Here is a 70,811-nt window from a genome sequence, read left to right as displayed (position 1 = left end):
ATGCTTATCTCTCGAGCAGAAGGAAAGTCTGGGTAAAGAGGGTTTCGCTGTATGCGGGTTTTACACTCCAAACTGTGGAGACTATGCTGAGACAAGCCTGGCTTGGCCACAGCACTGACATTGATTTCCCAGTGAATGCTGAGCTTTTCCAGAGGTTTTCTGCTTGGGGCGAACAGCACTTTGCTGCTGCATCCACAGCATGCTTTAGAAGTTTGCTCTCCTGCATGAGGGAAGAAGACTTGCAAGAGAGTTGCTGCCTCTTGGGCCTTGCATTCCGGCGCACAAGACTCGCGTCCTGGGTTCACAGTGCCTTTCAAATGACAGCAGACACAGCCACGACCCTGTAGCAGCGTGCGTCGCACAAGAATGCTCTCTGTGTAGAATAACAACACCTGGCATAACCAGGGTCTGTCCTTTTGCTCTGGCGTTCAGGTGTACACAGAACACAAGAGCCTTGTGCCAAGACTCCTTTCTCAGAGTGGAGCAGCACCCTTGTCCAGTTGTCCCCTCCTGTACCCTTTAGAAGCCAGGGTTCTGTGTCACCTCAGAGGGAGTCGTTGACACTAGTCTTCCACAAGGGGTGTTCCACAGAGCGCATACTTTCCAGCATCACTTCTGTTTGCCAACACCAAAGCCACCGTCTCCTCTCTACTCCCGAAGCGGGTATTGCGCCTTCCCCATACCTTCTCCTTGGGAGCGTGTGAATGGGTGAGTCCCTCTCCTTATTCCTCTTTCCATAAGCACAACCATGCTTATCTCTCGAGCAGAAGGAAAGTCTGGGTAAAGAGGGTTTCGCTGTATGCGGGTTTCACCCTCCAGACTGTGGAGCCTATGCTGAGACAAGCCTGGCTTGGCCACAGAACTGACCTTGATTTCCCAGTGAATGCTGAGCTTTTCCAGAGGTTTTCTGCTTGGGGCGAACAGCCCTTTGCTGCTGCATCCACAGCAAAGCTTTAGAAGTTTGCTCTCCTGCATGAGGGAAGAAGACTTGCAAGAGAGTTGCTGCCTCTTGGGCCTTGCATTCCGGGGCACAAGACTCGCGCCCTGGGTTCACAGTGCCTTTCAAATGACAGCAGACACAGCCACGACCCTGTAGCAGCGTGCGTCGCACAGGAATGCACTCTGTGTAGACTACCAACACCTGGCATAACCAGGGTCTATCCTTTTGCTCTGGCGTTCAGGTGTACACAGAACACAAGAGCCTTCTGCCAAGACTCCTTTCTCAGAGTGGAGCAGCACCCTTGTCCTAGTTGTCCCCTCCTGTACCCTTTAGAAGCCAGGGTTCTGTGTCACCTCAGAGGGAGTCGTTGACACTAGTCTTCCACAAGGGGTGTTCCTCAGAGCGCATACTTTCCAGCATCACTTCTGTTTGCCAACACCAAAGCCAAAGTCTCCTCTATACTCCCGAAGCGGATATTGCGCCTTCCCCATACCTTCTCCTTGGGAGCGTGTGAACGGGTGAGTCCCTCACCTTATTGCTCTTTCCATAAACACAACCATGCTTATCTCTCGAGCAGAAGGAAAGTCTGGGTAAAGAGGGTTTCGCTGTATGCGGGTTTCACCCTCCAGACTGTGGAGACTATGCTGAGACAAGGCTGGCTTGGTCACAGAACTGACATTGATTTCCCTGTGAATGCTGAGCTTTTCCAGAGGTTTTCTGCTTGGGGCGAAGAGCACTTTGCTGCTGCATCCACAGCAAAGCTTTAGAAGTTTGCTCTCCTGCATGAGAGAAGAAGACTTGCAAGAGAGTTGCTGCCTCTTGGGCCTTGCATTCCGGGGCACAAGACTCGCGTCCTGGGTTCACAGTGCCTTTCAAATGACAGCAGACACAGCCACGACCCTGTAGCAGCGTGCGTCGCACAGGAATGCACTCTGTGTAGACTACCAACACCTGGCATAACCAGGGTCTGTCCTTTTGCTCTGGCGTTCAGGTGTACACAGAACACAAGAGCCTTGTGCCAAGTCTCCTTTCTCAGAGTGGAGCAGCACCCTTGTCCTAGTTGTCCCCTCCTGTACCCTTTAGAAGCCAGGGTTCTGTGTCACCTCAGAGGGAGTCGATGACACTAGTCTTCCACAAGGGATGTTCCTCAGAGCGCATACTTTCCAGCATTACTTCTGTTTGCCAACACCAAAGCCACCGTCGCCTCTCTACTCCCGAAGCGTGTATTGCGCCTTCCCGATACATTCTCCTTGGGAGCGTGTGTACGGGTGAGTCCCTCTCCTTATTGCTCTTTCAATAAGCACAACCATGCTTATCTCTGGAGCAGAAGGAAAGTCTGGGTAAAGAGGGTTTCGCTGTATGCGGGTTTCACCCTCCAGACTGTGGAGACTATGCTGAGACAAGCCTGGCTTGGTCACAGAACTGACATTGATTTCCCTGTGAATGCTGAGCTTTTCCAGAGGTTTTCTGCTTGGGGCGAAGAGCACTTTGCTGCTGCATCCACAGCAAAGCTTTAGAAGTTTGCTCTCCTGCATGAGGGAAGAAGACTTGCAAGAGAGTTGCTGCCTCTTGGGCCTTGCATTCCGGGGCACAAGACTCGCGTCCTGGGTTCACAGTGCCTTTCAAATGACAGCAGACACAGCCACGACCCTGTAGCAGCGTGCGTCGCACAGGAATGCACTCTGTGTAGACTACCAACACCTGGCATAACCAGGGTCTGTCCTTTTGCTCTGGCGTTCAGGTGTACACAGAACACAAGAGCCTTGTGCCAAGTCTCCTTTCTCAGAGTGGAGCAGCACCCTTGTCCTAGTTGTCCCCTCCTGTACCCTTTAGAAGCCAGGGTTCTGTGTCACCTCAGAGGGAGTCGATGACACTAGTCTTCCACAAGGGATGTTCCTCAGAGCGCATACTTTCCAGCATTACTTCTGTTTGCCAACACCAAAGCCACCGTCTCCTCTCTACTCCCGAAGCGGGTATTGCGCCTTCCTGATACCTTCATCTTGGGAGCGTGTGTACGGGTGAGTCCCTCTCCTTATTTCTCTTTCCATAAGCACAACCATGCTTATCTCTCGAGCAGAAGGAAAGTCTGGGTAAAGAGGGTTTCGCTGTATGCGGGTTTCACCCTCCAGACTGTGGAGACTATGCTGAGACAAGCCTGGCTTGGCCACAGAACTGACATTGATTTCCCAGTGAATGCTGAGCTTTTCCAGAGGTTTTCTGCTTGGGGCGAACAGCACTTTGCTGCTGCATCCACAGCAAAGCTTTAGAAGTTTGCTCTCCTGCATGAGGGAAGAAGACTTGCAAGAGAGTTGCTGCCTCTTGGGCCTTGAATTCCGGGGCAGAAGACTTGCGTCCTGGGTTCACAGTGCCTTTCAAATAACAGCAGACACAGCCACCACCTTGCAGCAGCGTGCGTCGCACAGGAATGCACTCTGTGTAGACTACCAACACCTGGCATAACCAGGGTCTGTCCTTTTGCTCTGGCGTTCAGGTGTACACAGAACACAAGAGCCTTGTGCCAAGACTCCTTTCTCAGAGTAGAGCAGCACCCTTGTCCAGTTGTCCCCTCCTGTACCCTTTAGAAGCCAGGGTTCTGTGTCACCTCAGAGGGAGTCGTTGACACTAGTCTTCCACAAGGGGTGTTCCACAGAGCGCATACTTTCCAGCATCAATTCTGTTTGCCAACACCAAAGCCACCGTCTCCTCTCTACTCCCGAAGCGGGTATTGCGCCTTCCCCATACCTTCTCCTTGGGAGCGTGTGAACGGGTGAGTCCCTCTCCTTATTGCTCTTTCCATAAGCACAACCATGCTTATCTCTCGAGCAGAAGGAAAGTCTGGGTAAAGAGGGTTTCGCTGTATGCGGGTTTCACCCTCCAGACTGTGGAGACTATGCTGAGACAAGCCTGGCTTGGCCACAGAACTGACCTTGATTTCCCAGTGAATGCTGAGCTTTTCCAGAGGTTTTCTGCTTGGGGCGAACAGCCCTTTGCTGCTGCATCCACAGCAAAGCTTTAGAAGTTTGCTCTCCTGCATGAGGGAAGAAGACTTGCAAGAGAGTTGCTGCCTCTTGGGCCTTGCATTCCGGGGCACAAGACTCGCGCCCTGGGTTCACAGTGCCTTTCAAATGACAGCAGACACAGCCACGACCCTGTAACAGCGTGCGTCGCACAGGAATGCACTCTGTGTAGACTACCAACACCTGGCATAACCAGGGTCTGTCCTTTTGCTCTGGCGTTCAGTTGTACACAGAACACAAGAGCCTTCTGCCAAGACTCCTTTCTCAGAGTGGAGCAGCACCCTTGTCCTAGTTGTCCCCTCCTGTACCCTTTAGAAGCCAGGGTTCTGTGTCACCTCAGAGGGAGTCGTTGACACTAGTCTTCCACAAGGGTTGTTCCTCAGAGCGCATACTTTCCAGCATCACTTCTGTTTGCCAACACCAAAGCCAAAGTCTCCTCTATACTCCCGAAGCGGATATTGCGCCTTCCCCATACCTTCTCCTTGGGAGCGTGTGAACGGGTGAGTCCCTCTCCTTATTGCTCTTTCCATAAACACAACCATGCTTATCTCTCGAGCAGAAGGAAAGTCTGGGTAAAGAGGGTTTCGCTGTATGCGGGTTTCACCCTCCAGACTGTGGAGACTATGCTGAGACAAGCCTGGCTTGGTCACAGAACTGACATTGATTTCCCTGTGAATGCTGAGCTTTTCCAGAGGTTTTCTGCTTGGGGCGAAGAGCACTTTGCTGCTGCATCCACAGCAAAGCTTTAGAAGTTTGCTCTCCTGCATGAGGGAAGAAGACTTGCAAGAGAGTTGCTGCCTCTTGGGCCTTGCATTCCGGGGCACAAGACTCGCGTCCTGGGTTCACAGTGCCTTTCAAATGACAGCAGACACAGCCACGACCCTGTAGCAGCGTGCGTCGCACAGGAATGCACTCTGTGTAGACTACCAACACCTGGCATAACCAGGGTCTGTCCTTTTGCTCTGGCGTTCAGGTGTACACAGAACACAAGAGCCTTGTGCCAAGTCTCCTTTCTCAGAGTGGAGCAGCACCCTTGTCCTAGTTGTCCCCTCCTGTACCCTTTAGAAGCCAGGGTTCTGTGTCACCTCAGAGGGAGTCGATGACACTAGTCTTCCACAAGGGATGTTCCTCAGAGCGCATACTTTCCAGCATTACTTCTGTTTGCCAACACCAAAGCCACCGTCGCCTCTCTACTCCCGAAGCGTGTATTGCGCCTTCCTGATACTTTCTCCTTGGGAGCGTGTGTACGGGTGAGTCCCTCTCCTTATTGCTCTTTCAATAAGCACAACCATGCTTATCTCTCGAGCAGAAGGAAAGTCTGGGTAAAGAGGGTTTCGCTGTATGCGGGTTTCACCCTCCAGACTGTGGAGACTATGCTGAGACAAGCCTGGCTTGGCCACAGAACTGACCTTGATTTCCCATTGAATGCTGAGCTTTTCCAGAGGTTTTCTGCTTGGGGCGAACAGCACATTGCTGCTGCATCCACAGCAAAGCTTTAGAAGTTTGCTCTCCTGCATGAGGGAAGAAGACTTGCAAGAGAGTTGCTGCCTCTTGGGCCTTGCATTCCGGGGCACAAGACTCGCGTCCTGGGTTCACAGTGCCTTTCAAATGACAGCAGACACAGCCAACACCCTGTAGCAGCATGCGTCGCACAGGAATGCATTCTGTGTAGACTACCAGCACCTGGCATAACCAGGGTCTGTCCTTTTGCTCTGGCGTTCAGGTGTACACAGAACACAAGAGCCTTCTGCCAAGACTCATTTCTCAGAGTGGAGCAGCACCCTTGTCCTAGTTGTCCCATCCTGTACCCTTTAGAAGCCAGGGTTCTGTGTCACCTCAGAGGGAGTCGTTGACACTAGTCTTCCACAAGGGGTGTTCCTCAGAGCGCATACTTTCCAGCATCACTTCTGTTTGCCAACACCAAAGCCAAAGTCTCCTCTCTACTCCCGAAGCGGGTATTGCGCCTTCCCCATACCTTCTCCTTGGGAGCGTGTGAACGGGTGAGTCCCTCTCCTTATTGCTCTTTCCATAAGCACAACCATGCTTATCTCTCGAGCAGAAGGAAAGTCTGGGTAAAGAGGGTTTCGCTGTATGCGGGTTTTACCCTCCAGACTGTGGAGACTATGCTGAGACAAGCCTGGCTTGGCCACAGAACAGACATTGATTTCCCAGTGAATGCTGAGCTTTTCCAGAGGTTTTCTGCTTGGGGCGAACAGCACTTTGCTGCTGCATCCACAGCAAAGCTTTAGAAGTTTGCTCTCCTGCATGAGGGAAGAAGACTTGCAAGAGAGTTGCTGCCTCTTGGGCCTTGCATTCCGGGCACAAGACTCGCGTCCTGGGTTCACAGTGCCTTTCAAATGACAGCAGACACAGCCACGACCCTGTAGCAGCGTGCGTCGCACAATGAATGCTCTCTGTGTAGACTACCAACACCTGGCATAACCAGGGTCTGTCCTTTTGCTCTGGCATTCAGGTGTACACAGAACACAAGAGCCTTGTGCCAAGTCTCCTTTCTCAGAGTGGAGCAGCACCCTTGTCCTAGTTGTCCCCTCCTGTACCCTTTAGAAGCCAGGGTTCTGTGTCACCTCAGAGGGAGTCGTTGACACTAGTCTTCCACAAGGGGTGTTCCTCAGAGCGCATACTTTCCAGCATTACTTCTGTTTGCCAACACCAAACTCACCGTCTCCTCTCTACTCCCGAAGCGTGTATTGCGCCTTCCTGATACCTTCTCCTTGGGAGCGTGTGTACGGGTGAGTCCCTCTCCTTATTGCTCTTTCAATAAGCACAACCATGCTTATCTCTCGAGCAGAAGGAAAGTCTGGGTAAAGAGGGTTTCGCTGTATGCGGGTTTCACCCTCCAGACTGTGGAGACTATGCTGAGACAAGCCTGGCTTGGCCACAGAACTGACCTTGATTTCCCAGTGAATGCTGAGCTTTTCCAGAGGTTTTCTGCTTGGGGCGAACAGCACTTTGCTGCTGCATCCACAGCAAAGCTTTAGAAGTTTGCTCTCCTGCATGAGGGAAGAAGACTTGCAAGAGAGTTGCTGCCTCTTGGGCCTTGCATTCCGGGGCACAAGACTCGCGTCCTGGGTTCACAGTGCATTTCAAATGACAGCAGACACAGCCACCACCCTGTAGCAGCATGCGTCGCACAGGAATGCATTCTGTGTAGACTACCAACACCTGGCATAACCAGGGTCTGTCCTTTTGCTCTGGCGTTCATGTGTACACAGAACACAAGAGCCTTCTGCCAAGACTCCTTTCTCAGAGTGGAGCAGCACCCTTGTCCTAGTTGTCCCTCCTGTACCCTTTAGAAGCCAGGGTTCTGTGTCACCTCAGAGGGAGTCGATGACACTAGTCTTCCACAAGGGGTGTTCCTCAGAGCGCATACTTTCCAGCATCACTTCTGTTTGCCAACACCAAAGCCAAAGTCTCCTCTCTACTCCCGAAGCGGGTATTGCGCCTTCCCCATACCTTCTCCTTGGGAGCGTGTGAACGGGTGAGTCCCTCTCCTTATTGCTCTTTCCATAAGCACAACCATGCTTATCTCTCGAGCAGAAGGAAAGTCTGGGTAAAGAGGGTTTCGCTGTATGCGGGTTTTACACTCCAGACTGTGGAGACTATGCTGAGACAAGCCTGGCTTGGCCACAGCACTGACATTGATTTCCCAGTGAATGCTGAGCTTTTCCAGAGGTTTTCTGCTTGGGGCGAACAGCACTTTGCTGCTGCATCCACAGCATGCTTTAGAAGTTTGCTCTCCTGCATGAGGGAAGAAGACTTGCAAGAGAGTTGCTGCCTCTTGGGCCTTGCATTCCGGCGCACAAGACTCGCGTCCTGGGTTCACAGTGCCTTTCAAATGACAGCAGACACAGCCACGACCCTGTAGCAGCGTGCGTCGCACAAGAATGCTCTCTGTGTAGAATAACAACACCTGGCATAACCAGGGTCTGTCCTTTTGCTCTGGCGTTCAGGTGTACACAGAACACAAGAGCCTTGTGCCAAGACTCCTTTCTCAGAGTGGAGCAGCACCCTTGTCCAGTTGTCCCCTCCTGTACCCTTTAGAAGCCAGGGTTCTGTGTCACCTCAGAGGGAGTCGTTGACACTAGTCTTCCACAAGGGGTGTTCCACAGAGCGCATACTTTCCAGCATCACTTCTGTTTGCCAACACCAAAGCCACCGTCTCCTCTCTACTCCCGAAGCGGGTATTGCGCCTTCCCCATACCTTCTCCTTGGGAGCGTGTGAATGGGTGAGTCCCTCTCCTTATTCCTCTTTCCATAAGCACAACCATGCTTATCTCTCGAGCAGAAGGAAAGTCTGGGTAAAGAGGGTTTCGCTGTATGCGGGTTTCACCCTCCAGACTGTGGAGCCTATGCTGAGACAAGCCTGGCTTGGCCACAGAACTGACCTTGATTTCCCAGTGAATGCTGAGCTTTTCCAGAGGTTTTCTGCTTGGGGCGAACAGCCCTTTGCTGCTGCATCCACAGCAAAGCTTTAGAAGTTTGCTCTCCTGCATGAGGGAAGAAGACTTGCAAGAGAGTTGCTGCCTCTTGGGCCTTGCATTCCGGGGCACAAGACTCGCGCCCTGGGTTCACAGTGCCTTTCAAATGACAGCAGACACAGCCACGACCCTGTAGCAGCGTGCGTCGCACAGGAATGCACTCTGTGTAGACTACCAACACCTGGCATAACCAGGGTCTATCCTTTTGCTCTGGCGTTCAGGTGTACACAGAACACAAGAGCCTTCTGCCAAGACTCCTTTCTCAGAGTGGAGCAGCACCCTTGTCCTAGTTGTCCCCTCCTGTACCCTTTAGAAGCCAGGGTTCTGTGTCACCTCAGAGGGAGTCGTTGACACTAGTCTTCCACAAGGGGTGTTCCTCAGAGCGCATACTTTCCAGCATCACTTCTGTTTGCCAACACCAAAGCCAAAGTCTCCTCTATACTCCCGAAGCGGATATTGCGCCTTCCCCATACCTTCTCCTTGGGAGCGTGTGAACGGGTGAGTCCCTCACCTTATTGCTCTTTCCATAAACACAACCATGCTTATCTCTCGAGCAGAAGGAAAGTCTGGGTAAAGAGGGTTTCGCTGTATGCGGGTTTCACCCTCCAGACTGTGGAGACTATGCTGAGACAAGGCTGGCTTGGTCACAGAACTGACATTGATTTCCCTGTGAATGCTGAGCTTTTCCAGAGGTTTTCTGCTTGGGGCGAAGAGCACTTTGCTGCTGCATCCACAGCAAAGCTTTAGAAGTTTGCTCTCCTGCATGAGAGAAGAAGACTTGCAAGAGAGTTGCTGCCTCTTGGGCCTTGCATTCCGGGGCACAAGACTCGCGTCCTGGGTTCACAGTGCCTTTCAAATGACAGCAGACACAGCCACGACCCTGTAGCAGCGTGCGTCGCACAGGAATGCACTCTGTGTAGACTACCAACACCTGGCATAACCAGGGTCTGTCCTTTTGCTCTGGCGTTCAGGTGTACACAGAACACAAGAGCCTTGTGCCAAGTCTCCTTTCTCAGAGTGGAGCAGCACCCTTGTCCTAGTTGTCCCCTCCTGTACCCTTTAGAAGCCAGGGTTCTGTGTCACCTCAGAGGGAGTCGATGACACTAGTCTTCCACAAGGGATGTTCCTCAGAGCGCATACTTTCCAGCATTACTTCTGTTTGCCAACACCAAAGCCACCGTCGCCTCTCTACTCCCGAAGCGTGTATTGCGCCTTCCCGATACATTCTCCTTGGGAGCGTGTGTACGGGTGAGTCCCTCTCCTTATTGCTCTTTCAATAAGCACAACCATGCTTATCTCTGGAGCAGAAGGAAAGTCTGGGTAAAGAGGGTTTCGCTGTATGCGGGTTTCACCCTCCAGACTGTGGAGACTATGCTGAGACAAGCCTGGCTTGGTCACAGAACTGACATTGATTTCCCTGTGAATGCTGAGCTTTTCCAGAGGTTTTCTGCTTGGGGCGAAGAGCACTTTGCTGCTGCATCCACAGCAAAGCTTTAGAAGTTTGCTCTCCTGCATGAGGGAAGAAGACTTGCAAGAGAGTTGCTGCCTCTTGGGCCTTGCATTCCGGGGCACAAGACTCGCGTCCTGGGTTCACAGTGCCTTTCAAATGACAGCAGACACAGCCACGACCCTGTAGCAGCGTGCGTCGCACAGGAATGCACTCTGTGTAGACTACCAACACCTGGCATAACCAGGGTCTGTCCTTTTGCTCTGGCGTTCAGGTGTACACAGAACACAAGAGCTTTGTGCCAAGTCTCCTTTCTCAGAGTGGAGCAGCACCCTTGTCCTAGTTGTCCCCTCCTGTACCCTTTAGAAGCCAGGGTTCTGTGTCACCTCAGAGGGAGTCGTTGACACTAGTCTTCCACAAGGGATGTTCCTCAGAGCGCATACTTTCAAGCATTACTTCTGTTTGCCAACACCAAAGCCACCGTCTCCTCTCTACTCCCGAAGCGTGTATTGCGCCTTCCTGATACCTTCTCCTTGGGAGCGTGTGTACGGGTGAGTCCCTCTCCTTATTGCTCTTTCAATAAGCACAACCATGCTTATCTCTCGAGCAGAAGGAAAGTCTGGGTAAAGAGTGTTTCGCTGTATGCGGCTTTCACCCTCCAGACTGTGGAGACTATGCTGAGACAAGCCTGGCTTGGCCACAGAACTGACCTTGATTTCCCAGTGAATGCTGAGCTTTTCCAGAGGTTTTCTGCTTGGGGCGAACAGCACTTTGCTGCTGCATCCACAGCAAAGCTTTAGAAGTTTGCTCTCCTGCATGAGGGAAGAAGACTTGCAAGAGAGTTGCTGCCTCTTGGGCCTTGCATTCCGGGGCACAAGACTCGCGTCCTGGGTTCACAGTGCCTTTCAAATGACAGCAGACACAGCCACCACCCTGTAGCAGCATGCGTCGCACAGGAATGCATTCTGTGTAGACTACCAACACCTGGCATAACCAGGGTCTGTCCTTTTGCTCTGGCGTTCATGTGTACACAAAACACAAGAGCCTTCTGCCAAGACTCTTTTCTCAGAGTGGAGCAGCACCCTTGTCCTAGTTGTCCCATCCTGTACCCTTTAGAAGCCAGGGTTCTGTGTCACCTCAGAGGGAGTCGTTGACATTAGTCTTCCACAAGGGGTGTTCCTCAGAGCGCATACTTTCCAGCATCACTTCTGTTTGCCAACACCAAAGCCAAAGTCTCCTCTCTACTCCCGAAGCGGGTATTGCGCCTTCCCCATACCTTCTCCTTGGGAGCGTGTGAACGGGTGAGTCCCTCTCCTTATTGCTCTTTCCATAAGCACAACCATGCTTATCTCTCGAGCAGAAGGAAAGTCTGGATAAAGAGGGTTTCGCTCTATGCGGGTTTCACCCTCCAGACTGTGGAGACTATGCTGAGACAAGCCTGGATTGGTCACAGAACTGACATTGATTTCCCTGTGAATGCTGAGCCTTCCAGAGGTTTTCTGCTTGGGGCGAACAGCACTTTGCTGCTGCATCCACAGCAAAGCTTTAGAAGTTTGCTCTCCTGCATGAGGGAAGAAGACTTGCAAGAGAGTTGCTGCCTCTTGGGCCTTGCATTCCGGGGCACAAGACTCGCGTCCTGGGTTCACAGTGCCTTTCAAATGACAGCAGACACAGCCACGACCCTGTAGCAGCGTGCGTCGCACAGGAATGCACTCTGTGTAGACTACCAACACCTGGCATAACCAGGGTCTGTCCTTTTGCTCTGGCGTTCAGGTGTACACAGAACACAAGAGCCTTGTGCCAAGTCTCCTTTCTCAGAGTGGAGCAGCACCCTTGTCCTAGTTGTCCCCTCTTGTACCCTTTAGAAGCCAGGGTTCTGTGTCACCTCAGAGGGAGTCGTTGACACTAGTCTTCCACAAGGGGTGTTCCTCAGAGCGCATACTTTCCAGCATCACTTCTGTTTGCCAACACCAAAGCCACCGTCTCTCTCTACTCCCGAAGCGGGTATTGCGCCTTCCCCATACCTTCTCCTTGGGAGCGTGTGAACGGGTGAGTCCCTCTCCTTATTGCTCTTTCCATAAGCACAACCATGCTTATCTCTCGAGCAGAAGGAAAGTCTGGGTAAAGAGGGTTTCGCTGTATGCGGGTTTCACCCTCCAGACTGTGGAGACTATGCTGAGACAAGCCTGGCTTGGCCACAGAACTGACATTGATTTCCCAGTGAATGCTGAGCTTTTCCAGGGGTTTTCTGCTTGGGGCGAACAGCACTTTGCTGCTGCATCCACAGCAAAGCTTTAGAAGTTTGCTCTCCTGCATGAGGGAAGAAGACTTGCAAGAGAGTTGCTGCCTCTTGGGCCTTGCATTCCGGGGCACAAGACTCGCGTCCTGGGTTCACAGTGCCTTTCAAATGACAGCAGACACAGCCACGACCCTGTAGCAGCGTTCGTCGAAAAAGAATGCTCTCTGTGTAGACTAACAACACCTGGCATAACCAGGGTCTGTCCTTTTGCTCTGGCGTTCAGGTGTACACAGAACACAAGAGCCTTGTGCCAAGACACCTTTCTCAGAGTGGAGCAGCTCCCTTGTCCTAGTTGTCCCCTCCTGTACCCTTTAGAAGCCAGGGTTCTGTGTCACCTCAGAGGGAGTCGTTGACACTAGTCTTCCACAAGGGGTGTTCCTCAGAGCGCATACTTTCCAGCATCACTTCTGTTTGCCAACACCAAAGCCACCGTCTCTCTCTACTCCCGAAGCGGGTATTGCGCCTTCCCCATACCTTCTCCTTGGGAGCGTGTGAACGGGTGAGTCCCTCTCCTTATTGCTCTTTCCATAAGCACAACCATGCTTATCTCTCGAGCAGAAGGAAAGTCTGGGTAAAGAGGGTTTCGCTGTATGCGGGTTTCACCCTCCAGACTGTGGAGACTATGCTGAGACAAGCCTGGCTTGGCCACAGAACTGACATTGATTTCCAAGTGAATGCTGAGCTTTTCCAGAGGTTTTCTGCTTGGGGCGAACAGCACTTTGCTGCTGCATCCACAGAAAAGCCCCTCTCCTTATTGCTCTTTCCATAAGCACAATCATGCTTACCTCAGGATTAGAAGGAAAGTCTGGGCAAAGAGGGTTTCGCTGTATGCGGGTTTCACCCTCCAGACTGTGGAGACTATGCTGAGACAAGCCTGGCTTGGCCACAGAACTGACATTGATTTCCCAGTGAATGCTGAGCTTTTCCAGAGGTTTTCTGCTTGGGGCGAACAGCACTTTGCTGCTGCATCCACAGCAAAGCTTTAGAAGTTTGCTCTCCTGCATGAGGGAAGAAGACTTGCAAGAGAGTTGTTGCCTCTTGGGCCTTGCATTCCGGGGCACAAGACTCGCGTCCTGGGTTCACAGTGCCTTTCAAATGACAGCAGACACAGCCACGACCCTGTAGCAGCGTGCGTCGCACAAGAATGCTCTCTGTGTAGACTACCAACACCTGGCATAACCAGGGTCTGTCCTTTTGCTCTGGCGTTCAGGTGTACACAGAACAAAAGAGCCTTGTGCCAAGACACCTTTCTCAGAGTGGAGCAGCTCCCTTGTCCTAGTTGTCCCCCATGTACCCTTTAGAAGCCAGGGTTCTGTGTCACCTCAGAGGGAGTCGTTGACACTAGTCTTCCACAAGGGGTGTTCCTCAGAGCGCATACTTTCCAGCATCACTTCTGTTTGCCAACACCAAAGCCACCGTCTCCTCTCTACTCCAGAAGCGGGTATTGCGCCTTCCCCGTACCTTCTCCTTGGGAGCGTGTGAACGGGTGAGTCCCTCTCTTTATTGCTCTTTCCATAAGCACAATCATGCTTATCTCAGGAGTAGAAGGAAAGTCAGGGCAAAGAGGGTTTCGCTGTATGCGGGTTTCACCGTCCAGACTGTGGAGACTATGCTGAGACAAGCCTGGCTTGGCCACAGAACTGACATTGATTTCCCTGTGAATGCTGAGCTTTTCCAGAGGTTTTCTGCTTGGGGCGAACAGCACTTTGCTGCTGCATCCACAGCAAAGCCCCTCTCCTTATTGCTCTTTCCATAAGCACAATCATGCTTATCTCAGGAGTAGAAGGAAAGTCTGGGCAAAGAGGGTTTCGCTGTATGCGGGTCTCACCCTCCAGACTGTGGAGACTATGCTGAGACAAGCCTGGCTTAGCCACCGAACTGACTTTGATTTCCCAGTGAATGCTGAGCTTTTCCAGAGGTTTTCTGCTTGGGGCGAACAGCACTTTGCTGCTGCATCCACAGCAAAGCTTTAGAAGTTTGCTCTCCTGCATGAGGGAAGAAGACTTTCAAGAGAGTTGTTGCCTCTTGGGCCTTGCATTCCGGGGCACAAGACTCGCGTCCTGGGTTCACAGTGCCTTTCAAATGACAGCAGACACAGCCACGACCCTGTAGCAGCGTGCGTCGCACAAGAATGCTCTCTGTGTAGACTAACAACACCTGGCATAACCAGGGTCTGTCCTTTTGCTCTGGCGTTCAGGTGTACACAGAATACAAGAGCCTTGTGCCAAGACACCTTTCTCAGAGTGGAGCAGCTCCCTTGTCCTAGTTGTCCCCCATGTACCCTTTAGAAGCCAGGGTTCTGTGTCACCTCAGAGGGAGTCGTTGACACTAGTCTTCCACAAAGGGTGTTCCTCAGAGCGCATACTTTCCAGCATCACTTCTGTTTGCCAACACCAAAGCCACCGTCTCTCTCTACTCCCGAAGCGGGTATTGCGCCTTCCCCATACCTTCTCCTTGGGAGCGTGTGAACTGGTGAGTCCCTCTCCTTATTGCTCTTTCCATAAGCACAACCATGCTTATCTCTCGAGCAGAAGGAAAGTCTGGGTAAAGAGGGTTTCGCTGTATGCGGGTTTCACCCTCCAGACTGTGGAGACTATGCTGAGACAAGCCTGGCTTGGCCACAGAACTGACATTGATTTCCCAGTGAATGCTGAGCTTTTCCAGAGGTTTTCTGCTTGGGGCGAACAGCACTTTGCTGCTGCATCCACAGCAAAGCTTTAGAAGTTTGCTCTCCTGCATGAGGGAAGAAGACTTGCAAGAGAGTTGCTGCCTCTTGGGCCTTGAATTCCGGGGCACAAGACTTGCGTCCTGGGTTCACAGTGCCTTTCAAATAACAGCAGACACAGCCACCACCTTGCAGCAGCGTGCGTCGCACAGGAATGCACTCTGTGTAGACTACCAACACCTGGCATAACCAGGGTCTGTCCTTTTGCTCTGGCGTTCAGGTGTACACAGAACACAAGAGCCTTGTGCCAAGACTCCTTTCTCAGAGTAGAGCAGCACCCTTGTCCAGTTGTCCCCTCCTGTACCCTTTAGAAGCCAGGGTTCTGTGTCACCTCAGAGGGAGTCGTTGACACTAGTCTTCCACAAGGGGTGTTCCACAGAGCGCATACTTTCCAGCATCAATTCTGTTTGCCAACACCAAAGCCACCGTCTCCTCTCTACTCCCGAAGCGGGTATTGCGCCTTCCCCATACCTTCTCCTTGGGAGCGTGTGAACGGGTGAGTCCCTCTCCTTATTGCTCTTTCCATAAGCACAACCATGCTTATCTCTCGAGCAGAAGGAAAGTCTGGGTAAAGAGGGTTTCGCTGTATGCGGGTTTCACCCTCCAGACTGTGGAGACTATGCTGAGACAAGCCTGGCTTGGCCACAGAACTGACCTTGATTTCCCAGTGAATGCTGAGCTTTTCCAGAGGTTTTCTGCTTGGGGCGAACAGCCCTTTGCTGCTGCATCCACAGCAAAGCTTTAGAAGTTTGCTCTCCTGCATGAGGGAAGAAGACTTGCAAGAGAGTTGCTGCTTCTTGGGCCTTGCATTCCGGGGCACAAGACTCGCGCCCTGGGTTCACAGTGCCTTTCAAATGACAGCAGACACAGCCACGACCCTGTAACAGCGTGCGTCGCACAGGAATGCACTCTGTGTAGACTACCAACACCTGGCATAACCAGGGTCTGTCCTTTTGCTCTGGCGTTCAGTTGTACACAGAACACAAGAGCCTTCTGCCAAGACTCCTTTCTCAGAGTGGAGCAGCACCCTTGTCCTAGTTGTCCCCTCCTGTACCCTTTAGAAGCCAGGGTTCTGTGTCACCTCAGAGGGAGTCGTTGACACTAGTCTTCCACAAGGGTTGTTCCTCAGAGCGCATACTTTCCAGCATCACTTCTGTTTGCCAACACCAAAGCCAAAGTCTCCTCTATACTCCCGAAGCGGATATTGCGCCTTCCCCATACCTTCTCCTTGGGAGCGTGTGAACGGGTGAGTCCCTCTCCTTATTGCTCTTTCCATAAACACAACCATGCTTATCTCTCGAGCAGAAGGAAAGTCTGGGTAAAGAGGGTTTCGCTGTATGCGGGTTTCACCCTCCAGACTGTGGAGACTATGCTGAGACAAGCCTGGCTTGGTCACAGAACTGACATTGATTTCCCTGTGAATGCTGAGCTTTTCCAGAGGTTTTCTGCTTGGGGCGAAGAGCACTTTGCTGCTGCATCCACAGCAAAGCTTTAGAAGTTTGCTCTCCTGCATGAGGGAAGAAGACTTGCAAGAGAGTTGCTGCCTCTTGGGCCTTGCATTCCGGGGCACAAGACTCGCGTCCTGGGTTCACAGTGCCTTTCAAATGACAGCAGACACAGCCACCACCCTGTAGCAGCATGCGTCGTACAGGAATGCATTCTGTGTAGACTCCCAACACCTGGCATAACCAGGGTCTGTCCTTTTGCTCTGGCGTTCATGTGTACACAGAACACAAGAGCCTTCTGCCAAGACTCCTTTCTCAGAGTGGAGCAGCACCCTTGTCCTAGTTGTCCCCTCCTGTACCCTTTAGAAGCCAGGTTTCTGTGTCACCTCAGAGGGAGTCGATGACACTAGTCTTCCACAAGGGGTGTTCCTCAGAGCGCATACTTTCCAGCATCACTTCTGTTTGCCAACACCAAAGCCACCGTCTCTCTCTACTCCCGAAGCGGGTATTGCGCCTTCCCCATACCTTCTCCTTGGGAGCGTGTGAACGGGTGAGTCCCTCTCCTTATTGCTCTTTCCATAAGCACAACCATGCTTATCTCTCGAGCAGAAGGAAAGTCTGGGTAAAGAGGGTTTCGCTGTATGCGGGTTTTACCCTCCAGACTGTGGAGACTATGCTGAGACAAGCCTGGCTTGGCCACAGAACTGACATTGATTTCCCAGGGAATGCTGAGCTTTTCCAGAGGTTTTCTGCTTGGGGCGAACAGCACTTTGCTGCTGCATCCACAGCAAAGCTTTAGAAGTTTGCTCTCCTGCATGAGGGAAGAAGACTTGCAAGAGAGTTGCTGCCTCTTGGGCCTTGCATTCCGGGCACAAGACTCGCGTCCTGGGTTCACAGTGCCTTTCAAATGACAGCAGACACAGCCACGACTCTGTAGCAGCGTGCGTCGCACAATGAATGCTCTCTGTGTAGACTACCAACACCTGGCATAACCAGGGTCTGTCCTTTTGCTCTGGCATTCAGGTGTACACAGAACACAAGAGCCTTGTGCCAAGTCTCCTTTCTCAGAGTGGAGCAGCACCCTTGTCCTAGTTGTCCCCTCCTGTACCCTTTAGAAGCCAGGGTTCTGTGTCACCTCAGAGGGAGTCGTTGACACTAGTCTTCCACAAGGGGTGTTCCTCAGAGCGCATACTTTCCAGCATTACTTCTGTTTGCCAACACCAAACTCACCGTCTCCTCTCTACTCCCGAAGCGGGTATTGCGCCTTCCTGATATGTTCTCCTTGGGAGCGTGTGTACGGGTGAGTCCCTCTCCTTATTGCTCTTTCCATAAGCACAACCATGCTTATCTCTCGAGCAGAAGGAAAGTCTGGGTAAAGAGGGTTTCGCTGTATGCGGGTTTCACCCTCCAGACTGTGGAGACTATGCTGAGACAAGCCTGGCTTGGCCACAGAACTGACATTGATTTCCCAGTGAATGCTGAGCTTTTCCAGACGTTTTCTGCTTGGGGCGAACAGCACTTTGCTGCTGCATCCACAGCAAAGCTTTAGAAGTTTGCTCTCCTGCATGAGGGAAGAAGACTTGCAAGAGAGTTGCTGCCTCTTGGGCCTTGCATTCCGGGGCACAAGACTCGCGTCCTGGGTTCACAGTGCCTTTCAAATGACAGCAGACACAGCCACGACCCTGTAGCAGCGTGCGTCGCACAGGAATGCACTCTGTGTAGACTACCAACACCTGGCATAACCAGGGTCTGTCCTTTTGCTCTGGCGTTCAGGTGTACACAGAACACAAGAGCCTTGTGCCAAGTCTCCTTTCTCAGAGTGGAGCAGCACCCTTGTCCTAGTTGTCCCCTCCTGTACCCTTTAGAAGCCAGGGTTCTGTGTCACCTCAGAGGGAGTCGATGACACTAGTCTTCCACAAGGGATGTTCCTCAGAGCGCATACTTTCCAGCATTACTTCTGTTTGCCAACACCAAAGCCACCGTCTCCTCTCTACTCCCGAAGCGTGTATTGCGCCTTCCTGATACCTTCTCCTTGGGAGCGTGTGTACGGGTGAGTCCCTCTCCTTATTGCTCTTTCAATAAGCACAACCATGCTTATCTCTCGAGCAGAAGGAAAGTCTGGGTAAAGAGGGTTTCGCTGTATGCGGGTTTCACCCTCCAGACTGTGGAGACTATGCTGAGACAAGCCTGGCTTGGCCACAGAACTGACCTTGTTTTCCCAGTGAATGCTGAGCTTTTCCAGAGGTTTTCTGCTTGGGGCGAACAGCACTTTGCTGCTGCATCCACAGCAAAGCCCCTCTCCTTATTGCTCTTTCCATAAGCACAATCATGCTTATCTCAGGAGTAGAAGGAAAGTCTGGGCAAAGAGGGTTTCGCTGTATGCGGGTCTCACCCTCCAGACTGTGGAGACTATGCTGAGACAAGCCTGGCTTAGCCACCGAACTGACTTTGATTTCCCAGTGAATGCTGAGCTTTTCCAGAGGTTTTCTGCTTGGGGCGAACAGCACTTTGCTGCTGCATCCACAGCAAAGCTTTAGAAGTTTGCTCTCCTGCATGAGGGAAGAAGACTTTCAAGAGAGTTGTTGCCTCTTGGGCCTTGCATTCCGGGGCACAAGACTCGCGTCCTGGGTTCACAGTGCCTTTCAAATGACAGCAGACACAGCCACGACCCTGTAGCAGCGTGCGTCGCACAAGAATGCTCTCTGTGTAGACTAACAACACCTGGCATAACCAGGGTCTGTCCTTTTGCTCTGGCGTTCAGGTGTACACAGAATACAAGAGCCTTGTGCCAAGACACCTTTCTCAGAGTGGAGCAGCTCCCTTGTCCTAGTTGTCCCCCATGTACCCTTTAGAAGCCAGGGTTCTGTGTCACCTCAGAGGGAGTCGTTGACACTAGTCTTCCACAAAGGGTGTTCCTCAGAGCGCATACTTTCCAGCATCACTTCTGTTTGCCAACACCAAAGCCACCGTCTCTCTCTACTCCCGAAGCGGGTATTGCGCCTTCCCCATACCTTCTCCTTGGGAGCGTGTGAACTGGTGAGTCCCTCTCCTTATTGCTCTTTCCATAAGCACAACCATGCTTATCTCTCGAGCAGAAGGAAAGTCTGGGTAAAGAGGGTTTCGCTGTATGCGGGTTTCACCCTCCAGACTGTGGAGACTATGCTGAGACAAGCCTGGCTTGGCCACAGAACTGACATTGATTTCCCAGTGAATGCTGAGCTTTTCCAGAGGTTTTCTGCTTGGGGCGAACAGCACTTTGCTGCTGCATCCACAGCAAAGCTTTAGAAGTTTGCTCTCCTGCATGAGGGAAGAAGACTTGCAAGAGAGTTGCTGCCTCTTGGGCCTTGAATTCCGGGGCACAAGACTTGCGTCCTGGGTTCACAGTGCCTTTCAAATAACAGCAGACACAGCCACCACCTTGCAGCAGCGTGCGTCGCACAGGAATGCACTCTGTGTAGACTACCAACACCTGGCATAACCAGGGTCTGTCCTTTTGCTCTGGCGTTCAGGTGTACACAGAACACAAGAGCCTTGTGCCAAGACTCCTTTCTCAGAGTAGAGCAGCACCCTTGTCCAGTTGTCCCCTCCTGTACCCTTTAGAAGCCAGGGTTCTGTGTCACCTCAGAGGGAGTCGTTGACACTAGTCTTCCACAAGGGGTGTTCCACAGAGCGCATACTTTCCAGCATCAATTCTGTTTGCCAACACCAAAGCCACCGTCTCCTCTCTACTCCCGAAGCGGGTATTGCGCCTTCCCCATACCTTCTCCTTGGGAGCGTGTGAACGGGTGAGTCCCTCTCCTTATTGCTCTTTCCATAAGCACAACCATGCTTATCTCTCGAGCAGAAGGAAAGTCTGGGTAAAGAGGGTTTCGCTGTATGCGGGTTTCACCCTCCAGACTGTGGAGACTATGCTGAGACAAGCCTGGCTTGGCCACAGAACTGACCTTGATTTCCCAGTGAATGCTGAGCTTTTCCAGAGGTTTTCTGCTTGGGGCGAACAGCCCTTTGCTGCTGCATCCACAGCAAAGCTTTAGAAGTTTGCTCTCCTGCATGAGGGAAGAAGACTTGCAAGAGAGTTGCTGCTTCTTGGGCCTTGCATTCCGGGGCACAAGACTCGCGCCCTGGGTTCACAGTGCCTTTCAAATGACAGCAGACACAGCCACGACCCTGTAACAGCGTGCGTCGCACAGGAATGCACTCTGTGTAGACTACCAACACCTGGCATAACCAGGGTCTGTCCTTTTGCTCTGGCGTTCAGTTGTACACAGAACACAAGAGCCTTCTGCCAAGACTCCTTTCTCAGAGTGGAGCAGCACCCTTGTCCTAGTTGTCCCCTCCTGTACCCTTTAGAAGCCAGGGTTCTGTGTCACCTCAGAGGGAGTCGTTGACACTAGTCTTCCACAAGGGTTGTTCCTCAGAGCGCATACTTTCCAGCATCACTTCTGTTTGCCAACACCAAAGCCAAAGTCTCCTCTATACTCCCGAAGCGGATATTGCGCCTTCCCCATACCTTCTCCTTGGGAGCGTGTGAACGGGTGAGTCCCTCTCCTTATTGCTCTTTCCATAAACACAACCATGCTTATCTCTCGAGCAGAAGGAAAGTCTGGGTAAAGAGGGTTTCGCTGTATGCGGGTTTCACCCTCCAGACTGTGGAGACTATGCTGAGACAAGCCTGGCTTGGTCACAGAACTGACATTGATTTCCCTGTGAATGCTGAGCTTTTCCAGAGGTTTTCTGCTTGGGGCGAAGAGCACTTTGCTGCTGCATCCACAGCAAAGCTTTAGAAGTTTGCTCTCCTGCATGAGGGAAGAAGACTTGCAAGAGAGTTGCTGCCTCTTGGGCCTTGCATTCCGGGGCACAAGACTCGCGTCCTGGGTTCACAGTGCCTTTCAAATGACAGCAGACACAGCCACCACCCTGTAGCAGCATGCGTCGTACAGGAATGCATTCTGTGTAGACTCCCAACACCTGGCATAACCAGGGTCTGTCCTTTTGCTCTGGCGTTCATGTGTACACAGAACACAAGAGCCTTCTGCCAAGACTCCTTTCTCAGAGTGGAGCAGCACCCTTGTCCTAGTTGTCCCCTCCTGTACCCTTTAGAAGCCAGGTTTCTGTGTCACCTCAGAGGGAGTCGATGACACTAGTCTTCCACAAGGGGTGTTCCTCAGAGCGCATACTTTCCAGCATCACTTCTGTTTGCCAACACCAAAGCCACCGTCTCTCTCTACTCCCGAAGCGGGTATTGCGCCTTCCCCATACCTTCTCCTTGGGAGCGTGTGAACGGGTGAGTCCCTCTCCTTATTGCTCTTTCCATAAGCACAACCATGCTTATCTCTCGAGCAGAAGGAAAGTCTGGGTAAAGAGGGTTTCGCTGTATGCGGGTTTTACCCTCCAGACTGTGGAGACTATGCTGAGACAAGCCTGGCTTGGCCACAGAACTGACATTGATTTCCCAGGGAATGCTGAGCTTTTCCAGAGGTTTTCTGCTTGGGGCGAACAGCACTTTGCTGCTGCATCCACAGCAAAGCTTTAGAAGTTTGCTCTCCTGCATGAGGGAAGAAGACTTGCAAGAGAGTTGCTGCCTCTTGGGCCTTGCATTCCGGGCACAAGACTCGCGTCCTGGGTTCACAGTGCCTTTCAAATGACAGCAGACACAGCCACGACTCTGTAGCAGCGTGCGTCGCACAATGAATGCTCTCTGTGTAGACTACCAACACCTGGCATAACCAGGGTCTGTCCTTTTGCTCTGGCATTCAGGTGTACACAGAACACAAGAGCCTTGTGCCAAGTCTCCTTTCTCAGAGTGGAGCAGCACCCTTGTCCTAGTTGTCCCCTCCTGTACCCTTTAGAAGCCAGGGTTCTGTGTCACCTCAGAGGGAGTCGTTGACACTAGTCTTCCACAAGGGGTGTTCCTCAGAGCGCATACTTTCCAGCATTACTTCTGTTTGCCAACACCAAACTCACCGTCTCCTCTCTACTCCCGAAGCGGGTATTGCGCCTTCCTGATATGTTCTCCTTGGGAGCGTGTGTACGGGTGAGTCCCTCTCCTTATTGCTCTTTCCATAAGCACAACCATGCTTATCTCTCGAGCAGAAGGAAAGTCTGGGTAAAGAGGGTTTCGCTGTATGCGGGTTTCACCCTCCAGACTGTGGAGACTATGCTGAGACAAGCCTGGCTTGGCCACAGAACTGACATTGATTTCCCAGTGAATGCTGAGCTTTTCCAGACGTTTTCTGCTTGGGGCGAACAGCACTTTGCTGCTGCATCCACAGCAAAGCTTTAGAAGTTTGCTCTCCTGCATGAGGGAAGAAGACTTGCAAGAGAGTTGCTGCCTCTTGGGCCTTGCATTCCGGGGCACAAGACTCGCGTCCTGGGTTCACAGTGCCTTTCAAATGACAGCAGACACAGCCACGACCCTGTAGCAGCGTGCGTCGCACAGGAATGCACTCTGTGTAGACTACCAACACCTGGCATAACCAGGGTCTGTCCTTTTGCTCTGGCGTTCAGGTGTACACAGAACACAAGAGCCTTGTGCCAAGTCTCCTTTCTCAGAGTGGAGCAGCACCCTTGTCCTAGTTGTCCCCTCCTGTACCCTTTAGAAGCCAGGGTTCTGTGTCACCTCAGAGGGAGTCGATGACACTAGTCTTCCACAAGGGATGTTCCTCAGAGCGCATACTTTCCAGCATTACTTCTGTTTGCCAACACCAAAGCCACCGTCTCCTCTCTACTCCCGAAGCGTGTATTGCGCCTTCCTGATACCTTCTCCTTGGGAGCGTGTGTACGGGTGAGTCCCTCTCCTTATTGCTCTTTCAATAAGCACAACCATGCTTATCTCTCGAGCAGAAGGAAAGTCTGGGTAAAGAGGGTTTCGCTGTATGCGGGTTTCACCCTCCAGACTGTGGAGACTATGCTGAGACAAGCCTGGCTTGGCCACAGAACTGACCTTGTTTTCCCAGTGAATGCTGAGCTTTTCCAGAGGTTTTCTGCTTGGGGCGAACAGCACTTTGCTGCTGCATCCACAGCAAAGCTTTAGAAGTTTGCTCTCCTGCATGAGGGAAGAAGACTTGCAAGAGAGTTGCTGCCTCTTGGGCCTTGCATTCCGGGGCACAAGACTCGCGTCCTGTGTTCACAGTGCATTTCAAATGACAGCAGACACAGCCACCACCCTGTAGCAGCATGCGTCGCACAGGAATGCATTCTGTGTAGACTACCAACACCTGGCATAACCAGGGTCTGTCCTTTTGCTCTGGCGTTCATGTGTACACAGAACACAAGAGCCTTCTGCCAAGACTCCTTTCTCAGAGTGGAGCAGCACCCTTGTCCTAGTTGTCCCTCCTGTACCCTTTAGAAGCCAGGGTTCTGTGTCACCTCAGAGGGAGTCGATGACACTAGTCTTCCACAAGGGGTGTTCCTCAGAGCGCATACTTTCCAGCATCACTTCTGTTTGCCAACACCAAAGCCAAAGTCTCCTCTCTACTCCCGAAGCGGGTATTGCGCCTTCCCCATACCTTCTCCTTGGGAGCGTGTGAACGGGTGAGTCCCTCTCCTTATTGCTCTTTCCATAAGCACAACCATGCTTATCTCTCGAGCAGAAGGAAAGTCTGGGTAAAGAGGGTTTCGCTGTATGCGGGTTTTACCCTCCAGACTGTGGAGACTATGCTGAGACAAGCCTGGCTTGGCCACAGAACTGACATTGATTTCCCAGTGAATGCTGAGCTTTTCCAGAGGTTTTCTGCTTGGGGCGAACAGCACTTTGCTGCTGCATCCACAGCATGCTTTAGAAGTTTGCTCTCCTGCATGAGAAGGAAGACTTGCAAGAGAGTTGCTGCCTCTTGGGCCTTGCATTCCGGGGCACAAGACTCGCGTCCTGGGTTCACAGTGCCTTTCAAATGACAGCAGACACAGCCACGACCCTGTAGCAGCGTGCGTCGCACAGGAATGCACTCTGTGTAGACTACCAACACCTGGCATAACCAGGGTCTGTCCTTTTGCTCTGGCGTTCAGGTGTACACAGAACACAAGAGCCTTGTGCCAAGTCTCCTTTCTCAGAGTGGAGCAGCACCCTTGTCCTAGTTGTCCCCTCCTGTACCCTTTAGAGGCCAGGGTTCTGTGTCACCTCAGAGGGAGTCGATGACACTAGTCTTCCACAAGGGATGTTCCTCAGAGCGCATACTTTCAAGCATTACTTCTGTTTGCCAACACCAAAGCCACCGTCGCCTCTCTACTCCCGAAGCGTGTATTGCGCCTTCCCGATACATTCTCCTTGGGAGCGTGTGTACGGGTGAGTCCCTCTCCTTATTGCTCTTTCAATAAGCACAACCATGCTTATCTCTGGAGCAGAAGGAAAGTCTGGGTAAAGAGGGTTTCGCTGTATGCGGGTTTCACCCTCCAGACTGTGGAGACTATGCTGAGACAAGCCTGGCTTGGTCACAGAACTGACATTGATTTCCCTGTGAATGCTGAGCTTTTCCAGAGGTTTTCTGCTTGGGGCGAACAGCACTTTGCTGCTGCATCCACAGCAAAGCTTTAGAAGTTTGCTCTCCTGCATGAGGGAAGAAGACTTGCAAGAGAGTTGCTGCCTCTTGGGCCTTGCATTCCGGGGCACAAGACTCGCGTCCTGGGTTCACAGTGCCTTTCAAATGACAGCAGACACAGCCACGACCCTGTAGCAGCGTGCGTCGCACAGGAATGCACTCTGTGTAGACTACCAACACCTGGCATAACCAGGGTCTGTCCTTTTGCTCTGGCGTTCAGGTGTACACAGAACACAAGAGCCTTGTGCCAAGTCTCCTTTCTCAGAGTGGAGCAGCACCCTTGTCCTAGTTGTCCCCTCCTGTACCCTTTAGAAGCCAGGGTTCTGTGTCACCTCAGAGGGAGTCGATGACACTAGTCTTCCACAAGGGATGTTCCTCAGAGCGCATACTTTCAAGCATTACTTCTGTTTGCCAACACCAAAGCCACCGTCTCCTCTCTACTCCCGAAGCGTGTATTGCGCCTTCCTGATACCTTCTCCTTGGGAGCGTGTGTACGGGTGAGTCCCTCTCCTTATTGCTCTTTCAATAAGCACAACCATGCTTATCTCTCGAGCAGAAGGAAAGTCTGGGTAAAGAGTGTTTCGCTGTATGCGGCTTTCACCCTCCAGACTGTGGAGACTATGCTGAGACAAGCCTGGCTTGGCCACAGAACTGACCTTGATTTCCCAGTGAATGCTGAGCTTTTCCAGAGGTTTTCTGCTTGGGGCGAACAGCACTTTGCTGCTGCATCCACAGCAAAGCTTTAGAAGTTTGCTCTCCTGCATGAGGGAAGAAGACTTGCAAGAGAGTTGCTGCCTCTTGGGCCTTGCATTCCGGGGCACAAGACTCGCGTCCTGGGTTCACAGTGCCTTTCAAATGACAGCAGACACAGCCACCACCCTGTAGCAGCATGCGTCGCACAGGAATGCATTCTGTGTAGACTACCAACACCTGGCATAACCAGGGTCTGTCCTTTTGCTCTGGCGTTCATGTGTACACAAAACACAAGAGCCTTCTGCCAAGACTCTTTTCTCAGAGTGGAGCAGCACCCTTGTCCTAGTTGTCCCATCCTGTACCCTTTAGAAGCCAGGGTTCTGTGTCACCTCAGAGGGAGTCGTTGACATTAGTCTTCCACAAGGGGTGTTCCTCAGAGCGCATACTTTCCAGCATCACTTCTGTTTGCCAACACCAAAGCCAAAGTCTCCTCTCTACTCCCGAAGCGGGTATTGCGCCTTCCCCATACCTTCTCCTTGGGAGCGTGTGAACGGGTGAGTCCCTCTCCTTATTGCTCTTTCCATAAGCACAACCATGCTTATCTCTCGAGCAGAAGGAAAGTCTGGATAAAGAGGGTTTCGCTCTATGTGGGTTTCACCCTCCAGACTGTGGAGACTATGCTGAGACAAGCCTGGATTGGTCACAGAACTGACATTGATTTCCCTGTGAATGCTGAGCCTTCCAGAGGTTTTCTGCTTGGGGCGAACAGCACTTTGCTGCTGCATCCACAGCAAAGCTTTAGAAGTTTGCTCTCCTGCATGAGGGAAGAAGACTTGCAAGAGAGTTGCTGCCTCTTGGGCCTTGCATTCCGGGGCACAAGACTCGCGTCCTGGGTTCACAGTGCCTTTCAAATGACAGCAGACACAGCCACGACCCTGTAGCAGCGTGCATCGCACAGGAATGCACTCTGTGTAGACTACCAACACCTGGCATAACCAGGGTCTGTCCTTTTGCTCTGGCGTTCAGGTGTACACAGAACACAAGAGCCTTGTGCCAAGTCTCCTTTCTCAGAGTGGAGCAGCACCCTTGTCCTAGTTGTCCCCTCTTGTACCCTTTAGAAGCCAGGGTTCTGTGTCACCTCAGAGGGAGTCGATGACACTAGTCTTCCACAAGGGATGTTCCTCAGAGCGCATACTTTCCAGCATTACTTCTGTTTGCCAACACCAAAGCCACCGTCTCCTCTCTACTCCCGAAGCGTGTATTGCGCCTTCCTGATACCTTCTCCTTGGGAGCGTGTGTACGGGTGAGTCCCTCTCCTTATTGCTCTTTCAATAAGCACAACCATGCTTTTCTCTCGAGCAGAAGGAAAGTCTGGGTAAAGAGGGTTTCGCTGTATGCGGGTGTCACCCTCCAGACTGTGGAGACTATGCTGAGACAAGCCTGGCTTGGCCACAGAACTGACCTTGATTTCCCAGTGAATGCTGAGCTTTTCCAGAGGTTTTCTGCTTGGGGCGAACAGCACTTTGCTGCTGCATCCACAGCAAAGCTTTAGAAGTTTGCTCTCCTGCATGAGGGAAGAAGACTTGCAAGAGAGTTGCTGCCTCTTGGGCCTTGCATTCCGGGGCACAAGACTCGCGTCCTGGGTTCACAGTGCCTTTCAAATGACAGCAGACACAGCCACCACCCTGTAGCAGCATGCGTCGCACAGGAATGCATTCTGTGTAGACTCCCACACCTGGCATAACCAGGGTCTGTCCTTTTGCTCTGGCGTTCATGTGTACACAGAACACAAGAGCCTTCTGCCAAGACTCCTTTCTCAGAGTGGAGCAGCACCCTTGTCCTAGTTGTCCCCTCCTGTACCCTTTAGAAGCCAGGGTTCTGTGTCACCTCAGAGGGAGTCGATGACACTAGTCTTCCACAAGGGGTGTTCCTCAGAGCGCATACTTTCCAGCATCACTTCTGTTTGCCAACACCAAAGCCAAAGTCTCCTCTCTACTCCCGAAGCGGGTATTGCGCCTTCCCCATACCTTCTCCTTGGGAGCGTGTGAACGGGTGAGTCCCTCTCCTTATTGCTCTTTCCATAAGCACAACCATGCTTATCTCTCGAGCAGAAGGAAAGTCTGGGTAAAGAGGGTTTCGCTGTATGCGGGTTTTACCCTCCAGACTGTGGAGACTATGCTGAGACAAGCCTGGCTTGGCCACAGAACTGACATTGATTTCCCAGTGAATGCTGAGCTTTTCCAGAGGTTTTCTGCTTGGGGCGAACAGCACTTTGCTGCTGCATCCACAGCAAAGCTTTAGAAGTTTGCTCTCCTGCATGAGGGAAGAAGACTTGCAAGAGAGTTGCTGCCTCTTGGGCCTTGCATTCCGGGGCACAAGACTCGCGTCCTGGGTTCACAGTGCCTTTCAAATGACAGCAGACACAGCCACCACCCTGTAGCAGCATGCGTCGCACAGGAATGCATTCTGTGTAGACTACCAACACCTGGCATAACCAGGGTCTGTCCTTTTGCTCTGGCGTTCATGTGTACACAAAACACAAGAGCCTTCTGCCAAGACTCTTTTCTCAGAGTGGAGCAGCACCCTTGTCCTAGTTGTCCCATCCTGTACCCTTTAGAAGCCAGGGTTCTGTGTCACCTCAGAGGGAGTCGTTGACATTAGTCTTCCACAAGGGGTGTTCCTCAGAGCGCATACTTTCCAGCATCACTTCTGTTTGCCAACACCAAAGCCAAAGTCTCCTCTCTACTCCCGAAGCGGGTATTGCGCCTTCCCCATACCTTCTCCTTGGGAGCGTGTGAACGGGTGAGTCCCTCTCCTTATTGCTCTTTCCATAAGCACAACCATGCTTATCTCTCGAACAGAAGGAAAGTCTGGATAAAGAGGGTTTCGCTCTATGCGGGTTTCACCCTCCAGACTGTGGAGACTATGCTGAGACAAGCCTGGATTGGTCACAGAACTGACATTGATTTCCCTGTGAATGCTGAGCCTTCCAGAGGTTTTCTGCTTGGGGCGAACAGCACTTTGCTGCTGCATCCACAGCAAAGCTTTAGAAGTTTGCTCTCCTGCATGAGGGAAGAAGACTTGCAAGAGAGTTGCTGCCTCTTGGGCCTTGCATTCCGGGGCACAAGACTCGCGTCCTGGGTTCACAGTGCCTTTCAAATGACAGCAGACACAGCCACGACCCTGTAGCAGCGTGCATCGCACAGGAATGCACTCTGTGTAGACTACCAACACCTGGCATAACCAGGGTCTGTCCTTTTGCTCTGGCGTTCAGGTGTACACAGAACACAAGAGCCTTGTGCCAAGTCTCCTTTCTCAGAGTGGAGCAGCACCCTTGTCCTAGTTGTCCCCTCTTGTACCCTTTAGAAGCCAGGGTTCTGTGTCACCTCAGAGGGAGTCGATGACACTAGTCTTCCACAAGGGATGTTCCTCAGAGCGCATACTTTCCAGCATTACTTCTGTTTGCCAACACCAAAGCCACCGTCTCCTCTCTACTCCCGAAGCGTGTATTGCGCCTTCCTGATACCTTCTCCTTGGGAGCGTGTGTACGGGTGAGTCCCTCTCCTTATTGCTCTTTCAATAAGCACAACCATGCTTTTCTCTCGAGCAGAAGGAAAGTCTGGGTAAAGAGGGTTTCGCTGTATGCGGGTGTCACCCTCCAGACTGTGGAGACTATGCTGAGACAAGCCTGGCTTGGCCACAGAACTGACCTTGATTTCCCAGTGAATGCTGAGCTTTTCCAGAGGTTTTCTGCTTGGGGCGAACAGCACTTTGCTGCTGCATCCACAGCAAAGCTTTAGAAGTTTGCTCTCCTGCATGAGGGAAGAAGACTTGCAAGAGAGTTGCTGCCTCTTGGGCCTTGCATTCCGGGGCACAAGACTCGCGTCCTGGGTTCACAGTGCCTTTCAAATGACAGCAGACACAGCCACCACCCTGTAGCAGCATGCGTCGCACAGGAATGCATTCTGTGTAGACTCCCAACACCTGGCATAACCAGGGTCTGTCCTTTTGCTCTGGCGTTCATGTGTACACAGAACACAAGAGCCTTCTGCCAAGACTCCTATCTCAGAGTGGAGCAGCACCCTTGTCCTAGTTGTCCCCTCCTGTACCCTTTAGAAGCCAGGGTTCTGTGTCACCTCAGAGGGAGTCGATGACACTAGTCTTCCACAAGGGGTGTTCCTCAGAGCGCATACTTTCCAGCATCACTTCTGTTTGCCAACACCAAAGCCAAAGTCTCCTCTCTACTCCCGAAGCGGGTATTGCGCCTTCCCCATACCTTCTCCTTGGGAGCGTGTGAACGGGTGAGTCCCTCTCCTTATTGCTCTTTCCATAAGCACAACCATGCTTATCTCTCGAGCAGAAGGAAAGTCTGGGTAAAGAGGGTTTCGCTGTATGCGGGTTTTACCCTCCAGACTGTGGAGACTATGCTGAGACAAGCCTGGCTTGGCCACAGAACTGACATTGATTTCCCAGTGAATGCTGAGCTTTTCCAGAGGTTTTCTGCTTGGGGCGAACAGCACTTTGCTACTGCATCCACAGCAAAGCTTTAGAAGTTTGCTCTCCTGCATGAGGGAAGAAGACTTGCAAGAGAGTGCTGCCTCTTGGGCCTTGCATTCCGGGCACAAGACTCGCGTCCTGGGTTCACAGTGCCTTTCAAATGACAGCAGACACAGCCACGACCCTGTAGCAGCGTGCGTCGCACAACGAATGCTCTCTGTGTAGACTACCAACAACTGGCATAACCACGGTCTGTCCTTTTGCTCTGGCGTTCAGGTGTACACAGAACACAAGAGCCTTGTGCCAAGTCTCCTTTCTCAGAGTGGAGCAGCACCCTTGTCCTAGTTGTCCCCTCCTGTACCCTTTAGAAGCCAGGGTTCTGTGTCACCTCAGAGGGAGTCGTTGACACTAGTCTTCCACAAGGGGTGTTCCTCAGAGCGCATACTTTCCAGCATTACTTCTGTTTGCCAACCCCAAACTCACCGTCTCCTCTCTACTCCCGAAGCGGGTATTGCGCCTTCCTGATACCTTCTCCTTGGGAGCGTGTGTACGGGTGAGTCCCTCTCCTTATTGCTCTTTCCATAAGCACAACCATGCTTATCTCTCGAGCAGAAGGAAAGTCTGGGTAAAGAGGGTTTCGCTGTATGCGGGTTTCACCCTGCAGACTGTGGAGACTATGCTGAGACAAGCCTGGCTTGGCCACAGAACTGACATTGATTTCCCAGTGAATGCTGAGCTTTTCCAGAGGTTTTCTGCTTGGGGCGAACAGCACTTTGCTGCTGCATCCACAGCAAAGCTTTAGAAGTTTGCTCTCCTGCATGAGGGAAGAAGACTTGCAAGAGAGTTGCTGCCTCTTGGGCCTTGCATTCCGGGGCACAAGACTCGCGTCCTGGGTTCACAGTGCCTTTCAAATGACAGCAGACACAGCCACGACCCTGTAGCAGCGTGCATCGCACAGGAATGCACTCTGTGTAGACTACCAACACCTGGCATAACCAGGGTCTGTCCTTTTGCTCTGGCGTTCAGGTGTACACAGAACACAAGAGCCTTGTGCCAAGTCTCCTTTCTCAGAGTGGAGCAGCACCCTTGTCCTAGTTGTCCCCTCTTGTACCCTTTAGAAGCCAGGGTTCTGTGTCACCTCAGAGGGAGTCGATGACACTAGTCTTCCACAAGGGATGTTCCTCAGAGCGCATACTTTCCAGCATTACTTCTGTTTGCCAACACCAAAGCCACCGTCTCCTCTCTACTCCCGAAGCGTGTATTGCGCCTTCCTGATACCTTCTCCTTGGGAGCGTGTGTACGGGTGAGTCCCTCTCCTTATTGCTCTTTCAATAAGCACAACCATGCTTTTCTCTCGAGCAGAAGGAAAGTCTGGGTAAAGAGGGTTTCGCTGTATGCGGGTGTCACCCTCCAGACTGTGGAGACTATGCTGAGACAAGCCTGGCTTGGCCACAGAACTGACCTTGATTTCCCAGTGAATGCTGAGCTTTTCCAGAGGTTTTCTGCTTGGGGCGAACAGCACTTTGCTGCTGCATCCACAGCAAAGCTTTAGAAGTTTGCTCTCCTGCATGAGGGAAGAAGACTTGCAAGAGAATTGCTGCCTCTTGGGCCTTGCATTCCGGGGCACAAGACTCGCGTCCTGGGTTCACAGTGCCTTTCAAATGACAGCAGACACAGCCACCACCCTGTAGCAGCATGCGTCGCACAGGAATGCATTCTGTGTAGACTCCCAACACCTGGCATAACCAGGGTCTGTCCTTTTGCTCTGGCGTTCATGTGTACACAGAACACAAGAGCCTTCTGCCAAGACTCCTTTCTCAGAGTGGAGCAGCACCCTTGTCCTAGTTGTCCCCTCCTGTACCCTTTAGAAGCCAGGGTTCTGTGTCACCTCAGAGGGAGTCGATGACACTAGTCTTCCACAAGGGGTGTTCCTCAGAGCGCATACTTTCCAGCATCACTTCTGTTTGCCAACACCAAAGCCAAAGTCTCCTCTCTACTCCCGAAGCGGGTATTGCGCCTTCCCCATACCTTCTCCTTGGGAGCGTGTGAACGGGTGAGTCCCTCTCCTTATTGCTCTTTCCATAAGCACAACCATGCTTATCTCTCGAGCAGAAGGAAAGTCTGGGTAAAGAGGGTTTCGCTGTATGCGGGTTTTACCCTCCAGACTGTGGAGACTATGCTGAGACAAGCCTGGCTTGGCCACAGAACTGACATTGATTTCCCAGTGAATGCTGAGCTTTTCCAGAGGTTTTCTGCTTGGGGCGAACAGCACTTTGCTGCTGCATCCACAGCAAAGCTTTAGAAGTTTGCTCTCCTGCATGAGGGAAGAAGACTTGCAAGAGAGTGCTGCCTCTTGGGCCTTGCATTCCGGGCACAAGACTCGCGTCCTGGGTTCACAGTGCCTTTCAAATGACAGCAGACACAGCCACGACCCTGTAGCAGCGTGCGTCGCACAACGAATGCTCTCTGTGTAGACTACCAACAACTGGCATAACCAGGGTCTGTCCTTTTGCTCTGGCGTTCAGGTGTACACAGAACACAAGAGCCTTGTGCCAAGTCTCCTTTCTCAGAGTGGAGCAGCACCCTTGTCCTAGTTGTCCCCTCCTGTACCCTTTAGAAGCCAGGGTTCTGTGTCACCTCAGAGGGAGTCGTTGACACTAGTCTTCCACAAGGGGTGTTCCTCAGAGCGCATACTTTCCAGCATTACTTCTGTTTGCCAACCCCAAACTCACCGTCTCCTCTCTACTCCCGAAGCGGGTATTGCGCCTTCCTGTTACCTTCTCCTTGGGAGCGTGTGTACGGGTGAGTCCCTCTCCTTATTGCTCTTTCCATAAGCACAACCATGCTTATCTCTCGAGCAGAAGGAAAGTCTGGGTAAAGAGGGTTTCGCTGTATGCGGGTTTCACCCTGCAGACTGTGGAGACTATGCTGAGACAAGCCTGGCTTGGCCACAGAACTGACATTGATTTCCCAGTGAATGCTGAGCTTTTCCAGAGGTTTTCTGCTTGGGGCGAACAGCACTTTGCTGCTGCATCCACAGCAAAGCTTTAGAAGTTTGCTCTCCTGCATGAGGGAAGAAGACTTGCAAGAGAGTTGCTGCCTCTTGGGCCTTGCATTCCGGGGCACAAGACTCGCGTCCTGGGTTCACAGTGCCTTTCAAATGACAGCAGACACAGCCACGACCCTGTAGCAGCGTGCGTCGCACAGGAATGCACTCTGTGTAGACTACCAACACCTGGCATAACCAGGGTCTGTCCTTTTGCTCTGGCGTTCAGGTGTACACAGAACACAAGAGCCTTGTGCCAAGTCTCCTTTCTCAGAGTGGAGCAGCACCCTTGTCCTAGTTGTCCCCTCCTGTACCCTTTAGAAGCCAGGGTTCTGTGTCACCTCAGAGGGAGTCGATGACACTAGTCTTCCACAAGGGATGTTCCTCAGAGCGCATACTTTCCAGCATTACTTCTGTTTGCCAACACCAAAGCCACCGTCTCCTCTCTACTCCCGAACCGTGTATTGCGCCTTCCTGATACCTTCTCCTTGGGAGCGTGTGTACGGGTGAGTCCCTCTCCTTATTGCTCTTTCAATAAGCACAACCATGCTTATCTCTCGAGCAGAAGGAAAGTCTGGGTAAAGAGGGTTTCGCTGTATGCGGGTGTCACCCTCCAGACTGTGGAGACTATGCTGAGACAAGCCTGGCTTGGACACAGAACTGACCTTGATTTCCCTGTGAATGCTGAGCTTTTCCAGAGGTTTTCTGCTTGGGGCGAACAGCACTTTGCTGCTGCATCCACAGCAAAGCTTTAGAAGTTTGCTCTCCTGCATGAGGGAAGAAGACTTGCAAGAGAGTTGCTGCCTCTTGGGCCTTGCATTCCGGGGCACAAGACTCGCGTCCTGGGTTCACAGTGCCTTTCAAATGACAGCAGACACAGCCACCACCCTGTAGCAGCATGTGTCGCACAGGAATGCATTCTGTGTAGACTACCAACACCTGGCATAACCAGGGTCTGTCCTTTTGCTCTGGCGTTCAGGTGTACACAGAACACAAGAGCCTTCTGCCAAGACTCCTTTCTCAGAGTGGAGCAGCACCCTTGTCCTAGTTGTCCCCTCCTGTACCCTTTAGAAGCCAGGGTTCTGTGTCACCTCAGAGGGAGTCGATGACACCAGTCTTCCACAAGGGGTGTTCCACAGAGCGCATACTTTCCAGCATCACTTCTGTTTGCCAACACCAAAGCCAAAGTCTCCTCTCTACTCCCGAAGCGGGTATTGCGCCTTCCCCATACCTTCTCCTTGGGAGCGTGTGAACGGGTGAGTCCCTCTCCTTATTGCTCTTTCCATAAGCACAACCATGCTTATCTCTCGAGCAGAAGGAAAGTCTGGGTAAAGAGGGTTTCGCTGTATGCGGGTTTTACCCTCCAGACTGTGGAGACTATGCTGAGACAAGCCTGGCTTGGCCACAGAACTGACATTGATTTCCCAGTGAATGCTGAGCTTTTCCAGAGGTTTTCTGCTTGGGGCGAAGAGCACTTTGCTGCTGCATCCACAGCATGCTTTAGAAGTTTGCTCTCCTGCATGAGGGAAGAAGACTTGCAAGAGAGTTGCTGCCTCTTGGGCCTTGCATTCCGGGGCACAAGACTCGCGTCCTGGGTTCACAGTGCCTTTCAAATGACAGCAGACACAGCCACGACCCTGTAGCAGCGTGCGTCGAACAAGAATGGTCTCTGTGTAGAATAACAACACCTGGCATAACCAGGGTCTGTCCTTTTGCTCTGGCGTTCAGGTGTACACAGAACACAAGAGCCATGTGTCAAGAAACCTTTCTCAGAGTGGAGCAGCTCCCTTGTCCTAGTTGTCCGCTCCTGTACCCTTTAGAAGCCAGGGTTCTGTGTCACCTCAGAGGGAGTCGTTGACACGTCTTCCACAAGGGGTGTTCCTCAGAGCGCATACTTTCCAGCTTCACTTCTGTTTGCCAACACCAAAGCCACCGTCTCTCTCTACTCCCGAAGCGGGTATTGCGCCTTCACCATACCTTCTCCTTGGGAGCGTGTGAACGGGTGAGTCCCTCTCCTTATTGCTCTTTCGATAAGCACAACCATGCTTATCTCTCGAGCAGAAGGAAAGTCTGGGTAAAGAGGGTTTCGCTGTATGCGGGTTTCACCCTCCAGACTGTGGAGACTATGCTGAGACAAGCCTGGCTTGGCCACAGAACTGACACTGATTTCCCAGTGAATGCTGAGCTTTTCCAGAGGTTTTCTGCTTGGGGCGAACAGCAGTTTGCTGCTGCATCCACAGCAAAGCTTTAGAAGTTTGCTCTCCTGCATGAGGGAAGAAGACTTGCTAGAGAGTTGCTGCCTCTTGGGCCTTGCATTCCGGGGCACAAGACTCGCGTACTGGGTTCACAGTGCCTTTCAAATGACAGCAGACACAGCCACCACCCTGTAGCAGCGTGCGTCGCCCAAGAATGCTCTCTGTGTAGACTAACAACACCTGGCATAACCAGGGTCTGTCCTTGTTCTCTGGCGTTCAGGTGTACACAGAACACAAGAGCCTTGTGCCAAGACACCTTTCTCAGAGTGGAGCAGCTCCCTTGTCCTAGTTGTCCCCTCCTGTACCCTTTAGAAGCCAGGGTTCTGTGTCACCTCAGAGGGAGTCGTTGACACTAGTCTTCCACAAGGGGTGTTCCTCAGAGCGCATACTTTCAAGCATCACTTCTGTTTGCCAACACCAAAGCCACCGTCTCTCTCTACTCCCGAAGCGGGTATTGCGCCTTCCCCATACCTTCTCCTTGGGAGCGTGTGAACGGGTGAGTCCCTCTCCTTATTGCTCTTTCCATAAGCACAACCATGCTTATCTCTCGAGCAGAAGGAAAGTCTGGGTAAAGAGGGTTTCGCTGTATGCGGGTTTCACCCTCCAGACTGTGGAGACTATGCTGAGACAAGCCTGGCTTGGCCACAGAACTGACATTGATTTCCCAGTGAATGCTGAGCTTTTCCAGGGGTTTTCTGCTTGGGGCGAACAGCACTTTGCTGCTGCATCCACAGCAAAGCTTTAGAAGTTTGCTCTCCTGCATGAGGGAAGAAGACTTGCAAGAGAGTTGCTGCCTCTTGGGCCTTGCATTCCGGGGCACAAGACTCGCGTCCTGGGTTCACAGTGCCTTTCAAATGACAGCAGACACAGCCACGACCCTGTAGCAGCGTTCGTCGCAAAAGAATGCTCTCTGTGTAGACTAACAACACCTGGCATAACCAGGTTCTGTCCTTTTGCTCTGGCGTTCAGGTGTACACAGAACACAAGAGCCTTGTGCCAAGACACCTTTCTCAGAGTGGAGCAGCTCCCTTGTCCTAGTTGTCCCCTCCTGTACCCTTTAGAAGCCAGGGTTCTGTGTCACCTCAGAGGGAGTCGTTGACACTAGTCTTCCACAAGGGGTGTTCCTCAGAGCGCATACTTTCCATCATCACTTCTGTTTGCCAACACCAAAGCCACCGTCTCTCTCTACTCCCGAAGCGGGTATTGCGCCTTCCCCATACCTTCTCCTTGGGAGCGTGTGAACGGGTGAGACCCTCTCCTTATTGCTCTTTCCATAAGCACAACCATGCTTATCTCTCGAGCAGAAGGAAAGTCTGGGTAAAGAGGGTTTCGCTGTATGCGGGTTTCACCCTCCAGACTGTGGAGACAATGCTGAGACAAGCATGGCTTGGCCACAGAACTGACATTGATTTCCAAGTGAATGCTGAGCTTTTCCAGAGGTTTTCTGCTTGGGGCGAACAGCACTTTGCTGCTGCATCCACAGAAAAGCCCCTCTCCTTATTGCTCTTTCCATAAGCACAATCATGCTTACCTCAGGAGTAGAAGGAAAGTCTGGGCAAAGAGGTTTTCGCTGTATGCGGGTTTCACCCTCCAGACTGTGGAGACTATGCTGAGACAAGCCTGGCTTGGCCACAGAACTGACATTGATTTCCCAGTGAATGCTGAGCTTTTCCAGAGGTTTTCTGCTTGGGGCGAACAGCACTTTGCTGCTGCATCCACAGCAAAGCTTTAGAAGTTTGCTCTCCTGCATGAGGGAAGAAGACTTGCAAGAGAGTTGTTGCCTCTTGGGCCTTGCATTCCGGGGCACAAGACTCGCGTCCTGGGTTCACAGTGCCTTTCAAATGACAGCAGACACAGCCACGACCCTGTAGCAGCGTGCGTCGCACAAGAATGCTCTCTGTGTAGACTACCAACACCTGGCATAACCAGGGTCTGTCCTTTTGCTCTGGCGTTCAGGTGTACACAGAACACAAGAGCCTTGTGCCAAGACACCTTTCTCAGAGTGGAGCAGCTCCCTTGTCCTAGTTGTCCCCCCTGTAACCTTTAGAAGCCAGGGTTCTGTGTCACCTCAGAGGGAGTCGTTGACACTAGTCTTCCACAAGGGGTGTTCCTCAGAGCGCATACTTTCCAGCATCACTTCTGTTTGCCAACACCAAAGCCACCGTCTCTCTCTACTCCCGAAGCGGGTATTGCGCCTTCCCCATACCTTCTCCTTGGGAGCGTGTGAACGGGTGAGTCCCTCTCCTTATTGCTCTTTCCATAAGTACAACCATGCTTATCTCTCGAGCAGAAGGAAAGTCTGGGTAAAGAGGGTTTTGCTGTATGCGGGTTTCACCCTCCAGACTGTGGAGACTATGCTGAGACAAGCCTGGCTTGGCCACAGAACTGACTTTGCTTTCCCAGTGAATGCTGAGCTTTTCCAGAGGTTTTCTGCTTGGGGCGAACAGCACTTTGCTGCTGCATCCACAGCAAAGCTTTAGAAGTTTGCTCTCCTGCATGAGGGAAGAAGACTTGCAAGAGAGTTGCTGACTCTTGGGCCTTGCATTCCGGGGCACAAGACTTGCGTCCTGGGTTCACAGTGCCTTTCAAATGACAGCAGACACAGCCACCACCTTGCAGCAGCGTGCGTCGCACAGGAATGCACTCTGTGTAGACTACCAACACCTGGCATAACCAGGGTCTGTCCTTTTGCTCTGGCGTTCAGGTGTACACAGAACACAAGAGCCTTGTGCCAAGACTCCTTTCTCAGAGTGGAGCAGCACCCTTGTCCTAGTTGTCCCCTCCTGTACCCTTTAGAAGCCAGGGTTCTGTGTCACCTCAGAGGGAGTCGTTGACACTTGTCTTCCACAAGGGGTGTTCCACAGAGCGCATACTTTCCAGCATCACTTCTGTTTGCCAACAGCAAAGCCACCGTCTTCTCTCTACTCCCGAGCGTGTATTGCGCTTTCCCCATACCTTCTCCTTGGGAGCGTGTGAACGGGTGAGTCCCTCTCCTTATTGCTCTTTCCATAAGCACAGTCATGCTTATCTCAGGAGTAGAAGAAAAGTCTGGGGAATGAGGGTTTCGCTGTATGCGGGTTTCACCCTCCAGACTGTGGAGACTATGCTGAGACAAGCCTGGCTTGGCCACAGAACTGACTTTGATTTCCCAGTGAATGCTGAGCTTTTCCAGAGGTTTTCTGCTTGGGGCGAACAGCACTTTGCTGCTGCATCCACAGCAAAGCTTTAGAAGTTTGCTCTCCTGCATGAGGGAAGAAGACTTGCAAGAGAGTTGATGCCTCTTGGGCCTTGCATTCCGGGGCACAAGACTCGCGTCCTGGGTTCACAGTGCCTTTCAAATGACAGCAGACACAGCCACCACCCTGTAGCAGCGTGCGTCGCACAAGAATGCACTCTGTGTAGACTAACAACACCTGGCATAACCAGGGTCTGTCCTTTTGCTCTGGCGTTCAGGTGTACACAGAACACAAGAGCCTTGTGCCAAGACACCTTTCTCAGAGTGGAGTAGCTCCCTTGTCCTAGTTGTCCCCTCCTGTACCCTTTAGAAGCCAGGGTTCTGTGTCACCTCAGAGGGAGTCGTTGACACTAGTCTTCCACAAGGGGTGTTCCTCAGAGCGCATACTTTCCAGCATCACTTCTGTTTGCCAACACCAAAGCCACCGTCTCCTCTCTACTCCCGAAGCGGGTATTGCGCCTTCCTGTTACCTGCTCCTTGGGAGCGTGTGTACGGGTGAGTCCCTCTCCTTATTGCTCTTTCAATAAGCACAACCATGCTTATCTCTCTAGCAGAAGGAAAGTCTGGGAAAGAGGGTTTCGCTGTATGCGGGTTTCACCCTCCAGACTGTGGAGACTATGCTGAGACAAGCCTGGCTTGGCCACAGAACTGACCTTGATTTCCCAGTGAATGCTGGCTTTTCCAGAGGTTTTCTGCTTGGGGCGAACAGCACTTTGCTGCTGCATCCACAGCAAAGCTTTAGAAGTTTGCTCTCCTGCATGAGGGAAGAAGACTTGCAAGTGAGTTGATGCCTCTTGGGCCTTGCATTCCGGGGCACAAGACTCGCGTCCTGGGTTCACAGTGCCTTTCAAATGACAGCAGACACAGCCACCAACCTGTAGCAGCATGCGTCGCACAGGAATGCACTCTGTGTAGACTACCAACACCTGGCATAACCAGGGTCTGTCCTTTTGCTCTGCCGTTCAGGTGTACACAGAACACAAGAGCCTTCTGCCAAGACTACTTTCTCAGAGTGGAGCAGCACCCTTGTCCTAGTTGTCCCCTCCTGTACCCTTTAGAAGCCAGGGTTCTGTGTCACCTCAGAGGGAGTCGTTGACACTAGTCTTCCACAAGGGGTGTTCCTCAGAGCGCATACTTTCCAGCATACTTCTGTTTGCCAACACCAAAGCCAAAGTCTCCTCTCTACTCCCGAAGCGGTTATTGCGCCTTCCCCATACCTTCTCCTAAGGAGCGTGTGAACGGGTGAGTCCCTCTCCTTATTGCTCTTTTCACAAGCACAACCATGCTTATCTCTCGAGCAGAAGGAAAGTCTGGGTAAAGAGGGTTTCGCTGTATGCGGGTTTCACCCTCCAGACTGTGGAGACTATGCTGAGACAAGCCTGGCTTGGCCACAGAACTGACATTGATTTCCCTGTGAATGCTGAGCTTTTCCAGAGGTTTTCTGCTTGGGGCGAACAGCACTTTGCTGCTGCATCCACAGCAAAGCCCCTCTCCTTATTGCTCTTTCCATAGGCACAATCATGCTTATCTCAGGAGTAGAAGGAAAGTCTGGGCAAAGAGGGTTTCGCTATATGCGGGTCTCACCCTCCAGACTGTGGAGACTATGCTGAAACAAGCCTGGCTTAGCCACCGAACTGACTTTGATTTCCCAGTGAATGCTGAGCTTTTCCAGAGGTTTTCTGCTTGGGGCGAACAGCACTTTGCTGCTGCATCCACAGCATGCTTTAGAAGTTCACTCTCCTGCATGAGGGAAGAAGACTTGCAAGAGAGTTGTTGCCTCTTGGGCCTTGCATTCCGGGGCACAAGACTCGCGTCCTGGGTTCACAGTGCCTTTCAAATGACAGCAGACACAGCCACCACCCTGTAGCAGCATGCGTGGCACAGGAATGCACTCTGTGTAGACTACCAACACCTGGCATAACCAGGGTCTGTCCTTTTGCTCTGCCGTTCAGGTGTACACAGAACACAAGAGCCTTCTGCCAAGACTCCTTTCTCAGAGTAGAGCAGCACCCTTGTCCTAGTTGTCCCCTCCTGTACCCTTTAGAAGCCAGGGTTCTGTGTCACCTCAGAGGGAGTCGTTGACACTAGTCTTCCACAAGGGGTGTTCCACAGAGCGCATACTTTCCAGCATCACTTCTGTTTGCCAACACCAAAGCCAAAGTCTCCTCTCTACTCCCGAAGCGGGTATTGCGCCTTCCCCATACCTTCTCCTTGGGAGCGTGTGAACGGGTGAGTCCCTCTCCTTATTGCTCTTTCCATAAGCACAACCATGCTTATCTCTCGAGCAGAAGGAAAGTCTGGGTAAAGAGGGTTTCGCTGTATGCGAGTTTCACCCTCCAGACTGTGGAGACTATGCTGAGACAAGCCTGGCTTGGCCACAGAACTGACATTGATTTCCCAGTGAATGCTGAGCTTTTCCAGAGGTTTTCTGCTTGGGGCGAACAGCACTTTGCTGCTGCATCCACAGCAAAGCTTTAGAAGTTTGCTCTCCTAAATGAGGGAAGAAGACTTGCAAGAGAGTTGCTGCCTCTTGGGCCTTGCATTCCGGGGCACAAGACTCGCGTCCTGGGTTCACAGTGCCTTTCTAATGACAGCAGACACAGCCACGACCCTGTAGCAGCGTGCGTCGCACAAGAATGCTCTCTGTGTAGACTACCAACACCTGGCATAACCAGGGTCTGTCCTTTTGCTCTGGCGTTCAGGTGTACACAGAACACAAGAGCCTTGTGCCAAGACACCTTTCTCAGAGCGGAGCAGCTCCCTTGTCCTAGTTGTCCCCTCCTGTACCCTTTAGAAGCCAGGGTTCTGTGTCACCTCAGAGGGAGTCGTTGACACTAGTCTTCCACAAGGGGTGTTCCTCAGAGCGCATACGTTCCAGCATCACTTCTGTTTGCCAACACCAAAGCCACCGTCTCTCTCTACTCCCGAAGCGGGTATTGCGCCTTCCCCATACCTTCTCCTTGGGAGCGTGTGAACGGGTGAGTCCCTCTCCTTATTGCTCTTTCCATAAGCACAACCATGCTTATCTCTCGAGCAGAAGGAAAGTCTGGGTAAAGAGGGTTTCGCTGTATGCGGGTTTCACCCTCCAGACTGTGGAGACTATGCTGAGACAAGCCTGGCTTGGCCACAGAACTGACATTGATTTCCCAGTGAATGCTGAGCTTTTCAGAGGTTTTCTGCTTGGGGCGAACAGCACTTTGCTGCTGCATCCACAGCAAAGCCCTTCTCCTTATTGCTCTTTCCATAAGCACAATCATGCTTATCTCAGGAGTAGAAGGAAAGTCTGGGGAAAGAGGGTTTCACTGTATGCGGGTTTCACCCTCCAGACTGTGGAGACTATGATGCGACAAGCTTGGCTTGGCCACAGAACTGACTTTGATTTCCCAGTGAATGCTGAGCTTTTCCAGAGGTTTTCTACTTGGGGTGAACAGCATTTGCTGCTGCATCCACAGCAAAGCTTTAGAAGTTTGCTCTCCTGCATGAGGGAAGAAGACTTGCAAGAGAGTTGCTGCCTCTTGGGCCTTGCATTCCGGGGCACAAGACTCGCGTCCTGTGTTCACAGTGCCTTTCAAATGACAGCAGACACAGCCACCACCCTGTAGCAGCATGCGTCGCAGAGGAATGCACTCTGTGTAGACTACCAACACCTGGCATAACCAGGGTCTGTCCTTTTGCTCTGGCGTTCAGGTGTACACAGAACACAAGAGCCTTCTGCCAAGACTCCTTTCTCAGAGTGGAGCAGCTCCCTTGTCCTAGTTGTCCCCTCCTGTACCCTTTAGAAGCCAGGGTTCTGTGTCACCTCAGAGGGAGTCGTTGACACTAGTCTTCCACAGGGGTTTTCCTCAGAGCGCATACTTTCCAGCATCACTTCTGTTTGCCAACACCAAAGCCACCGTCTCTCTCTACTCCCGAAGCGGGTATTGTGCCTTCCCCATACCTTCTCCTTGGGAGCGTGTGAACGGGTGAGTCTCTCTCCTTATTGCTCTTTCCATAAGCACAACCATGCTTATCTATCGAGCAGAAGGAAAGTCTGGGTAATGAGGGTTTCGCTGTATGCGGGTTTCACCCTCCAGACTGTGGAGACTATGCTGAGACAAGCCTGGCTTGGCCACAGAACTGACATTGATTTCCCAGTGAATGCTGAGCTTTTCCAGAGGTTTTCTGCTTGGGGCGAACAGCACTTTGCTGATGCATCCACAGCAAAGCTTTAGAAGTTTGCTCTCCTGCATGAGGGAAGAAGACTTGCAAGAGAGTTGCTGCCTCTTGGGCCTTGCATTCCGGGGCACAAGACTCGCGTCCTGGGTTCACAGTGCCTTTCAAATGACAGAAGACACGGCCACCACCCTGTAGCAGCGTGCGTCGCACAAGAATGCTCTCTGTGTAGACTAACAACACCTGGCATAACCAGGGTCTGTCCTTGTGCTCTGGCGTTCAGGTGTACACAGAACACAAGAGCCTTGTGCCAAGACACCTTTCTCAGAGTGGAGCAGCTCCCTTGTCCTAGTTGTCCCCTCCTGTACCCTTTAGAAGCCAGGGTTCTGTGTCACCTCAGAGGGAGTCGTTGACACTAGTCTTCCACAAGGGGTGTTCCTCAGAGCGCATACTTTCCAGCATCACTTCTGTTTGCCAACACCAAAGCCACCGTCTCTCTCTACTCCCGAAGCGGGTATTGCGCCTTCCCCATACCTTCTCCTTGGGAGCGTGTGAACGGGTGAGTCCCTCTCCTTATTGCTCTTTCCATAAGCACAACCATGCTTATCTCTCGAGCAGAAGGAAAGTCTGGGTAAAGAGGGTTTCGCTGTATGCGAGTTTCACCCTCCAGACTGTGGAGACTATGCTGAGACAAGCCTGGCTTGGCCACAGAACTGACATTGATTTCCCAGTGAATGCTGAGCTTTTCCAGAGGTTTTCTGCTTGGGGCGAACAGCACTTTGCTGCTGCATCCACAGCAAAGCTTTAGAAGTTTGCTCTCCTAAATGAGGGAAGAAGACTTGCAAGAGAGTTGCTGCCTCTTGGGCCTTGCATTCCGGGGCACAAGACTCGCGTCCTGGGTTCACAGTGCCTTTCTAATGACAGCAGACACAGCCACGACCCTGTAGCAGCGTGCGTCGCACAAGAATGCTCTCTGTGTAGACTACCAACACCTGGCATAACCAGGGTCTGTCCTTTTGCTCTGGCGTTCAGGTGTACACAGAACACAAGAGCCTTGTGCCAAGACACCTTTCTCAGAGCGGAGCAGCTCCCTTGTCCTAGTTGTCCCCTCCTGTACCCTTTAGAAGCCAGGGTTCTGTGTCACCTCAGAGGGAGTCGTTGACACTAGTCTTCCACAAGGGGTGTTCCTCAGAGCGCATACGTTCCAGCATCACTTCTGTTTGCCAACACCAAAGCCACCGTCTCTCTCTACTCCCGAAGCGGGTATTGCGCCTTCCCCATACCTTCTCCTTGGGAGCGTGTGAACGGGTGAGTCCCTCTCCTTATTGCTCTTTCCATAAGCACAACCATGCTTATCTCTCGAGCAGAAGGAAAGTCTGGGTACAGAGGGTTTCGCTGTATGCGGGTTTCACCCTCCAGACTGTGGAGACTATGCTGAGACAAGCCTGGCTTGGCCACAGAACTGACATTGATTTCCCAGTGAATGCTGAGCTTTTCAGAGGTTTTCTGCTTGGGGCGAACAGCACTTTGCTGCTGCATCCACAGCAAAGCCCTTCTCCTTATTGCTCTTTCCATAAGCACAATCATGCTTATCTCAGGAGTAGAAGGAAAGTCTGGGGAAAGAGGGTTTCACTGTATGCGGGTTTCACCCTCCAGACTGTGGAGACTATGATGCGACAAGCTTGGCTTGGCCACAGAACTGACTTTGATTTCCCAGTGAATGCTGAGCTTTTCCAGAGGTTTTCTGCTTGGGGCGAACAGCACTTTGCTGCTGCATCCACAGCAAAGCTTTAGAAGTTTGCTCTCCTGCATGAGGGAAGAAGACTTGCAAGAGAGTTGCTGCCTCTTGGGCCTTGCATTCCGGGGCACAAGACTCGCGTCCTGGGTTCACAGTGCCTTTCAAATGACAGAAGACACGGCCACCACCCTGTAGCAGCGTGCGTCGCACAAGAATGCTCTCTGTGTAGACTAACAACACCTGGCATAACCAGGGTCTGTCCTTGTGCTCTGGCGTTCAGGTGTACACTGAACACAAGAGCCTTGTGCCAAGACACCTTTCTCAGAGTGGAGCAGCTCCCTTGTCCTAGTTGTCCCCTCCTGTACCCTTTAGAAGCCAGGGTTCTGTGTCACCTCAGAGGGAGTCGTTGACACTAGTCTTCCACAAGGGGTGTTCCTCAGAGCGCATACTTTCCAGCATCACTTCTGTTTGCCAACACCAAAGCCACCGTCTCTCTCTACTCCCGAAGCGGGTATTGCGCCTTCCCCATACCTTCTCCTTGGGAGCGTGTGAACGGGTGAGTCCCTCTCCTTATTGCTCTTTCCATAAGCACAACCATGCTTATCTCTCGAGCAGAAGGAAAGTCTGAGTAAAGAGGGTTTCGCTGTATGCGAGTTTCACCCTCCAGACTGTGGAGACTATGATGCGACAAGCTTGGCTTGGCCACAGAACTGACTTTGATTTCCCAGTGAATGCTGAGCTTTTCCAGAGGTTTTCTGCTTGGGGCGAACAGCATTTGCTGCTGCATCCACAGCAAAGCTTTAGACGTTTGCTCTCCTGCATGAGGGAAGAAGACTTGCAAGAGAGTTGCTGCCTCTTGGGCCTTGCATTCCGGGGCACAAGACTCGCGTCCTGGGTTCACAGTGCCTTTCAAATGACAGCAGACACAGCCACCACCCTGTAGCAGCATGCGTCGCACAGGAATGCACTCTGTTTAGACTACCAACACCTGGCATAACCAGGGTCTGTCCTTTTGCTCTGGCGTTCAGGTGTACACAGAACACAAGAGCCTTCTGCCAAGACTCCTTTCTCAGAGTGGAGCAGCTCCCTTGTCCTAGTTGTCCCCTCCTGTACCCTTTAGAAGCCAGGGTTCTGTGTCACCTCAGAGGGAGTCGTTGACACTAGTCTTCCACAAGGGGTGTTCCACAGAGCGCATACTTTCCAGCATCACTTCTGTTTGCCAACACCAAAGCCACCGTCTCTCTCTACTCCCGAAGCGGGTATTGCGCCTTCACCATACCTTCTCCTTGGGAGCGTGTGAACGGGTGAGTCCCTCTCCTTATTGCTCTTTCCATAAGCACAACCATGCTTATCTCTCGAGCAGAAGGAAAGTCTGGGTAAAGAGGGTTTCGCTGTATGCGGGTTTCACCCTCCAGACTGTGGAGACTATGCTGAGACAAGCCTGGCTTGGCCACAGAACTGACATTGATTTCCCAGTGAATGCTGAGCTTTTCCAGAGGTTTTCTGCTTGGGGCGAACAGCACTTTGCTGCTGCATCCACAGCAAAGCTTTAGAAGTTTGCTCTCCTGCATGAGGGAAGAAGACTTGCTAGAGAGTTGCTGCCTCTTGGGCCTTGCATTCCGGGGCACAAGACTCGCGTACTGGGTTCACAGTGCCTTTCAAATGACAGCAGACACAGCCACCACCCTGTAGCAGCGTGCGTCGCCCAAGAATGCTCTCTGTGTAGACTAACAACACCTGGCATAACCAGGGTCTGTCCTTGTGCTCTGGCGTTCAGGTGTACACAGAACACAAGAGCCTTGTGCCAAGACACCTTTCTCAGAGTGGAGCAGCTCCCTTGTCCTAGTTGTCCCCTCCTGTACCCTTTAGAAGCCAGGGTTCTGTGTCACCTCAGAGGGAGTCGTTGACACTAGTCTTCCACAAGGGGGGTTCCTCAGAGCGCATACTTTCCAGCATCACTTCTGTTTGCCAACACCAAAGCCACCGTCTCTCTCTACTCCCGAAGCGGGTATTGCGCCTTCCCCATACCTTCTCCTTGGGAGCGTGTGAACGGGTGAGTCCCTCTCCTTATTGCTCTTTCCATAAGACAACCATGCTTATCTCTCGAGCAGAAGGAAAGTCTGGGTAAAGAGGGTTTCGCTGTATGCGGGTTTCACCCTCCAGACTGTGGAGACTATGCTGAGACAAGCCTGGCTTGGCCACAGAACTGACATTGATTTCCCAGTGAATGCAGAGCTTTTCCAGGGGTTTTCTGCTTGGGGCGAACAGCACTTTGCTGCTGCATCCACAGCAAAGCTTTAGAAGTTTGCTCTCCTGCATGAGGGAAGAAGACTTGCAAGAGAGTTGCTGCCTCTTGGGCCTTGCATTCCGGGGCACAAGACTCGCGTCCTGGGTTCACAGTGCCTTTCAAATGACAGCCGACACAGCCACGACCCTGTAGCAGCGTTCGTCGCAAAAGAATGCTCTCTGTGTAGACTAACAACACCTGGCATAACCAGGGTCTGTCCTTTTGCTCTGGCGTTCAGGTGTACACAGAACACAAGAGCCTTGTGCCAAGACACCTTTCTCAGAGTGGAGCAGCTCCCTTGTCCTAGTTGTCCCCTCCTGTACCCTTTAGAAGCCAGGGTTCTGTGTCACCTCAGAGGGAGTCGTTGACACTAGTCTTCCACAAGGGGTGTTCCTCAGAGCGCATACTTTCCAGCATCACTTCTGTTTGCCAACACCAAAGCCACCGTCTCTCTCTACTCCCGAAGCGGGTATTGCGCCTTCCCCATACCTTCTCCTTGGGAGCGTGTGAACGGGTGAGTCCCTCTCCTTATTGCTCTTTCCATAAGCACAACCATGCTTATCTCTCGAGCAGAAGGAAAGTCTGGGTAAAGAGGGTTTCGCTGTATGCGGGTTTCACCCTCCAGACTGTGGAGACTATGCTGAGACAAGCATGGCTTGGCCACAGAACTGACATTGATTTCCAAGTGAATGCTGAGCTTTTCCAGAGGTTTTCTGCTTGGGGCGAACAGCACTTTGCTGCTGCATCCACAGAAAAGCCCCTCTCCTTATTGCTCTTTCCATAAGCACAATCATGCTTACCTCAGGAGTAGAAGGAAAGTCTGGGCAAAGAGGGTTTCGCTGTATGCGGGTTTCACCCTCCAGACTGTGGAGACTATGCTGAGACAAGCCTGGCTTGGCCACAGAACTGACATTGATTTCCCAGTGAATGCTGAGCTTTTCCAGAGGTTTTCTGCTTGGGGTGAACAGCACTTTGCTGCTGCATCCACAGCAAAGCTTTAGAAGTTTGCTCTCCTGCATGAGGGAAGAAGACTTGCAAGAGAGTTGTTGCCTCTTGGGCCTTGCATTCCGGGGCACAAGACTCGCGTCCTGGGTTCACAGTGCCTTTCAAATGACAGCAGACACAGCCACGACCCTGTAGCAGCGTGCGTCGCACAAGAATGCTCTCTGTGTAGACTACCAACACCTGGCATAACCAGGGTCTGTCCTTTTGCTCTGGCGTTCAGGTGTACACAGAACACAAGAGCCTTGTGCCAAGACACCTTTCTCAGAGTGGAGCAGCTCCCTTGTCCTAGTTGTCCCCTCCTGTACCCTTTAGAAGCCAGGGTTCTGTGTCACCTCAGAGGGAGTCGTTGACACTAGTCTTCCACAAGGGGTGTTCCTCAGAGCGCATACTTTCCAGCATCACTTCTGTTTGCCAACACCAAAGCCACCGTCTCCTCTCTACTCCCGAAGCGGGTATTGCGCCTTCCCCGTACCTTCTCCTTGGGAGCGTGAGAACGGGTGAGTCCCTCTCCTTATTGCTCTTTCCATAAGCACAATCATGCTTATCTCAGGAGTAGAAGGAAAGTCAGGGCAAAGAGGGTTTCGCTGTATGCGGGTTTCACCGTCCAGACTGTGGAGACTATGCTGAGACAAGCCTGGCTTGGCCACAGAACTGACATTGATTTCCCTGTGAATGCTGAGCTTTTCCAGAGGTTTTCTGCTTGGGGCGAACAGCACTTTGCTGCTGCATCCACAGCAAAGCCCCTCTCCTTATTGCTCTTTCCATAAGCACAATCATGCTTATCTCAGGAGTAGAAGGAAAGTCTGGGCAAAGAGGGTTTCGCTGTATGCGGGTCTCACCCTCCAGACTGTGGAGACTATGCTGAGACAAGCCTGGCTTAGCCACCGAACTGACTTTGATTTCCCAGTGAATGCTGAGCTTTTCCAGAGGTTTTCTGCTTGGGGCGAACAGCACTTTGCTGCTGCATCCACAGCAAATCTTTAGAAGTTCACTCTCCTGCATGAGGGAAGAAGACTTGCAAGAGAGTTGTTGCCTCTTGGGCCTTGCATTCCGGGGCACAAGACTCGCGTCCTGTGTTCACAGTGCCTTTCAAATGACAGCAGACACAGCCACGACCCTGTAGCAGCGTGCGTCGCACAAGAATGCTCTCTGTGTAGACTAACAACACCTGGCATAACCAGGGTCTGTCCTTTTGCTCTGGCGTTCAGGTGTACACAGAACACAAGAGCCTTGTGCCAAGACACCTTTCTCAGAGTGGAGCAGCTCCCTTGTCCTAGTTGTCCCCCCTGTACCCTTTAGAAGCCAGGGTTCTGTGTCACCTCAGAGGGAGTCGTTGACACTAGTCTTCCACAAAGGGTGTTCCTCAGAGCGCATACTTTCCAGCATCACTTCTGTTTGCCAACACCAAAGCCACCATCCCCTCTCTACTCCCGAAGCGGGTATTGCGCCTTCCCCATACCTTCTCCTTGGGAGCGTGTGAACTGGTGAGTCCCTCTCCTTATTGTTCTTTCCATAAGCACAACCATGCTTATCTCTCGAGCAGAAGGAAAGTCTGGGTAAAGAGGGTTTCGCTGTATGCGGGTTTCACCCTCCAGACTGTGGAGACTATGCTGAGACAAGACTGGCTAGGTCACAGAACTGACATTGATTTCCCAGTGAATGCTGAGCTTTTCCAGAGGTTTTCTGCTTGGGGCGAACAGCACTTTGCTGCTGCATCCACAGCAAAGCTTTAGAAGTTTGCTCTCCTGCATGAGGGAAGAAGACTTGCAAGAGAGTTGCTGCCTCTTGGGCCTTGCATTCCGGGGCACAAGACTCGCGTCCTGGGTTCACAGTGCCTTTCAAATGACAGCAGACACAGCCACGACCCTGTAGCAGCGTTCGTGGCAAAAGAATGCTCTCTGTGTAGACTACCAACACCTGGCATAACCAGGGTCTGTCCTTTTGCTCTGGCGTTCAGGTGTACACAGAACTCAAGAGCCTTGTGCCAAGACACCTTTCTCAGAGTGGAGCAGCTCCCTTGTCCTAGTTGTCCCCTCCTGTACCCTTTAGAAGCGAGGGTTCTGTGTCACCTCAGAGGGAGTCGTTGACACTAGTCTTCCACAAGGGGTGTTCCTCAGAGCGCATACGTTCCAGCATCACTTCTGTTTGCCAACACCAAAGCCACCGTCTCTCTCTACTCCCGAAGCGGGTATTGCGCCTTCCCCATACCTTCTCCTTGGGAGCGTGTGAACGGGTGAGTCCCTCTCCTTATTGCTCTTTCCATAAGCACAATCATGCTTATCTCAGGAGTAGAAGGAAAGTCTGGGGAAAGAGGGTTTCGCTGTATGCGGGTTTCACCCTCCAGACTGTGGAGACTATGCTGAGACAAGCCTGGCTTAGCCACCGAACTGACTTTGATTTCCCAGTGAATGCTGAGCTTTTCCAGAGGTTTTCTGCTTGGGGCGAAGAGCACTTTGCTGCTGCATCCACAGCAAAGCTTTAGAAGTTTGCTCTCCTGCATGAGGGAAGAAGACTTGCAAGAGAGTTGTTGCCTCTTGGGCCTTGCATTCCGGGGCACAAGACTCGCGTCCTGGGTTCACAGTGCCTTTCAAATGACTGCAGACACAGCCACGACCCTGTAGCAGCGTGCGTCGCACAAGAATGCTCTCTGTGTAGACTACCAACACCTGGCATAACCAGGGTCTGTCCTTTTGCTCTGGCGTTCAGGTGTACACAGAACACAAGAGCCTTGTGCCAAGACACCTTTCTCAGAGTGGAGCAGCTCCCTTGTCCTAGTTGTCCCCCCTGTACCCTTTAGAAGCCAGGGTTCTGTGTCACCTCAGAGGGAGTCGTTGACACTAGTCTTCCACAAGGGGTGTTCCTCAGAGCGCATACTTTCCAGCATCACTTCTGTTTGCCAACACCAAAGCCACCGTCTCTCTCTACTCCCGAAGCGGGTATTGCGCCTTCCCCATACCTTCTCCTTGGGAGCGTGTGAACGGGTGAGTCCCTCTCCTTATTGCTCTTTCCATAAGTACAACCATGCTTATCTCTCGAGCAGAAGGAAAGTCTGGGTAAAGAGGGTTTTGCTGTATGCGGGTTTCACCCTCCAGACTGTGGAGACTATGCTGAGACAAGCCTGGCTTGGCCACAGAACTGACTTTGCTTTCCCAGTGAATGCTGAGCTTTTCCAGAGGTTTTCTGCTTGGGGCGAACAGCACTTTGCTGCTGCATCCACAGCAAAGCTATAGAAGTTTGCTCTCCTGCATGAGGGAAGAAGACTTGCAAGAGAGTTGCTGACTCTTGGGCCTTGCATTCCGGGGCACAAGACTTGCGTCCTGGGTTCACAGTGCCTTTCAAATGACAGCAGACACAGCCACCACCTTGCAGCAGCGTGCGTCGCACAGGAATGCACTCTGTGTAGACTACCAACACCTGGCATAACCAGGGTCTGTCCTTTTGCTCTGGCGTTCAGGTGTACACAGAACACAAGAGCCTTTTGCCAAGACTCCTTTCTCAGAGTGGAGCAGCACCCTTGTCCTAGTTGTCCCCTCCTGTACCCTTTAGAAGCCAGGGTTCTGTGTCACCTCAGAGGGAGTCGTTGACACTAGTCTTCCACAAGGGGTGTTCCACAGAGCGCATACTTTCCAGCATCACTTCTGTTTGCCAACAGCAAAGCCACCGTCTTCTCTCTACTACCGAAGCGTGTATTGCGCTTTCCCCATACCTTCTCCTTGGGAGCGTGTGAACGGGTGAGTCCCTCTCCTTATTGCTCTTTCCATAAGCACAGTCATGCTTATCTCAGGAGTAGAAGGAAAGTCTGGGGAATGAGGGTTTCGCTGTATGCGGGTTTCACCCTCCAGACTGTGGAGACTATGCTGAGACAAGCCTGGCTTGGCCACAGAACTGACTTTGATTTCCCAGTGAACGCTGAGCTTTTCCAGAGGTTTTCTGCTTGGGGCGAACAGCACTTTGCTGCTGCATCCACAGCAAAGCTTTAGAAGTTTGCTCTCCTGCATGAGGGAAGAAGACTTGCAAGAGAGTTGATGCCTCTTGGGCCTTGCATTCCGGGGCACAAGACTCGCGTCCTGGGTTCACAGTGCCTTTCAAATGACAGCAGACACAGCCACCACCCTGTAGCAGCGTGCGTCGCACAGGAATGCACTCTGTGTAGACTAACAACACCTGGCATAACCAGGGTCTGTCCTTTTGCTCTGGCGTTCAGGTGTACACAGAACACAAGAGCCTTGTGCCAAGACACCTTTCTCAGAGTGGAGCAGCTCCCTTGTCCTAGTTGTCCCCTCCTGTACCCTTTAGAAGCCAGGGTTCTGTGTCACCTCAGAGGGAGTCGTTGACACTAGTCTTCCACAAAGGGTGTTCCTCAGAGCGCATACTTTCCAGCATCACTTCTGTTTGCCAACACCAAAGCCACCGTCTCTCTCTACTCCCGAAGCGGGTATTGCGCCTACCCCATACCTTCTCCTTGGGAGCGTGTGAACGGGTGAGTCCCTCTCCTTATTGCTCTTTCCATAAGCACAACCATGCTTATCTCTCGAGCAGAAGGAAAGTCTGGGTAAAGAGGGTTTCGCTGTATGCGGGTTTCACCCTCCAGACTGTGGAGACTATGCTGAGACAAGCCTGGCTTGGCCACAGAACTGACATTGATTTCCCAGTGAATGCTGAGCTTTTCAGAGGTTTTCTGCTTGGGGCGAACAGCACTTTGCTGCTGCATCCACAGCAAAGCCCTTCTCCTTATTGCTCTTTCCATAAGCACAATCATGCTTATCTCAGGAGTAGAAGGAAAGTCTGGGGAAAGAGGGTTTCACTGTATGCGGGTTTCACCCTCCAGACTGTGGAGACTATGATGCGACAAGCTTGGCTTGGCCACAGAACTGACTTTGATTTCCCAGTGAATGCTGAGCTTTTCCAGAGGTTTTCTACTTGGGGTGAACAGCATTTGCTGCTGCATCCACAGCAAAGCTTTAGAAGTTTGCTCTCCTGCATGAGGGAAGAAGACTTGCAAGAGAGTTGCTGCCTCTTGGGCCTTGCATTCCGGGGCACAAGACTTGCGTCCTGGGTTCACAGTGCCTTTCAAATGACAGCAGACACAGCCACCACCCTGTAGCAGCATGCGTCGCAGAGGAATGCACTCTGTGTAGACTACCAACACCTGGCATAACCAGGGTCTGTCCTTTTGCTCTGGCGTTCAGGTGTACACAGAACACAAGAGCCTTCTGCCAAGACTCCTTTCTCAGAGTGGAGCAGCTCCCTTGTCCTAGTTGTCCCCTCCTGTACCCTTTAGAAGCCAGGGTTCTGTGTCACCTCAGAGGGAGTCGTTGACACTAGTCTTCCACAAGGGGTGTTCCACAGAGCGCATACTTTCCAGCATCACTTCTGTTTGCCAACACCAAAGCCACCGTCTCTCTCTACTCCCGAAGAGGGTATTGCGCCTTCCCCATACCTTCTCCTTGGGAGCGTGTGAACGGGTGAGTCCCTCTCCTTATTGCTCTTTCCATAAGCACAACCATGCTTATCTATCGAGCAGAAGGAAAGTCTGTGTAATGAGGGTTTCGCTGTATGCGGGTTTCACCCTCCAGACTGTGGAGACTATGCTGAGACAAGCCTGGCTTGGTCACAGAACTGACATTGATTTCCCAGTGAATGCTGAGCTTTTCCAGAGGTTTTCTGCTTGGGGCGAACAGCACTTTGCTGCTGCATCCACAGCAAAGCTTTAGAAGTTTGCTCTCCTGCATGAGGGAAGAAGACTTGCAAGAGAGTTGCTGCCTCTTGGGCCTTGCATTCCGGGGCACAAGACTCGCGTCCTGGGTTCACAGTGCCTTTCAAATGACAGAAGACACGGCCACCACCCTGTAGCAGCGTGCGTCGCACAAGAATGCTCTCTGTGTAGACTAACAACACCTGGCATAACCAGGGTCTGTCCTTGTGCTCTGGCGTTCAGGTGTACACTGAACACAAGAGCCTTGTGCCAAGACACCTTTCTCAGAGTGGAGCAGCTCCCTTGTCCTAGTTGTCCCCTCCTGTACCCTTTAGAAGCCAGGGTTCTGTGTCACCTCAGAGGGAGTCGTTGACACTAGTCTTCCACAAGGGGTGTTCCTCAGAGCGCATACTTTCCAGCATCACTTCTGTTTGCCAACACCAAAGCCACCGTCTCTCTCTACTCCCGAAGCGGGTATTGCGCCTTCCCCATACCTTCTCCTTGGGAGCGTGTGAACGGGTGAGTCCCTCTCCTTATTGCTCTTTCCATAAGCACAACCATGCTTATCTCTCGAGCAGAAGGAAAGTCTGGGTAAAGAGGGTTTCGCTGTATGCGAGTTTCACCCTCCAGACTGTGGAGACTATGATGCGACAAGCTTGGCTTGGCCACAGAACTGACTTTGATTTCCCAGTGAATGCTGAGCTTTTCCAGAGGTTTTCTGCTTGGGGCGAACAGCATTTGCTGCTGCATCCACAGCAAAGCTTTAGACGTTTGCTCTCCTGCATGAGGGAAGAAGACTTGCAAGAGAGTTGCTGCCTCTTGGGCCTTGCATTCCGGGGCACAAGACTCGCGTCCTGGGTTCACAGTGCCTTTCAAATGACAGCAGACACAGCCACAACCCTGTAGCAGCATGCGTCGCACAGGAATGCACTCTGTGTAGACTACCAACACCTGGCATAACCAGGGTCTGTCCTTTTGCTCTGGCGTTCAGGTGTACACAGAACACAAGAGCCTTCTGCCAAGACTCCTTTCTCAGAGTGGAGCAGCTCCCTTGTCCTAGTTGTCCCCTCCTGTACCCTTTAGAAGCCAGGGTTCTGTGTCACCTCAGAGGGAGTCGTTGACACTAGTCTTCCACAAGGGGTGTTCCACAGAGCGCATACTTTCCAGCATCACTTCTGTTTGCCAACACCAAAGCCACCGTCTCTCTCTACTCCCGAAGCGGGTATTGCGCCTTCACCATACCTTCTCCTTGGGAGCGTGTGAACGGGTGAGTCCCTCTCCTTATTGCTCTTTCCATAAGCACAACCATGCTTATCTCTCGAGCAGAAGGAAAGTCTGGGTAAAGAGGGTTTCGCTGTATGCGGGTTTCACCCTCCAGACTGTGGAGACTATGCTGAGACAAGCCTGGCTTGGCCACAGAACTGACATTGATTTCCCAGTGAATGCTGAGCTTTTCCAGAGGTTTTCTGCTTGGGGCGAACAGCACTTTGCTGCTGCATCCACAGCAAAGCTTTAGAAGTTTGCTCTCCTGCATGAGGGAAGAAGACTTGCTAGAGAGTTGCTGCCTCTTGGGCCTTGCATTCCGGGGCACAAGACTCGCGTACTGGGTTCACAGTGCCTTTCAAATGACAGCAGACACAGCCACCACCCTGTAGCAGCGTGCGTCGCCCAAGAATGCTCTCTGTGTAGACTAACAACACCTGGCATAACCAGGGTCTGTCCTTGTGCTCTGGCGTTCAGGTGTACACAGAACACAAGAGCCTTGTGCCAAGACACCTTTCTCAGAGTGGAGCAGCTCCCTTGTCCTAGTTGTCCCCTCCTGTACCCTTTAGAAGCCAAGGTTCTGTGTCACCTCAGAGGGAGTCGTTGACACTAGTCTTCCACAAGGGGTGTTCCTCAGAGCGCATACTTTCCAGCATCACTTCTGTTTGCCAACACCAAAGCCACCGTCTCTCTCTACTCCCGAAGCGGGTATTGCGCCTTCCCCATACCTTCTCCTTGGGAGCGTGTGAACGGGTGAGTCCCTCTCCTTATTGCTCTTTCCATAAGCACAACCATGCTTATCTCTCGAGCAGAAGGAAAGTCTGGGTAAAGAGGGTTTCGCTGTATGCGGGTTTCACCCTCCAGACTGTGGAGACTATGCTGAGACAAGCCTGGCTTGGCCACAGAACTGACATTGATTTCCCAGTGAATGCTGAGCTTTTCCAGGGGTTTTCTGCTTGGGGCGAACAGCACTTTGCTGCTGCATCCACAGCAAAGCTTTAGAAGTTTGCTCTCCTGCATGAGGGAAGAAGACTTGCAAGAGAGTTGCTGCCTCTTGGGCCTTGCATTCCGGGGCACAAGACTCGCGTCCTGGGTTCACAGTGCCTTTCAAATGACAGCAGACACAGCCACGACCCTGTAGCAGCGTTCGTCGCAAAAGAATGCTCTCTGTGTAGACTAACAACACCTGGCATAACCAGGTTCTGTCCTTTTGCTCTGGCGTTCAGGTGTACACAGAACACAAGAGCCTTGTGCCAAGACACCTTTCTCAGAGTGGAGCAGCTCCCTTGTCCTAGTTGTCCCCTCCTGTACCCTTTAGAAGCCAGGGTTCTGTGTCACCTCAGAGGGAGTCGTTGACACTAGTCTTCCACAAGGGGTGTTCCTCAGAGCGCATACTTTCCAGCATCACTTCTGTTTGCCAACACCAAAGCCACCGTCTCTCTCTACTCCCGAAGCGGGTATTGCGCCTTCCCCATACCTTCTCCTTGGGAGCGTGTGAACGGGTGAGTCCCTCTCCTTATTGCTCTTTCCATAAGCACAACCATGCTTATCTCTCGAGCAGAAGGAAAGTCTGGGTAAAGAGGGTTTCGCTGTATGCGGGTTTCACCCTCCAGACTGTGGAGACTATGCTGAGACAAGCATGGCTTGGCCACAGAACTGACATTGATTTCCAAGTGAATGCTGAGCTTTTCCAGAGGTTTTCTGCTTGGGGCGAACAGCACTTTGCTGCTGCATCCACAGAAAAGCCCCTCTCCTTATTGCTCTTTCCATAAGCACAATCATGCTTACCTCAGGAGTAGAAGGAAAGTCTGGGCAAAGAGGGTTTCGCTGTATGCGGGTTTCACCCTCCAGACTGTGGAGACTATGCTGAGACAAGCCTGGCTTGGCCACAGAACTGACATTGATTTCCCAGTGAATGCTGAGCTTTTCCAGAGGTTTTCTGCTTGGGGCGAACAGCACTTTGCTGCTGCATCCACAGCAAAGCTTTAGAAGTTTGCTCTCCTGCATGAGGGAAGAAGACTTGCAAGAGAGTTGTTGCCTCTTGGGCCTTGCATTCCGGGGCACAAGACTCGCGTCCTGGGTTCACAGTGCCTTTCAAATGACAGCAGACACAGCCACGACCCTGTAGCAGCGTGCGTCGCACAAGAATGCTCTCTGTGTAGACTACCAACACCTGGCATAACCAGGGTCTGTCCTTTTGCTCTGGCGTTCAGGTGTACACAGAACACAAGAGCCTTGTGCCAAGACACCTTTCTCAGAGTGGAGCAGCTCCCTTGTCCTAGTTGTCCCCTCCTGTACCCTTTAGAAGCCAGGGTTCTGTGTCACCTCAGAGGGAGTCGTTGACACTAGTCTTCCACAAGGGGTGTTCCTCAGAGCGCATACTTTCCAGCATCACTTCTGTTTGCCAACACCAAAGCCACCGTCTCCTCTCTACTCCCGAAGCGGGTATTGCGCCTTCCCCGTACCTTCTCCTTGGGAGCGTGTGAACGGGTGAGTCCCTCTCCTTATTGCTCTTTCCATAAGCACAATCATGCTTATCTCAGGAGTAGAAGGAAAGTCAGGGCAAAGAGGGTTTCGCTGTATGCGGGTTTCACCGTCCAGACTGTGGAGACTATGCTGAGACAAGCCTGGCTTGGCCACAGAACTGACATTGATTTCCCTGTGAATGCTGAGCTTTTCCAGAGGTTTTCTGCTTGGGGCGAACAGCACTTTGCTGCTGCATCCACAGCAAAGCCCCTCTCCTTATTGCTCTTTCCATAAGCACAATCATGCTTATCTCAGGAGTAGAAGGAAAGTCTGGGCAAAGAGGGTTTCGCTGTATGCGGGTTTCACCCTCCAGACTGTGGAGACTATGCTGAGACAAGCCTGGCTTAGCCACCGAACTGACTTTGATTTCCCAGTGAATGCTGAGCTTTTCCAGAGGTTTTCTGCTTGGGGCGAACAGCACTTTGCTGCTGCATCCACAGCAAATCTTTAGAAGTTCACTCTCCTGCATGAGGGAAGAAGACTTGCAAGAGAGTTGTTGCCTCTTGGGCCTTGCATTCCGGGGCACAAGACTCGCGTCCTGGGTTCACAGTGCCTTTCAAATGACAGCAGACACAGCCACCACCCTGTAGCAGCGTGCGTCGCACAAGAATGCTCTCTGTGTAGACTAACAACACCTGGCATAACCAGGGTCTGTCCTTTTGCTCTGGCGTTCAGGTGTACACAGAACACAAGAGCCTTGTGCCAAGACACCTTTCTCAGAGTGGAGCAGCTCCCTAGTCCTAGTTGTCCCCCCTGTACCCTTTAGAAGCCAGGGTTCTGTGTCACCTCAGAGGGAGTCGTTGACACTAGTCTTCCACAAAGGGTGTTCCTCAGAGCGCATACTTTCCAGCATCACTTCTGTTTGCCAACACCAAAGCCACCATCCCCTCTCTACTCCCGAAGCGGGTATTGCGCCTTCCCCATACCTTCTCCTTGGGAGCGTGTGAACGGGTGAGTCCCTCTCCTTATTGCTCTTTCCATAGGCACAACCATGCTTATCTCTCGAGCAGAAGGAAAGTCTGGGTAAAGAGGGTTTCGCTGTATGCGGGTTTCACCCTACAGACTGTGGAGACTATGCTGAGACAAGCCTGGCTTGGCCACAGAACTGACATTGATTTCCCAGTGAATGCTGAGCTTTTCAGAGGTTTTCTGCTTGGGGCGAACAGCACTTTGCTGCTGCATCCACAGCAAAGCCCTTCTCCTTATTGCTCTTTCCATAAGCACAATCATGCTTATCTCAGGAGTAGAAGGAAAGTCTGGGGAAAGAGGGTTTCACTGTATGCGGGTTTCACCCTCCAGACTGTGGAGACTATGATGCGACAAGCTTGGCTTGGCCACAGAACTGACTTTGATTTCCCAGTGAATGCTGAGCTTTTCCTGAGGTTTTCTACTTGGGGTGAACAGCATTTGCTGCTGCATCCACAGCAAAGCTTTAGAAGTTTGCTCTCCTGCATGAGGGAAGAAGACTTGCAAGAGAGTTGCTGCCTCTTGGGCCTTGCATTCCGGGGCACAAGACTTGCGTCCTGGGTTCACAGTGCCTTTCAAATGACAGCAGACACAGCCACCACCCTGTAGCAGCATGCGTCGCACAGGAATGCACTCTGTGTAGACTACCAACACCTGGCATAACCAGGGTCTGTCCTTTTGCTCTGGCGTTCAGGTGTACACAGAACACAAGAGCCTTCTGCCAAGACTCCTTTCTCAGAGTGGAGCAGCTCCCTTGTCCTAGTTGTCCCCTCCTGTACCCTTTAGAAGCCAGGGTTCTGTGTCACCTCAGAGGGAGTCGTTGACACTAGTCTTCCACAAGGGGTGTTCCACAGAGCGCATACTTTCCAGCATCACTTCTGTTTGCCAACACCAAAGCCACCGTCTCTCTCTACTCCCGAAGCGGGTATTGCGCCTTCACCATACCTTCTCCTTGGGAGCGTGTGAACGGGTGAGTCCCTCTCCTTATTGCTCTTTCCATAAGCACAACCATGCTTATCTCTCGAGCAGAAGGAAAGTCTGGGTAAAGAGGGTTTCGCTGTATGCGGGTTTCACCCTCCAGACTGTGGAGACTATGCTGAGACAAGCCTGGCTTGGCCACAGAACTGACATTGATTTCCCAGTGAATGCTGAGCTTTTCCAGAGGTTTTCTGCTTGGGGCGAACAGCACTTTGCTGCTGCATCCACAGCAAAGCTTTAGAAGTTTGCTCTCCTGCATGAGGGAAGAAGACTTGCTAGAGAGTTGCTGCCTCTTGGGCCTTGCATTCCGGGGCACAAGACTCGCGTACTGGGTTCACAGTGCCTTTCAAATGACAGCAGACACAGCCACCACCCTGTAGCAGCGTGCGTCGCCCAAGAATGCTCTCTGTGTAGACTAACAACACCTGGCATAACCAGGGTCTGTCCTTGTGCTCTGGCGTTCAGGTGTACACAGAACACAAGAGCCTTGTGCCAAGACACCTTTCTCAGAGTGGAGCAGCTCCCTTGTCCTAGTTGTCCCCTCCTGTACCCTTTAGAAGCCAAGGTTCTGTGTCACCTCAGAGGGAGTCGTTGACACTAGTCTTCCACAAGGGGTGTTCCTCAGAGCGCATACTTTCCAGCATCACTTCTGTTTGCCAACACCAAAGCCACCGTCTCTCTCTACTCCCGAAGCGGGTATTGCGCCTTCCCCATACCTTCTCCTTGGGAGCGTGTGAACGGGTGAGTCCCTCTCCTTATTGCTCTTTCCATAAGCACAACCATGCTTATCTCTCGAGCAGAAGGAAAGTCTGGGTAAAGAGGGTTTCGCTGTATGCGGGTTTCACCCTCCAGACTGTGGAGACTATGCTGAGACAAGCCTGGCTTGGCCACAGAACTGACATTGATTTCCCAGTGAATGCTGAGCTTTTCCAGGGGTTTTCTGCTTGGGGCGAACAGCACTTTGCTGCTGCATCCACAGCAAAGCTTTAGAAGTTTGCTCTCCTGCATGAGGGAAGAAGACTTGCAAGAGAGTTGCTGCCTCTTGGGCCTTGCATTCCGGGGCACAAGACTCGCGTCCTGGGTTCACAGTGCCTTTCAAATGACAGCAGACACAGCCACGACCCTGTAGCAGCGTTCGTCGCAAAAGAATGCTCTCTGTGTAGACTAACAACACCTGGCATAACCAGGTTCTGTCCTTTTGCTCTGGCGTTCAGGTGTACACAGAACACAAGAGCCTTGTGCCAAGACACCTTTCTCAGAGTGGAGCAGCTCCCTTGTCCTAGTTGTCCCCTCCTGTACCCTTTAGAAGCCAGGGTTCTGTGTCACCTCAGAGGGAGTCGTTGACACTAGTCTTCCACAAGGGGTGTTCCTCAGAGCGCATACTTTCCAGCATCACTTCTGTTTGCCAACACCAAAGCCACCGTCTCTCTCTACTCCCGAAGCGGGTATTGCGCCTTCCCCATACCTTCTCCTTGGGAGCGTGTGAACGGGTGAGTCCCTCTCCTTATTGCTCTTTCCATAAGCACAACCATGCTTATCTCTCGAGCAGAAGGAAAGTCTGGGTAAAGAGGGTTTCGCTGTATGCGGGTTTCACCCTCCAGACTGTGGAGACTATGCTGAGACAAGCATGGCTTGGCCACAGAACTGACATTGATTTCCAAGTGAATGCTGAGCTTTTCCAGAGGTTTTCTGCTTGGGGCGAACAGCACTTTGCTGCTGCATCCACAGAAAAGCCCCTCTCCTTATTGCTCTTTCCATAAGCACAATCATGCTTACCTCAGGAGTAGAAGGAAAGTCTGGGCAAAGAGGGTTTCGCTGTATGCGGGTTTCACCCTCCAGACTGTGGAGACTATGCTGAGACAAGCCTGGCTTGGCCACAGAACTGACATTGATTTCCCAGTGAATGCTGAGCTTTTCCAGAGGTTTTCTGCTTGGGGCGAACAGCACTTTGCTGCTGCATCCACAGCAAAGCTTTAGAAGTTTGCTCTCCTGCATGAGGGAAGAAGACTTGCAAGAGAGTTGTTGCCTCTTGGGCCTTGCATTCCGGGGCACAAGACTCGTGTCCTGGGTTCACAGTGCCTTTCAAATGACAGCAGACACAGCCACGACCCTGTAGCAGCGTGCGTCGCACAAGAATGCTCTCTGTGTAGACTACCAACACCTGGCATAACCAGGGTCTGTCCTTTTGCTCTGGCGTTCAGGTGTACACAGAACACAAGAGCCTTGTGCCAAGACACCTTTCTCAGAGTGGAGCAGCTCCCTTGTCCTAGTTGTCCCCTCCTGTACCCTTTAGAAGCCAGGGTTCTGTGTCACCTCAGAGGGAGTCGTTGACACTAGTCTTCCACAAGGGGTGTTCCTCAGAGCGCATACTTTCCAGCATCACTTCTGTTTGCCAACACCAAAGCCACCGTCTCCTCTCTACTCCCGAAGCGGGTATTGCGCCTTCCCCGTACCTTCTCCTTGGGAGCGTGTGAACGGGTGAGTCCCTCTCCTTATTGCTCTTTCCATAAGCACAATCATGCTTATCTCAGGAGTAGAAGGAAAGTCAGGGCAAAGAGGGTTTCGCTGTATGCGGGTTTCACCGTCCAGACTGTGGAGACTATGCTGAGACAAGCCTGGCTTGGCCACAGAACTGACATTGATTTCCCTGTGAATGCTGAGCTTTTCCAGAGGTTTTCTGCTTGGGGCGAACAGCACTTTGCTGCTGCATCCACAGCAAAGCCCCTCTCCTTATTGCTCTTTCCATAAGCACAATCATGCTTATCTCAGGAGTAGAAGGAAAGTCTGGGCAAAGAGGGTTTCGCTGTATGCGGGTTTCACCCTCCAGACTGTGGAGACTATGCTGAGACAAGCCTGGCTTAGCCACCGAACTGACTTTGATTTCCCAGTGAATGCTGAGCTTTTCCAGAGGTTTTCTGCTTGGGGCGAACAGCACTTTGCTGCTGCATCCACAGCAAATTTTTAGAAGTTCACTCTCCTGCATGAGGGAAGAAGACTTGCAAGAGAGTTGTTGCCTCTTGGGCCTTGCATTCCGGGGCACAAGACTCGCGTCCTGGGTTCACAGTGCCTTTCAAATGACAGCAGACACAGCCACCACCCTGTAGCAGCGTGCGTCGCACAAGAATGCTCTCTGTGTAGACTAACAACACCTGGCATAACCAGGGTCTGTCCTTTTGCTCTGGCGTTCAGGTGTACACAGAACACAAGAGCCTTGTGCCAAGACACCTTTCTCAGAGTGGAGCAGCTCCCTAGTCCTAGTTGTCCCCCCTGTACCCTTTAGAAGCCAGGGTTCTGTGTCACCTCAGAGGGAGTCGTTGACACTAGTCTTCCACAAAGGGTGTTCCTCAGAGCGCATACTTTCCAGCATCACTTCTGTTTGCCAACACCAAAGCCACCATCCCCTCTCTACTCCCGAAGCGGGTATTGCGCCTTCCCCATACCTTCTCCTTGGGAGCGTGTGAACGGGTGAGTCCCTCTCCTTATTGCTCTTTCCATAGGCACAACCATGCTTATCTCTCGAGCAGAAGGAAAGTCTGGGTAAAGAGGGTTTCGCTGTATGCGGGTTTCACCCTACAGACTGTGGAGACTATGCTGAGACAAGCCTGGCTTGGCCACAGAACTGACATTGATTTCCCAGTGAATGCTGAGCTTTTCAGAGGTTTTCTGCTTGGGGCGAACAGCACTTTGCTGCTGCATCCACAGCAAAGCCCTTCTCCTTATTGCTCTTTCCATAAGCACAATCATGCTTATCTCAGGAGTAGAAGGAAAGTCTGGGGAAAGAGGGTTTCACTGTATGCGGGTTTCACCCTCCAGACTGTGGAGACTATGATGCGACAAGCTTGGCTTGGCCACAGAACTGACTTTGATTTCCCAGTGAATGCTGAGCTTTTCCTGAGGTTTTCTACTTGGGGTGAACAGCATTTGCTGCTGCATCCACAGCAAAGCTTTAGAAGTTTGCTCTCCTGCATGAGGGAAGAAGACTTGCAAGAGAGTTGCTGCCTCTTGGGCCTTGCATTCCGGGGCACAAGACATGCGTCCTGGGTTCACAGTGCCTTTCAAATGACAGCAGACACAGCCACCACCCTGTAGCAGCATGCGTCGCACAGGAATGCACTCTGTGTAGACTACCAACACCTGGCATAACCAGGGTCTGTCCTTTTGCTCTGGCGTTCAGGTGTACACAGAACACAAGAGCCTTCTGCCAAGACTCCTTTCTCAGAGTGGAGCAGCTCCCTTGTCCTAGTTGTCCCCTCCTGTACCCTTTAGAAGCCAGGGTTCTGTGTCACCTCAGAGGGAGTCGTTGACACTAGTCTTCCACAAGGGGTGTTCCTCAGAGCGCATACTTTCCAGCATCACTTCTGTTTGCCAACACCAAAGCCACCGTCTCTCTCTACTCCCGAAGCGGGTATTGCGCCTTCCCCATACCTTCTCCTTGGGATCGTGTGAACGGGTGAGTCCCTCTCCTTATTGCTCTTTCCATAAGCACAACCATGCTTATCTCTCGAGCAGAAGGAAAGTCTGGGTAAAGAGGGTTTCGCTGTATGCGAGTTTCACCCTCCAGACTGTGGAGACTATGATGCGACAAGCTTGGCTTGGCCACAGAACTGACTTTGATTTCCCAGTGAATGCTGAGCTTTTCCAGAGGTTTTCTGCTTGGGGCGAACAGCATTTGCTGCTGCATCCACAGCAAAGCTTTAGACGTTTGCTCTCCTGCATGAGGGAAGAAGACTTGCAAGAGAGTTGCTGCCTCTTGGGCCTTGCATTCCGGGGCACAAGACTCGCGTCCTGGGTTCACAGTGCCTTTCAAATGACAGCAGACACAGCCACCACCCTGTAGCAGCATGCGTCGCACAGGAATGCACTCTGTGTAGACTACCAACACCTGGCATAACCAGGGTCTGTCCTTTTGCTCTGGCGTTCAGGTGTACACAGAACACAAGAGCCTTCTGCCAAGACTCCTTTCTCAGAGTGGAGCAGCTCCCTTGTCCTAGTTGTCCCCTCCTGTACCCTTTAGAAGCCAGGGTTCTGTGTCACCTCAGAGGGAGTCGTTGACACTAGTCTTCCACAAGGGGTGTCCACAGAGCGCATACTTTCCAGCATCACTTCTGTTTGCCAACACCAAAGCCACCGTCTCTCTCTACTCCCGAAGCGGGTATTGCGCCTTCACCATACCTTCTCCTTGGGAGCGTGTGAACGGGTGAGTCCCTCTCCTTATTGCTCTTTCCATAAGCACAACCATGCTTATCTCTCGAGCAGAAGGAAAGTCTGGGTAAAGAGGGTTTCGCTGTATGCGGGTTTCACCCTCCAGACTGTGGAGACTATGCTGAGACAAGCCTGGCTTGGCCACAGAACTGACATTGATTTCCCAGTGAATGCTGAGCTTTTCCAGAGGTTTTCTGCTTGGGGCGAACAGCACTTTGCTGCTGCATCCACAGCAAAGCTTTAGAAGTTTGCTCTCCTGCATGAGGGAAGAAGACTTGCTAGAGAGTTGCTGCCTCTTGGGCCTTGCATTCCGGGGCACAAGACTCGCGTACTGGGTTCACAGTGCCTTTCAAATGACAGCAGACACAGCCACCACCCTGTAGCAGCGTGCGTCGCCCAAGAATGCTCTCTGTGTAGACTAACAACACCTGGCATAACCAGGGTCTGTCCTTGTGCTCTGGCGTTCAGGTGTACACAGAACACAAGAGCCTTGTGCCAAGACACCTTTCTCAGAGTGGAGCAGCTCCCTTGTCCTAGTTGTCCCCTCCTGTACCCTTTAGAAGCGAGGGTTCTGTGTCACCTCAGAGGGAGTCGTTGACACTAGTCTTCCACAAGGGGTGTTCCTCAGAGCGCATACTTTCCAGCATCACTTCTCTTTGCCAACACCAAAGCCACCGTCTCTCTCTACTCCCGAAGCGGGTATTGCGCCTTCCCCATACCTTCTCCTTGGGAGCGTGTGAACGGGTGAGTCCCTCTCCTTATTGCTCTTTCCATAAGCACAACCATGCTTATCTCTCGAGCAGAAGGAAAGTCTGGGTAAAGAGGGTTTCGCTGTATGCGGGTTTCACCCTCCAGACTGTGGAGACTATGCTGAGACAAGCCTGGCTTGGCCACAGAACTGACATTGATTTCCCAGTGAATGCTGAGCTTTTCCAGGGGTTTTCTGCTTGGGGCGAACAGCACTTTGCTGCTGCATCCACAGCAAAGCTTTAGAAGTTTGCTCTCCTGCATGAGGGAAGAAGACTTGCAAGAGAGTTGCTGCCTCTTGGGCCTTGCATTCCGGGGCACAAGACTCGCGTCCTGGGTTCACAGTGCCTTTCTAATGACAGCAGACACAGCCACGACCCTGTAGCAGCGTTCGTCGCAAAAGAATGCTCTCTGTGTAGACTAACAACACCTGGCATAACCAGGGTCTGTCCTTTTGCTCTGGCGTTCAGGTGTACACAGAACACAAGAGCCTTGTGCCAAGACACCTTTCTCAGAGTGGAGCAGCTCCCTTGTCCTAGTTGTCCCCTCCTGTACCCTTTAGAAGCCAGGGTTCTGTGTCACCTCAGAGGGAGTCGTTGACACTAGTCTTCCACAAGGGGTGTTCCTCAGAGCGCATACTTTCCAGCATCACTTCTGTTTGCCAACTCCAAAGCCACCGTCTCTCTCTACTCCCGAAGCGGGTATTGCGCCTTCCCCATACCTTCTCCTTGGGAGCGTGTGAACGGGTGAGTCCCTCTCCTTATTGCTCTTTCCATAAGCACAACCATGCTTATCTCTCGAGCAGAAGGAAAGTCTGGGTAAAGAGGGTTTCGCTGTATGCGGGTTTCACCCTCCAGACTGTTGAGACTATGCTGAGACAAGCATGGCTTGGCCACAGAACTGACATTGATTTCCAAGTGAATGCTGAGCTTTTCCAGAGGTTTTCTGCTTGGGGCGAACAGCACTTTGCTGCTGCATCCACAGAAAAGCCCCTCTCCTTATTGCTCTTTCCATAAGCACAATCATGCTTACCTCAGGAGTAGAAGGAAAGTCTGGGCAAAGAGGGTTTCGCTGTATGCGGGTTTCACCCTCCAGACTGTGGAGACTATGCTGAGACAAGCCTGGCTTGGCCACAGAACTGACATTGATTTCCCAGTGAATGCTGAGCTTTTCCAGAGGTTTTCTGCTTGGGGCGAACAGCACTTTGCTGCTGCATCCACAGCAAAGCTTTAGAAGTTTGCTCTCCTGCATGAGGGAAGAAGACTTGCAAGAGAGTTGTTGCCTCTTGGGCCTTGCATTCCGGGGCACAAGACTCGCGTCCTGGGTTCACAGTGCCTTTCAAATGACAGCAGACACAGCCACGACCCTGTAGCAGCGTGCGTCGCACAAGAATGCTCTCTGTGTAGACTACCAACACCTGGCATAACCAGGGTCTGTCCTTTTGCTCTGGCGTTCAGGTGTACACAGAACACAAGAGCCTTGTGCCAAGACACCTTTCTCAGAGTGGAGCAGCTCCCTTGTCCTAGTTGTCCCCTCCTGTACCCTTTAGAAGCCAGGGTTCTGTGTCACCTCAGAGGGAGTCGTTGACACTAGTCTTCCACAAGGGGTGTTCCTCAGAGCGCATACTTTCCAGCATCACTTCTGTTTGCCAACACCAAAGCCACCGTCTCCTCTCTACTCCCGAAGCGGGTATTGCGCCTTCCCCGTACCTTCTCCTTGGGAGCGTGTGAACGGGTGAGTCCCTCTCCTTATTGCTCTTTCCATAAGCACAATCATGCTTATCTCAGGAGTAGAAGGAAAGTCAGGGCAAAGAGGGTTTCGCTGTATGCGGGTTTCACCGTCCAGACTGTGGAGACTATGCTGAGACAAGCCTGGCTTGGCCACAGAACTGACATTGATTTCCCTGTGAATGCTGAGCTTTTCCAGAGGTTTTCTGCTTGGGGCGAACAGCACTTTGCTGCTGCATCCACAGCAAAGCCCCTCTCCTTATTGCTCTTTCCATAAGCACAATCATGCTTATCTCAGGAGTAGAAGGAAAGTCTGGGCAAAGAGGGTTTCGCTGTATGCGGGTCTCACCCTCCAGACTGTGGAGACTATGCTGAGACAAGCCTGGCTTAGCCACCGAACTGACTTTGATTTCCCAGTGAATGCTGAGCTTTTCCAGAGGTTTTCTGCTTGGGGCGAACAGCACTTTGCTGCTGCATCCACAGCAAATCTTTAGAAGTTCACTCTCCTGCATGAGGGAAGAAGACTTGCAAGAGAGTTGTTGCCTCTTGGGCCTTGCATTCCGGGGCACAAGACTCGCGTCCTGTGTTCACAGTGCCTTTCAAATGACAGCAGACACAGCCACGACCCTGTAGCAGCGTGCGTCGCACAAGAATGCTCTCTGTGTAGACTAACAACACCTGGCATAACCAGGGTCTGTCCTTTTGCTCTGGCGTTCAGGTGTACACAGAACACAAGAGCCTTGTGCCAAGACACCTTTCTCAGAGTGGAGCAGCTCCCTTGTCCTAGTTGTCCCCCCTGTACCCTTTAGAAGCCAGGGTTCTGTGTCACCTCAGAGGGAGTCGTTGACACTAGTCTTCCACAAAGGGTGTTCCTCAGAGCGCATACTTTCCAGCATCACTTCTGTTTGCCAACACCAAAGCCACCATCCCCTCTCTACTCCCGAAGCGGGTATTGCGCCTTCCCCATACCTTCTCCTTGGGAGCGTGTGAACTGGTGAGTCCCTCTCCTTATTGTTCTTTCCATAAGCACAACCATGCTTATCTCTCGAGCAGAAGGAAAGTCTGGGTAAAGAGGGTTTCGCTGTATGCGGGTTTCACCCTCCAGACTGTGGAGACTATGCTGAGACAAGACTGGCTAGGTCACAGAACTGACATTGATTTCCCAGTGAATGCTGAGCTTTTCCAGAGGTTTTCTGCTTGGGGCGAACAGCACTTTGCTGCTGCATCCACAGCAAAGCTTTAGAAGTTTGCTCTCCTGCATGAGGGAAGAAGACTTGCAAGAGAGTTGCTGCCTCTTGGGCCTTGCATTCCGGGGCACAAGACTCGCGTCCTGGGTTCACAGTGCCTTTCAAATGACAGCAGACACAGCCACGACCCTGTAGCAGCGTTCGTGGCAAAAGAATGCTCTCTGTGTAGACTACCAACACCTGGCATAACCAGGGTCTGTCCTTTTGCTCTGGCGTTCAGGTGTACACAGAACTCAAGAGCCTTGTGCCAAGACACCTTTCTCAGAGTGGAGCAGCTCCCTTGTCCTAGTTGTCCCCTCCTGTACCCTTTAGAAGCGAGGGTTCTGTGTCACCTCAGAGGGAGTCGTTGACACTAGTCTTCCACAAGGGGTGTTCCTCAGAGCGCATACGTTCCAGCATCACTTCTGTTTGCCAACACCAAAGCCACCGTCTCTCTCTACTCCCGAAGCGGGTATTGCGCCTTCCCCATACCTTCTCCTTGGGAGCGTGTGAACGGGTGAGTCCCTCTCCTTATTGCTCTTTCCATAAGCACAACCATGCTTAGCTCTCGAGCAGAAGGAAAGTCTGGGTAAAGAGGGTTTCGCTGTATGCGGGTTTCACCCTCCAGACTGTGGAGACTATGCTGAGACAAGCCTGGCTTAGCCACCGAACTGACTTTGATTTCCCAGTGAATGCTGAGCTTTTCCAGAGGTTCTGCTTGGGCCGAAGAGCACTTTGCTGCTGCATCCACAGCAAAGCTTTAGAAGTTTGCTCTCCTGCATGAGGGAAGAAGACTTGCAAGAGAGTTGTTGCCTCTTGGGCCTTGCATTCCGGGGCACAAGACTCGCGTCCTGGGTTCACAGTGCCTTTCAAATGACAGCAGACACAGCCACGACCCTGTAGCAGCGTGCGTCGCACAAGAATGCTCTCTGTGTAGACTACCAACACCTGGCATAACCAGGGTCTGTCCTTTTGCTCTGGCGTTCAGGTGTACACAGAACACAAGAGCCTTGTGCCAAGACACCTTTCTCAGAGTGGAGCAGCTCCCTTGTCCTAGTTGTCCCCCCTGTACCCTTTAGAAGCCAGGGTTCTGTGTCACCTCAGAGGGAGTCGTTGACACTAGTCTTCCACAAGGGGTGTTCCTCAGAGCGCATACTTTCCAGCATCACTTCTGTTTGCCAACACCAAAGCCACCGTCTCTCTCTACTCCCGAAGCGGGTATTGCGCCTTCCCCATACCTTCTCCTTGGGAGCGTGTGAACGGGTGAGTCCCTCTCCTTATTGCTCTTTCCATAAGTACAACCATGCTTATCTCTCGAGCAGAAGGAAAGTCTGGGTAAAGAGGGTTTTGCTGTATGCGGGTTTCACCCTCCAGACTGTGGAGACTATGCTGAGACAAGCCTGGCTTGGCCACAGAACTGACTTTGCTTTCCCAGTGAATGCTGAGCTTTTCCAGAGGTTTTCTGCTTGGGGCGAACAGCACTTTGCTGCTGCATCCACAGCAAAGCTTTAGAAGTTTGCTCTCCTGCATGAGGGAAGAAGACTTGCAAGAGAGTTGCTGACTCTTGGGCCTTGCATTCCGGGGCACAAGACATGCGTCCTGGGTTCACAGTGCCTTTCAAATGACAGCAGACACAGCCACCACCTTGCAGCAGCGTGCGTCGCACAGGAATGCACTCTGTGTAGACTACCAACACCTGGCATAACCAGGGTCTGTCCTTTTGCTCTGGCGTTCAGGTGTACACAGAACACAAGAGCCTTGTGCCAAGACTCCTTTCTCAGAGTGGAGCAGCACCCTTGTCCTAGTTGTCCCCTCCTGTACCCTTTAGAAGCCAGGGTTCTGTGTCACCTCAGAGGGAGTCGTTGACACTAGTCTTCCACAAGGGGTGTTCCACAGAGCGCATACTTTCCAGCATCACTTCTGTTTGCCAACAGCAAAGCCACCGTCTTCTCTCTACTCCCGAAGCGTGTATTGCGCTTTCCCCATACCTTCTCCTTGGGAGCGTGTGAACGGGTGAGTCCCTCTCCTTATTGCTCTTTCCATAAGCACAGTCATGCTTATCTCAGGAGTAGAAGGAAAGTCTGGGGAATGAGGGTTTCGCTGTATGCGGGTTTCACCCTCCAGACTGTGGAGACTATGCTGAGACAAGCCTGGCTTGGCCACAGAACTGACTTTGATTTCCCAGTGAATGCTGAGCTTTTCCAGAGGTTTTCTGCTTGGGGCGAACAGCACTTTGCTGCTGCATCCACAGCAAAGCTTTAGAAGTTTGCTCTCCTGCATGAGGGAAGAAGACTTGCAAGAGAGTTGATGCCTCTTGGGCCTTGCATTCCGGGGCACAAGACTCGCGTCCTGGGTTCACAGTGCCTTTCAAATGACAGCAGACACAGCCACCACCCTGTAGCAGCGTGCGTCGCACAAGAATGCACTCTGTGTAGACTAACAACACCTGGCATAACCAGGGTCTGTCCTTGTGCTCTGGCGTTCAGGTGTACACAGAACACAAGAGCCTTGTGCCAAGACACCTTTCTCAGAGTGGAGCAGCTCCCTTGTCCTAGTTGTCCCCTCCTGTACCCTTTAGAAGCCAGGGTTCTGTGTCACCTCAGAGGGAGTCGTTGACACTAGTCTTCCACAAGGGGTGTTCCTCAGAGCGCATACTTTCCAGCATCA

This window comes from Neovison vison, chromosome 9 (genome assembly GCF_020171115.1).
Source record: "Neovison vison isolate M4711 chromosome 9, ASM_NN_V1, whole genome shotgun sequence".
Taxonomy (NCBI): Eukaryota; Metazoa; Chordata; class Mammalia; order Carnivora; family Mustelidae; genus Neogale; species Neogale vison.
This window is presented reverse-complemented; position numbering follows the sequence as displayed.